General features: G+C 39.6%; 2 protein-coding genes and 2 long non-coding RNA genes across 4 annotated transcripts; 2 read left to right on the plus strand and 2 right to left on the minus strand.

Annotated features, from left to right (window-relative positions):
- Window positions 1-14,120: 14,120 nt before the first annotated feature.
- Window positions 14,121-14,742, plus strand: LOC131249038 (uncharacterized protein At5g48480-like). Its single transcript, XM_058249601.1, has one exon. The coding sequence runs from the start codon at window positions 14,154-14,156 to the stop codon at window positions 14,649-14,651; it is 498 nt and encodes a 165-aa protein (XP_058105584.1). The 5' UTR covers window positions 14,121-14,153; the 3' UTR covers window positions 14,652-14,742.
- Window positions 14,743-16,648: 1,906 nt separating this feature from the next.
- Window positions 16,649-33,159, minus strand: LOC131250123 (uncharacterized). Its single transcript, XR_009173077.1, has 3 exons — window positions 32,817-33,159; window positions 32,233-32,297; window positions 16,649-16,850 (listed from the first exon to the last, which is right to left on the minus strand). It is a non-coding gene; the product is annotated as an uncharacterized LOC131250123 (long non-coding RNA).
- Window positions 33,160-36,488: 3,329 nt separating this feature from the next.
- Window positions 36,489-46,789, minus strand: LOC131249040 (uncharacterized). Its single transcript, XR_009172655.1, has 3 exons — window positions 46,739-46,789; window positions 46,578-46,623; window positions 36,489-36,529 (listed from the first exon to the last, which is right to left on the minus strand). It is a non-coding gene; the product is annotated as an uncharacterized LOC131249040 (long non-coding RNA).
- On the plus strand, window positions 36,778-40,402 carry LOC131249039 (ras-related protein RABC1-like). The gene is made up of 4 exons (XM_058249602.1): window positions 36,778-36,888; window positions 37,420-37,541; window positions 37,738-37,866; window positions 40,238-40,402. Exons 2-4 carry the CDS (start codon window positions 37,515-37,517, stop codon window positions 40,385-40,387), a joined length of 306 nt encoding a protein of 101 aa, XP_058105585.1. The 5' UTR covers window positions 36,778-36,888; window positions 37,420-37,514; the 3' UTR covers window positions 40,388-40,402.
- Window positions 46,790-72,089: the final 25,300 nt, after the last annotated feature.

The raw sequence follows: 72,089 nt of genomic DNA on the forward strand, positions 1-72,089 counted from the left end.
GGTTTTAGGTGAACCTTGAAAAACCTATTTCATGGTGAACGCTAATATCCACTGTGTGAGGATATTAAGAGTAGAGTAGTTATGTGGCTGCTTTTCTAAACAATTGGTATACACACAAGTGAACCACTATAACTTCTGGTCTTGTGGTGATTATTTAATTATAGCATTATGTGGATGTTGTAATTTCCCTTTATGCATTTGTGGGGAATGTTGTAATTCTTTTTATGCAAGTGTGGAAATGTTGTAATAGCTTAGTTTCTTTCTTTGTTATTTTATTCTTTATTCCTCTGTATCAGTTTGAGATTTTAATACATAGATCGTTCTAGGAATCAGGTTGTCCTACCATAAGCCATTGGTTTTTGGTGTAAGGTTGTCCTTAGAACAACATCTGTATCAACCTCTCAACACTTGTACAATTGAGGTTGTTATTCATTTCTGCATTGTGGGATTGTTTAATTGCTATTTTTATTTATATTTATTTAAATTTTGCATTTAATTTTTAATTTGTCATAGTCCTATTCACCCCCCCCCCCCCCCCCCTTCTAGGACTCTTAGCTCGGCCTTTTCAAGTGGTATCAGATCTTAATATCTTGCTTTATTTTTTGGATTTATTTCCTGAACTTTTTAAGATGTCAAATTTTGATAGCTTTTCAGTCACTAGGCCTTCACCATTTGATGGCTCCAATTATGCCTATTGGAAAGCCAGAATGAGGATTTTTCTAAAATTCATGGATAAGAGTGTGTGGCAAGCCACAGTGACCAATTAGAACCCTCCTACCACTGAAGTAACTGGTACCGATGGATCTAAAACTATGAAAGTTGCACTTTATTTCTCTTGGACCACTCTTCAGAAAAGTGAGAGTAATGCCAATACAAAGGCTCTAAATGCAATCACTTGCGCACTATCACCGGATGAATTTAAAAGAATTATATCCTGTGATAATACAAAGCAAGCCTAAGATCTTTTAGAAATGACACATGAGGGAACAACAATTATTAAGAAATCTAAAATCCAAATCCTCACAATCAAATTTGAGGAAATTCCTATGGAAGAAAGTGAAACTTTCATGGACTTCTATTCAAGATTGAATGACATTGTCAACTTTATGTGGGGTCTCAGTGATAGAATCCCAGAACGTAAAGTCTGTGCAAAAATACTACTCTCACTACTTGAACGGTTCAATTCAAAGGTGACTGCGATCTAGGAATTTTCTGATACGATATGAGGGTAGAAGAATTAGTTGGCTCATTACAAACCTATGAGTTAAACTTTAAAGCTCCTAAAGGTAAATCCATTGCCCTTAAATCTCCTAAAAGTATTTCTCAAGAAAATAGTAATTCTGATTTAAAAAATTCTGAAGATGATATGGCCCTTTTAGCTAAAAAGTTTTATAAGATTTTCAAAAATAAAAAGAGAGTTGATTTGCAAAAACCTAATGAAAAGAAAAAATCTAAATCTAAAACATGTAAATCTTTAAAAGACAGTCAATGTTACAGCTTCCATGAATATGGGCATCTAGCAAACAAGTGTCCTAAAAAGGACAACCCTAAAAAGAAAGGTATGTTGGCTACTTGGGATGAATCTTCCGGCTCTTAAGCCTCTTCTGAGTCAGAAGATTCTGAAACCGAGTCGGGTAATGAATTTAAAGCCCTTATGACTCTAGTCAAATTCACTTTTTCAGATAATGATAATTCAACTAGTGAAGAAAAATCTGAATAGTGATCATAAAATTGAAGAAGATCTTCAAGATGCTTATAATGCCCTATACATGGAAAGTTGCAAAATTAATGTAAAACTAAAACTTCAAAAAGAAAAGTTTTCAAAACTTAAAGAAAAATTTGATAATCTTGTTTTAGAAAAATCTCACATTTCAGATTGTTTTGCAAAAACTAAGTGCGACTTAGATTTCAAAACCTCCCAAGTTGAAAACTTAAAATCTGAAAATGAAAAGGTAAAACTTGAAGTCTCTTCACTTTTGAGTTTAAAAGATACTTGGAGGTATGCCCAAGGTAATCCTAAGTTAGAAAAACTCTTATCTGGATCCAAAAAATGTGGCGATCAATTTGGATTAGGCTACGACAAAAGTATTCCTCCTAAACATAAGAATACTCCACCTAAATTTGTGAAAGGGGAGTCTTCAAACTCAAAAGGGAAAAGTCTGAATCAAAACTATTCTAAAAATGCTAAGGCTTTTCAAACCTTAAAACCTAAAAGCAATCATATCAACTATAAAAATCAGAATCCTAATCCTTTAGCTGAGAAAATTGTTGATTTACTTAAGAAGATGTTAAAATCTAACTTAGTGGGTCAGCCTTATAACAACTACAAACATAAGAGACCAACTATACTCCTAAACCCAAGACTGTAATGAAATGGGTCCCTAAGGTTACCTGTTTGGTTGGCCACACCGCTTTTAAAGCTTCGAGTCATTCAAAGTGGTACCTAGACAGTGGTTGTTTCAGACATAAGACAGGCGACAAGGGTCTGTTCACTAATCTTAAAGACATGACTGATGGTTTAGTCACATTCGATGATGGTAGCAACTGCAGAATTGTTGGCTAAGGTACGCTTCAACTCTTTAACCTCCATTTATTTGAGAATATTTTATATGTAGAAGGGTTAAAACACAATTTATTAAGCATCTCTCAAATGTGTGACAATAATCATAGTGTAAAATTTACTAACTAAGGTTGTGAAATCCTAAATAAAAATGGTTATGTAATATTAACTAGTCGCAGAACTTCTGAAAACTGCTACATTGTGAGTGATTCAAGCTCATCTAATCTATCGTGTTACATGATCCATACTGATGAAACTAAATTATGGCATAAATGCCTCGGACATGTACACTACCGCAACTTGTATAGATTGAGCAAAAGAGACTTGGTAAGAGGTGTACTTAAATTACAGAAAGTAAACAAAATATGTGATGAATGTCAGATTGGCAAACAAACTAAGAGTACTCAAAAAAAGGTGAACTCTAATGCCACATCTAAACCTCTCAAACTTCTCTACATGGATCTCATTAGACCAACTAGAACGGAGAGTCGAGGTGGGAAAAAGTACATTCTGGTAATCATTAATGACTTTACCAGATAAAAATGAGTAGTCTTCTTAAGGGACAAATCAGAAACTCTCGATGAAGTAAAAAGGGTACTTAAACATATCCAAACGGAAAAAGGATCTCAAGTCTGTAAGATCCGTAGTGATCATGGATCAGAATTTGAAAATGATAGTTTTGAGAAATTTTGCAGTGATCAGGGAATATTAAATAAATTCTCTGTGCCCAAAACACTACAACAAAATGGTATAGTAGAAAGAAAAAATAGAGTGCTTAAAGAAATGACAAATGTAATATTAAATAGTATGAAGCTCCCTAAAAATCTTTGGGCCGAAGCCGTAAATACTGCGTGTTATATAATTAACCGCGTTTACACTAGAAAAATAAATGGTAAAACGGCTTATGAAATGCGGTTTGTTAAGAAGCCTACTACCAAATATTTCGTATTTTTGGCAACAAGTGCTACATTTTTCGTGACCAAGAAAATCTGGATAAGTTTGACACCAAAAGTGATGAATGGATATTTTTAGGATATGCTCTGAATAGTCAAGCATATCGAGTTCTTAACAAGAGGACTGGTGTAATTCAAGAGTCCATTAATGTAGTTATTGATGATCACTTGAATACACCTGTCTCAAGTTCAGAAAATGATGAAGTTCTTCTAATTGATAAACCAGATACTTTATCAAGTCAAAATAACTTTGAATTGAGGACTGTTAAAGATCATCCAACTAATTAGATTCTTGGAAACCCTCTCACTGGTGTGCGCACTCATAAACAACTTGAAGATATGTGTAATTACGTGTGCTTTACATCTCAGATAGAACCAGTTAATGTAAAAGAAACTCTTACTGACGAAAACTAGATGTTGTGATACAAGAAGAGCTCAATCAATTTGTTAGAAATGATGTTGGGTACTTAGTTTCAAGACCGAAGGATAAACACATTATTGGAACAAAATGGATTTTCAAAAATAAGTCTGATGAACTTGGTAATATTATTAGAAATAAGGCTAGGCTGGTTGTACAAGGGTACACTCAAATTGAAGGCATCGATTATGATGAGACCTTTGCCCTAGTAGCTCATCTTAAATCAATCAGACTATTTATATCCATTACATGTTTTAGAAAGTTCAAAATATATCAAATGGATGTAAAGAGTGCATTCTTAAATGGCGATTTGCATGAAGAAGTGTATGTTGAACAACCAACGGGTTTTGAAGACCCTGAGAATGCTGACCATGTCTACCGCCTAAAAAACTCACTCTACGGTTTGAAACAAGCTCTCAGGGTATGGTATGAAAAGTTGACTAAGTTTCTACTAAGTCATAACTTTATAATGGGAAGTGTTGATAAGACATTATTTGTAAAGAAACATAATGATCACATTTTAATAGTGCAAATTTATGTTGATGATATTATCTATGGATCTACCTGTGCTAACATGACTATTGAGTTTGCAGATCTTATGAAGTCTAAGTTCGAAATGAGCATGGTTGGAGAATTGAATTATTTCCTAGGGTTGCAAGTAAAACATCTACCTAATGGTTTCTTTATCTCTCAAACTAAATATGCTCTGAACTTAGTTAAAAAGTTCAGATTTGAGAGTGAGAAAAATTTTGATACTCCTTTGAGTACTACTTTAAAACTCTCAAAGGACTCTATAGGTAAGAGTGTGAATCCTAAGCTGTATCGCAGTATGATAGAAAGTTTGCTTTATTTAACTGCGAGCCGACCTGATATTGCATTTAGCGTAGGAATTTGCGCTAGATATCAATCTGACCCTAAAGAGTCACATTTAATTGTTGTTAAGCGGATTATGCGATATGTCGCTAGTTCAGCAAATCTTGGTCTCTGGTATCCACATGATACTAGTGTGCAATTAGCTGGTTACACGGATGCTGAATGCGCTGGTAACATTGATGACCGAAAATCAACTAGTGGTGGTTGTTTCTATTTAGGGAACTGTTTAGTTTCTTAGCAAAGTAAGAAATAAAGTTTCGTATTGCTCTCAACTGCTGAGGCTGAATACATTGCAGTAGGTAATACATGTACTAAGCTTGTATGGATGAAAAGAATGCTAAGCGATTACAGAATTGCGCAAGATACTATGGTTTTATATTGTGATAATTCAAGCACAATTAATATCTCCAAAAATCCAATCCAGCATTCACGAACCAAGCATATTGACATTAGATATCACTATATTCGTGAATTAGTGGAAGACAAGACATTTTCTTTAGAATATATTCCAACCGAAACTCAACTTTCTGACATATTCATAAAATCGCTCGACAAAAGCAGGTTTGCTAAATTGAAATTTGATCTTGGTATGTGCAATATGAATTGTTAATTCATGTATTTCTGTAATGTATATATTTATTATTTTAAGTGTTTAAATTTTAAATTATGTAAAATAGAACATTTTAGGCTGTGCACGACCAATCGAGCACATACTCGACCAGTCATGGCATGACCGGTCGAGCATGTACTTGACCAACCGTGAACTACAAGTTTGGTGCTTTATTTGGGGGAAAAATCACTTTTTCCTCATTTGGGTTATCTTCTCCAACGAGCCCAACGTCGACCGGTCAAACCCATCTTCGATTTCTTTGTGGCTAGTGCATTGTTTTTTATTTTCTTGTAGATTCTAGTCCTTTGCACTTCCTTTTCATCATTTATATGATTTATTTCATGTTTTATATAGTTTTTGGAATTTTCTTCTCAAAAATCTGATCTACTAGAAACCCACTTTACCTCCTTTGCAATCTCCATTTTTCTTGATGTCTTTGTTGCAAATGGAAGATAGAACCAAAAAGAAAGGATCTCGTGGTCCCTCTACATCTCGTTCGACTTCTATCATAGTGTGCCACCTTCGGTCGTCTGAAGATGATCCCACTTATGTGCGGGATATTCGGTTGCGCAATATTATGGTAGAATGGCCCGTTAATGTTGATCATTTGGTTCCGTTTGATATCCTTCCTCTCCTTCAGTCTGTAGGATGGGATAACATACAACATTAGGGTGGGCCGGCATACCGCTTCATTGTGTAGCCTATCTATGCTTGTATTACTGATTTTTCTACTGAAAATCTTACATTTACTATTGCGACTAAAGAAGGTCCAATTGATGTGAACCATCATCTTATCTCTGGATTAATGGATTTACCTGTCAATGACGAAGGTATTCTCATTAGTTCTCTAATTGTAAAACCATCTGAAACTGAGAAGCGAATGCTCACTAGAGATTTATGCAATATAGATGCAGAATGGAATACCGCTGGAAATGTGCTTACCTCCAAGTTTTTGTTACCCAGATACAGAATCCTTCACAAGATTTTCATTTCAAATGTTTATTCTCATTCTAGTAACAAAACCGAACTTACTACGTTCATGGTTCGTATTCTTCATTCCATCATTTTTGGAACCTCTGTATGTCTTCATTCTCTAATTTGTCATTGCATCATTCAATTTCGTCTCCATCCTGGACACATTGACATTCCCTTCGCCTATCTTATGACTGTGTTGGCCACTCATAGTTAAGTGGTTATGCCTGTTAGAGAAGCTCTCATTCACCACTTACCCTTCAACAACTTAAATATTAACAAGATAAATTTGAAGTTGGCCCTAAGACAAGTTAATGTGGGTGCTGGTGGAGCTGATGCCGCAAATGAAGATGAAGGTGATTTGCCTCCAGATGACATCAATATGAATGATATTTTTAATGAAATCGAATCCGATTCAGCAAATAATCCTGAGTATCAGCCATCTAAATTTGATGCACGTTTGCACTGTATTGAGGAGAAGGTTGAAAATATGAATGTGTCCCATGACTTACAATTTAAATATATGCGCAAGTATCTGAAGCGCATTAACAAGGGACTTCATCATATTGATCCTACCATACCTTCTCCTTCATCGGGTTAAGATTAGTATTTGATTATGTGGTTTGTAATAACTTTTAAGATACTTGACTTTTTCTTATTTTATGAGCTTGGACATGCTTTTACATGCTTTCTTATGGTTTTAGTTACTTGGTAATCTTGATTTTATATGCATTTCTTTTTCATTACTCTTTTATTTACTTCCTTATTTCTCTACTTCCATTCTCATCTATTAGTTCCTTCCTTTGTCATGTTGTGACAAAAAGGGGAAGAATTTTATCATGCTTGTGAATGAAATGTGGAATTGTGGATAGGTTTTATCATGCTTGTGAATGAAATGTGGAATTGTGGATAGGTTACATTTTTTTTTGTTAAGGGGGAGTAAGTAAGGGGAAGAGTATTGATGAGTATTGATGTTGATGTGTATTGGCTTATTCTGGTTGTTGTAACTAGTGCATAATTCTTTCTTCTGCATATATGGTGCATGATTTTTTATTGTGCATGTAATGCTTATCTTATTTTAATAAAGTGTGTTTTCCCACAAATTTGACAAAGGGGGAGATTGTAAGTGATATGTTTTTTAGCTCCTATAATTGTCAAATTTTATAGTGCTAAAACCTCTTGGAATCTGTGTCGTGTAGCTCATCTACATATTCCAGAATGTGCATCTCATGTACAAGAACAAAGGTCTTTACCTCAAGAACTTCAAATGCAAAATCAAGAGATATACATGTTCAAGTACAACACCATATGATAGTTCACTCTTTCAAGCTTCAAAGTTCAAAGTTTCAAAGTTTCATCTAAGGCAAGACAATAGTCTTTACTTTGGTACTCAAAGCTCAAGGTGAAGTACAACTCAAGTACCTCAAGCTCAAGCTTCAATGTACTTCAAATTCAAGCTTCAAAAAGTCTCAAGTTCAAGCTTCATCATATGTCCAGATATCAAGCTTCGTGAACTTCAAAGAACAACTATCAATTGAAGCAGAAGAAGATTCAATATTCATATATTGTTTATAAGGTATGAATGACCTTAGATTGACCATATGATAGGTCATTTTGAATACATAATTTAATTGAGTTACTTTATAAGTGCATAGACTGTTTTTCGACTAGTCTTAGACTATGTTCGACTAGTCCTAGTACTAGCTCGACTAGTCCAAGAAATTCTCGATCAATCCTAAGTTTGTTACTAATTTTTGAGATTTTTTGTTATTGCCTCGACCAGTCCTGGAGACTACTCAACCGATCGAGTGAACAGTGCTCAACCAGTCCAGCAGGCTCAACTTAAAGTCCAACAACTAAATTAGGTCCCACATGACCAGTCGTGGACAGGACTTGACCGCTCGTGTAGGCCACTCGACCGGTCGAGCATGCCCTTCGACCAGTCGTGGAATGGCCTGATCTTATCGCGCCCAAATTTTCAAAAGCTTATTGGTCCTTTGACCAGTCGAGCTGTCCTCTGGGCCAGTCAAATGAGCAATTTCTATACTTATAAATAGAGCACGATTCTCAGAGTTTTTCATCCAATTCAAGCAAAATCAAGACACCATTCTGAGAGATAAGTTAGTGATATTCTTAAGCTATTTAGTGCTCATTTTATATTCTCTTTAATTAGCATTTTTGCATTTAATTTTGTATTCTACGTTCTAATCTTATTTAAAGAAGGGATTGAAGTTTTTCCATTTCTTGGAATCAAAATCAAATCAAGCTAGCCCAAGGTGATTTAAATCGAAAATCCATTTAGAACTTAGAACCATTTCATAAGTGAGTGTGAACATTGAACATATATGTTGAACTTCTACTCTGAATTAGTTTTACCGGGCTGCATCAAAGGAGAATATCCAGATAAGTATTTTACAGTTTTATAAATTTGTTCTTTTGGTTTCTTTGAGATTGTGCCAGAAAAATTTCTTTCTTTTGGTTTGTCTGAGGTGATCCAAAAAACTCAGAGTGTGGGGTTTTTGAATTATATAAGCCAACTTGAAAGACACAATTGTGAAGGTTTTAGGTGAACCTTGAAAAACCTATTTCATAGTGAACGCTAATATCCACTGCGTGAGGATATTAGGAGTGGAGTAGTTGTGTGGTTGTTTTTCTAAACAGTTCGTGTACACATAAGCAAACCACTATAACTTCTGGTCTTGTGGTGATTATTTAATTGTGGCATTGTGTGGATGTTGTAATTTCCCTTTATGCATTTGTGGAGAATGTTGTAATTCTTTTTATGCAAGTGTGAAAATGTTGTAATAACTTAGTTTCTTTCTTTGTTGTTTTATTCTTTATTCCTCTCTATTGGTTTGAGATTTTGATACACAAACCGTTCTAGGAATTAGGTTGTCCTACCATAAGCCATTGGTTTTTGGTGTAAGGTTGTCCTTAGAACAACATCTGTATTAACCTCTCAATACTTGTACAATCGAGGTTGTTATTCATTTCTGCATTGTGGGATTGTTTAATTGCTATTTTTATTTATATTTGTTTAAATTTCGCATTTATTTTTTAATTTGGCATAGTCCTAAGCATGAATGTTGTAAGAATATGAACGACAAGAAAGGAAAAGGAAAGGAGAAGGAAGATGAATCAGATTTCACTGTGGTTGCTTCAGATAGCGACGTTGTAGTTATTCTTTCAGCAAATCATGATGTTTGTCTCATGGCTACGAGTCAAGACACCGACTGGGTGATAGACTTGGAAGCCTTGTTTTATGCGACTCCACGCAGGGACTTCTTCGTAAGCTACAAGTCAGGTGACTATGGGACGGTGAAGATGGGAAATTCTAGCATATCGAAGATTGTAGGGGTCGGTGATATTTGTGTGAAGACTGATGTGGGCTGCACATTGGTTCTCCAGGATGTGAGGCATATCCCAGACATTCGCCTCAACTTGATGTCGACAGGAAGGTTGGATGGTGATGGTTGTGAAAGCCATTTTGCTGGTGGGCGTTGGAAGCTCATCAAGGGTTCGTTGATTGCAGCTAGAGGAAAGAAGTATTGCACCCTTTACAAGGTAAGTGTCAGTGTGTGCAATGGAGGGTTGAACACAGCAGAAGATTCAGCTATTGACATGTGGTGCAGGCGTATAGGCCACATGAGTGAAAAAGGGCTTCAGGTACTAGCGAAGAAGCGGCTCCTTCCAGACGTGACAGGTATATATCTCAAAACCTATATTAATTATTTATTAGGAAAATAACATAAAGTTTCATTTGTTAAATCTACTTCTCATGTTAATAAAGTGCATTCATTAGATTTGGTTTATTCTAATGTTTGTGGTCCTATGAGGATAAAAACCTTGGGTAGGGCACTGTATTTTGTCACTTTTATAGATGATGCATCTAGGAGGGTTTGGGTTTATGCTTTGAAATCTAAGGACGAGGTCTTTAGTGTGTTTAAATTGTTTCATACTATGATCGAGAGAGAGACAGGTAGATCATTGAAGTGCATCCGCATTGACAATGGTGGTGAATACATTGGCGACTTTTATGAATATTGTAAGTCCCAGGGTATACGGCATGAACAGCGGTTCCCAAGACCCCCCAGCATAATGGTGTGGCTGAGCGAATGAATCGGACCATTGTAGAGAGAATCAGATACATGTTATCCCATGTAAAATTGTCCAAGATGTTCTGGGGAAAAGCAATGCACACAGCAGTGTATATGATAAACAGGTCTCTATCAGCCTTGTTGAATGGAGATGTGCCTGAGAAGGTGTGGACTGGACAGGATCTATCGTACAGTCATCTCAGGGTGTTTGGATGCAGGGCATCCGTTCATGTACCAAAGGACGAGAGGTCCAAGCTTGATATGAAGATTAGGTAGTGTGTGTTCTTGGGGTACGGTGATGAAAAGTTCAGTAACAGATTATGGGACCCGACCGAGAAGAATCTCGTCAGGAGTAAAGACGTGATTTTCTTTGAAGATCAGTGTATAGAAGACATTGATAAGCCTACGAAGAACCAGCTTAGTTCAGGTGAGCTAGAAGACATGGATCCGATTATTCCTCCCGTGATGCCTAATGATGAGGGAGTACAACAAGGTGCAGAAGACGAGGGAGTTCCTACAGAAGATGGACCGGGGGAGCAGCATCCACTTGATCCGCCTGTTGAGCCACAGGTGAGGAGGTTATCTAAGGATAGACAACCCGCCTAAGAGGTACTCACCGCATGAGTACATTATGCTGATTGATGGGAGAGAGCCAGAAGATTATTATGATGCCCTAGTCGATGAGCATAAGTGGGAGTGGTTGAAAGTTATTCAAGAGGAGATGAAATCCTTACATAAGAACCACACCTATGATATGGTGAAATTTTCTAAGGGAAAGAAAGTTTTGAGCGACAAGTGGGTGTTCAGAAAGAAGGTTGAGAAGAAAAATTCACAGACGAGGTTCAAGGCTAGACTTGTGGTGAAAGGGTTTAGTCAGAGAAAAGGTACAGACTTCGAGGAGATATTCTCACCAGTGGTGAAGATGACATCCATACAAGTATTGCTTGGGTTGGCGGCTAGCATGGATTTAGAGATAGAGCAGTTAGATGTTAAAACTGTCTTTCTCCATGGTGACCTAGAAGAAAAGATCTACATGCACCAACCAGATGTGTTCGAAGTCAAGGGCAAAGAGTATATGGTATGTAGGCTGAGGAAGAACTTGTATGAGCTGAAATAATCTTCAAGGCAATCGTATAAGAAGTTCCACTCGTTTATGTTGAAGCATGGGTATGACAGAATGGAGTCAGACCACTGTGTGTTCACGCGCAAGTTCTCAGATGGTGATTTCTTAGTTTTGTTGTTATACGTTGATGACATGCTCATTATGGAAAAAGACATTAAGAAGATCGACAGGCTGAAATAGGAGTTGGGCAAGTCGTTTGCAATGAAAGACTTGGGTCCGGCTAAACAGATCCTAAAAATGGAGATAACCCATGATAGAAGCAGCAAGAAGCTTTAGCTGTCACAAGAGCGGTATATTGAGAAAGTCCTAAAGCGGTTCAATATTAATGCAGCGAAATCGATCAGTATTCCACTGGATAGTCACTTCAGATTGAGTGACAAGCAGTGTCTTAAGACGAAGGCAGAGGTAGATGAGATGTAAAAGATACCTTACGCGTCAGCAATAGGAAGTTTGATGTATGCTATGGTGTGTACGCGCCCAGACATAGCATATGCGGTTGGTGTTGTCAGCCGGTATCTTGCCAATCCTCGGAAAGATCATTGGGCAGCGGTGAAGTGAATACTGCGGTATCTAAGATGCTCATCCAGGTTGAGCCTATGCTATGGTGATAGAAAACCTGTGTTAGAGGGATACACAGATGCAGATATGACATGCGACATAGACTCCAGGAAGTCTACATCGGGGTTCATGTTCACGTTTGCAGGGGGAGCGATTTCGTGGCAGAGTAAGCTACAGAAGGTCGTAGTATTATCGACAAAAGAGGCTGAGTACATTGCAGTCATAAAGGCATGTAAAGAGATACTTTGGATAAAGAGGTTCCTACAGGAACTTAGCCTGAAGCAGGAGTAGCACGTGGTCTATTGCGATAGCCAAAGTACTATACACTTGAGCAAGAATCCAAGTCAACACTCCAAATCGAAGCACATAAAGATTCGATATAACTAGATCAAGGATACTTTAGAACAGAAGGTGTTACAGCTTGAGAAAGTCCACACGGATGATAATGGGTTAGGCATGATGACCAAGGCATTGGTCAAGGGCAAGTTTGAGGTTTGTAGAAACCTAACTAGCTTGAAGAAGGTGAATTCATCCTGAATCGAAAAGGGGAAGATTTGATGGGGATTTTCTCCTCATTACTGGGTTCGATGAAATTGAACTAGCTTCGATATCATCAAATATTTTCAGAATTTTTCACCCCTGGTCGCTGGACAGTTTTGGTCCGTTTTCAATATCATCGAAGGACCTTAGATGATATCGAAAGTTGTCATCGAAGGACCTTCGATATCATCAAAGAATTATGCAGATGCGATTGCGGAAACGCAGATTCTATGGATTTTATTTCCTATTTTGATTCTACCTCTTTCTATTCTTATATAAAGGGGTGTATGCGGGATTGGGGTGTATTCCAGGGTATTCTAAAGTTTCCTAAAGTTTTCTATGAGAGCTTAGGGCTATCAAAGGTGAGAGAGAGAGAGAGAGAAAGAGAGAGAGGAAGCTTGTGGAAGGGAGATTTTGCTCATAGAGGTGATCTACTTCGCAATTCACGTCTCAACGCTTATACGTCCTCATGATCGGTGAGATCTCTCCGTTTTTCTTTTGTTCTCTTGTTATTTATCTACTCCTACATGAGTGAAGAACGTTTGATACAAGCGGTGTGTTCTTGTGATCGGTTGTAACATTCTGCTTTATAGTGGATTGTTGATCTGGACGAGGTCCCGTGGTTTTTACCTCTTTAAGGGTTTTCCACGTAAAATTCCCTGGTGTCTTGTGGTTTATACTTTAATTTATTTCATTGCTTTATTATCTCATAATTCTGGTTTGTTTCGGGAGACTAGATCCTAAGGTTTTGTGCAAGGCTCCCAACACTAGCGGTGTGATTGGTTGCCCAAAAAGTAAGGGTAATAATTGAAAATCGTTAACCACCAGATATGAAACGTTGAAAATTAAAGAAAGGTGATGTATGCATGCTCTCTCGTTGGCCGAGACACATCCAAGGAAAAGGGAAGGGTTGGTGGCCAACAAAGCTTGGTGGCATTAAGGCAACCGTTGGAGGGGACATTATGTGTACTGTCTCGTTCCTCTAGTGGGGAATTTGCAGGGATCGAAAATCATGGTGTAACGATCTGGTCGATGCGCCATCCTTCTACAATGGAATTAATGATCTACTGTTTGTTAGTTTGACAGCCGCGCATAGATTACCGATGTTTTTCTTCCATCTGGGTGTTCCAACCATCATATGAGCCACCACAGGTTTAGGATGGCTGTCCAGTGATTATGGATTCAGATTCAGTAGCCAGTACGGACGTTACCGGTCAGTGTTGTGGGCCCCACGATACTGTATGTGTTTTACCATTGACGTCCATCTATTTTGCCAGTTTATTTTAAGGGCGTTATCCCAAAAATAAGGTAGATAAAAATCTGGGTTGGATCACACCAAGTAAACAGTGGTGATTAAATATTTCCCAACCGTCTCTCTCATCAGCTTTCTCTCTCCTATGGTTAGCGCTTCCTTTCTTCAGTCCTTTCTTTCGTTCTTTGGTGGTAGCGATGGCGCAGGAGAATGTCGATCTCCAGAACGGTGGAGCCGAGAACGGGAGCTCCAAGGCCGTGATCTTCTCCTCTCTCAAGCCCCAGCTGTGTGTCCCAGCTCCCAAGGCCGCTGAAGCCGTCCAGTTCTACAAGACGGCCTTCGGAGCTGAGGAACTTAAGCGTTCTGTCCACCCAAAGAGGAAGGCGGAACAAGAGCTCCCTCTCATCCTCAGTGCTGAACTCAAGCTCGGTCCCTACGTTTTCATTGTTTGCGACATCACCGACGAAAACTTCAGGCCAACTGACGGAACGGGCGTGGCCTTCTGCCTAGAGACTGACGACGTTGATGTCGCCGTTAAGAAGGCCGTCGGTGCTGGCGCGGAGGTCGAGGCAGAGCCTGCTGAGGACGAGGGCGCGTGCTACGGTGTGCGTGCAGGGAAGGTGAAGGACCCCTTCGGATACGTCTGGGCCATCTGCACTCCTGCGAAGAAAGACGCTGCTGACGTGGATGATTAATAGCCTTTGGATGTTGTTGCCGCTTTTTTCTATTTTGCTGCTTTTCTGAAAAAAGGACTGATAGTAACTTATTTTAGTCTATGTAGTGAAAGTTATACAGTCGCCTTATGGTGACCGGGAGCCCAGGTAATTACGGTTGTAAATTTTGAAGACTTTCATTGGCTAACCGACAGATGGCGTATGCTTTTAATCGGAAAAAAAAAAAAAAACAGTTGTGATTAAATTCGCAGCATTAAAAACTTCCTGTACCCGCAGAACTTTTGGATCAAGCGGATATTTCTATTTTCTATTCATTAGACCTACGATGTCGCTGCCATACATATACGATGGGATAATATTTGTATTTATGTTGAAAATTTTAGAAATATTATCCTCACCCCTTTGAGAACAGAGAAGTAGCCCAAGGCTTCTAAAGTAATCGATGGAGCAATCTCCAAACTAGATTTCATATAAAATTTTGAGGAGACGGTTAATTGAAAATGGATAAGAAGTAAAACCAATGAATATCCCAGAGAAGTTGCAACCAGCGTTATAGATGTTTAAGAGGATTATGCCCAATAAATTTTCCCATGAATTTCCCTCTATGTGGGATATTGCTCTTACTCAGGTGAAGCTCGCCTTCAAGAACATGACAAATTGATCTTTCAACAAGCCTCTATTCGAAATTGTGTATGGTTGTGTTTCCAAACATACACAATACCTGGTCGCTTTGCCGAAGTTACTGGTTATGAATGTTGCGGCAAAAAATATGGTAGATCGGACCGTGATAGTCCACGTCAATATTCAGAAAAAATTACAGAGGTTTAATGTTTAATGCCAAAGAAGAGACTAATAAACATCGATTCTAGAAGGTGCTTAAAGTGATAATGTACCAATTCACCTGTGTAATGAGCGGTTTCTGATTTGGACATTTAAAAAATAATAATTTAAAAAAAAAGGAAAAGGAATAAAAAAAATCAATACCTATGTTATTGATCTTGCCAAGGGCATGGAGGTTTCACAGACTTTCAGCGTGACAAACTAGTATAAGTATCATGACCGTTGAGTTTATTGGATAACTCGAGAACGAGTTCCTTTCAAGTGAAAGTACTGATGTAGGACTTGGTACCAAGATACTCCTAGCATGGTTGGACCAAAAAAAAAAAAAGGTCAAATTGAAGCAAAAGTAATCCAATACTCCTATGCAGGGCATGGCGTATTTGGGCCACAAGCGTATCTAATTCGAAGAAATTCAATCCGAATACAGAGAAATTTTCGTTTGAAGGGTGAACCATAAATTGACCAAAACTTTTGATTCAAGTATTGTTATGGGATGCATGACCTATCAATCTTTACGGTAATTGGTCGTCCATCCGTTTCATGAGAAAGCGTAAAGTTTCTGTGGCTAGTCTTGTGTCCACAGTGGAAAGTCCCTCATGGACCTGGATGGGGCCAATGGTTGTGGTTGGCAGGAGCCGTCGGCGTCTTCGACGGCTAAAATCATTAGCATTCCCGACGGCTAAGGACGACAGCCAAAACCGTCTACATCTTCGACTACGAAAGCCGTCAGTATTGTTGACGGCTATGTTTCAACAACTAGTCATCGGCAAAAAAGCATTTGGTGACGGCTAAAAGCCGTCAGTGTTTCTCATTAAATTATAAATTAAAAAAATTTGAAATTTGATTACCTAATCAATGCACACATCCAAAACTAGCGTAATACCCATTTCTCCAAAGCCCCAAACCAACCAACCTATTTGATAAGGTCAGTCTATACAAAAGAAAGGAAGAAATCAAAATCAAATCTACCATCCAAATTCCAAATATATAATTTGTATTTTCATAAAAAATAATAATAATAATAAAATTGATTGTATATATGATACCCAATCCTAGGTTCTCACTTGGCCATGGCAAATCATGACAACTACATCTAAAAGCAATCTTGAGAAGAATGTTGATACAATAATTAAATCTATGCTAACATAAAATATATATCACAATTCTCACAAATCATATGAGGTAAATCTTTCACATTATAAGCTAATGCTCAACTTCTTAGTAAAGATAATTATTACATTCAAAGTAATGTATAAACCAAAGTTTGATCAATAAATAAACTTTGGGCAGTTTGGATTAAACTACCTAAAATGATTACTGTAGTTGAATCCGAAGCTTCGAAACCAGCCAACAAACCTCTTTGAGTTCTTAATGAATTACCTGAAATAAGATATGGATTCTCTAAAAAAAATCAATGACGAGTTGAGAGGAAAGATGAAATCAAATCAATAAACTTCAAAAAAATCAAATACAACAAATAAAATGCTCATTACAAGAAATTGGCCTTTTACCGACAAACTTGTTTTCGACGAAATAAATTTCCTCAGTACACATGACTTTCCACGACGAAATCATATTTCGTCGACAAAAGATTCCCGCCACGACCAAATATGTTCCTGCCACCATTTACAATGACGGCCTGGAAACTTTTCCCGATGATATTATGTATTGTCGGTGAAAAATATTTTCCCAATGATTATTTCGTTAATAAATGTAATTTTTCCCGACGAATCAAATAGTTCGTCGACAAAATATCCCTTGGTGTCCCTTCCGATGACGGAGATGCTATTTTTACTGACGTTATAAAATATCATCGGTAAAGTAACTTTTTATCGACGAAATAGACACATTGTCAGACAAAATGAACGGTGGACATATTATTTTACTTTGTGTAGTTGATTATGGATGTTGATTTATAATTTTTGTTTTTGGTGTAGCTAATAAGTATATTTAAAAACATATGTACGGAGTGGATGGGGGTGAAAAGGCACGGGTGGGCCCAAATATTTTTGAAGCCTTTTACCGACGAATTGTGAAAAGTATTACCGACGAAAAGTTTCGTCGGTAATAATGATATGTTTTAACTCAAACTGACTCTAGTGTCCATCTCTCTCTCTCTCTCTCTCTCTCTCTCTCTCTCTCTCTCTCTCTCTCTTCTTACCATACCCCCCTCTCTCGCCCGAACGAGCGTTGCTGCTTGCCGACGCCCCTATTTCAGTCACCCTAAACCCTAACTCGCCACTGCCTGCCCGACGCCCGATTGTCTCCCTCTTCGTCTCTCTTGTCTCAAATCTCTCTTACGTTGGTCGAAAAGGTATTTTATTTCGTTCTTATGATTCTAGTCTTTTTGAAATGGGGGTAAATCAATTTTCGTTTGGATGCCCGTAAATGGTTTAGGGCTTGTTTGGATGCCTGTAAGTTGGGTTAGAAGTGACTTATAGGGAAGTCACTTGTAGGTGTTGTTTGGGGGGAAGAAATTCACCTGTAAGTCACTTACAGGCAAAACTGTCAAGAAACTTCCAGGGACTGTAGGTGAGAAGTCACTTCCCTGTAAGTGACTTACAGGCCAACAGTCTGATTTTTTAAACAAGGGGAAGAGGGGGAAAACGCACCTCCATTACCGAAAAGCTCTGGCCATTGAAGAAGCTCCACTAAGCTCTCTCTCTCTCTCTCTCTCTCTCTCTCTCTCTCTGCAATGGCGTTGTGCGCCTCCCTCTCTCCCTCTCTGCAATTAGTATTTCTATACACCCGTCTCTCTTCCCCTCTCTCGTTCTTTGCTTGCAGTTAGGATTGTCGTTTTCTTTTTCTTTTTCTTTTATTCGAATAGATGGATTCAGTTAGGCTGTGACAGTGGGGCCCTTTGTGTTTTATTTTGGTATATCTATGCCATCTATCACACCACAAGAAACGGTGGTGATTGAATGTCCACCATTAAAGCTCCCCACTGTCCGATCTATTGAGGTGGACCATTTTTATTTATTTTAAAAAAATTTATTTAATTATTTTAATGGATCCTATAAATATGGAGGTGGGCATATAAATATCACAGTGGGCCCTAGTAAGGTTTCAATGGTGGGAGTTCCAATCCCCTTTGTTTCCTGTTGTGTAGCCCACTTGAATTTTGAATGTGCTTCATTTTGGGATCACATCCTAAAAATAACTAAAAAACTAATGGATGGAGTGGATATTGTCACGTAGGTTCTGCTTCCTGTAACAGATTTTGAAGTTCTTGTGCAATATCTTTCCTTTACTGCATTTACTAATGACTACTTTCAGTTTGCACAGATTGAGTCATCGCTTATTGATCTTGACTGTTGATAAGATGAATCTCACCATAGATGGGCAATGCCTACACTCTCCTAGATGTGACGATCCTAACCCTTTCACTGGTTGCATCTGAAAACAGATGATTTGGGAAAGAAGCAGAGCAATGGTCCACATTCAACTGAAAATGGCAAAGATGTTCGAATCTGGGAGAGTTTTGGAGCATGGTCCATCAGGTTGGTTCCATCAAACCAACAGTCTGGATTGTAGAACCTACAGCCTTAAAACCAGAGGATACTTTGCATATTCCTAAGGCTGAAGATCCACTATTTTCTGAACCATGCATTCAAAGTGAAGCCTATGATTTGGACATTGTTGATTTGGTGGGGCTCAACAAGGATGGAAGATCCTAACCCCTGGCATTTACTGCATCATGTCTCTTTTTTTTGACCTTCCTGAATTCTTCTTTTAATTTTAGCATGCCCATCACCTACATGATTGAAGAGGCTATTGAATTAAACAGTCTAGTTTAAATGGATCCTTCTGTCAGGGAATTAATGTCATCCATTTGCAAGCACCCATTTTTTTTTAAATTGTGCATCAGATGTAACAATCTGTAAAATTAAAATGGGTGTATGTAGATCAATGAGAGTGTGCATAAACATCAATTCCTTAGATAGAACGATCCATCTAAACTGCATTGTTTGATTTGAACTACTTGTATGTTGCATATGCAATTTCATAGTAATTTCTCAATATTAAACACTAATTCCTAGATAGAATGATCCATCTAAACTGGACTGTTTGATTTGAACTACTTGTATGCTGTATATGCAATTTGTAAGTAATTTCTTAGTATTAAACATCAATTCCCTAGATAGAATGATCCATCTAAACTGGACTGTTTGATTTGAACTGCTTATATGTAGCCAATGCAAATTTGAAGTAATTTCTAAGTACCTGAAATGTGTGTTGGACCTACTTGAAAATCTAGACAGATAGACTATTGAAGTGTACCACTGCAACTCAGAGCACTGGAACTTATAGTGATCCAAAAGCACTGCAGCATCTCCAAATAATCTTTTTGACAAATGCTTTAGGGATAAAATTATTGTCAATGGGCCGTGTTTGAGCTCGCTAAAATCAAAATTTTGAATAGGACTGGCCCATCAGGCCCAACTCAAACAATTCAAAATCCATGAAGAAGTTAACCCCAAGCCCGTAAATTAGACATTTAAATCCCAACAATTGTATAATTAACTAATTGTATTACATTGCTTCTTCACTTTTCTCATTATTGTTTATTATTTATAGTTAGCTTAATATGTATTACATTTTTTTCTTAAATTATTAATTGTGACTTGTTAGTTTATAGTTATGACTTGTGAGGCAGTTTTTTCTTAAAAGTCTAGCAGTTTTACATCTCGGTGGGCCATAATATGCAAAGTGAACTGACAATCAAATGGATGCTTTCTATCCATCCATTTTTTCTATATGTTTTAGCCCACCTGAGTTTTGAAAGAGCATGACTCACCTGATGGAGCATACCCGGATGTGCGTTGGAGCTATCCGGATGTTGAGTGGGGGTCCCTAGAAGGTGGGAACCACTGTTATGACCATGATGAAGCTGTCTATTTCCTATGGACAAAAATATGGGTGGTCTGGCCATTTGGACAGGCCCGTGTTTATGTATTAGCTCAAAATTGATGGAGCATACCCGGATGTGCATCGGAGCTATACGGATGTTAAGCGGGGGTCCTTAGAAGGTGGAAACTACTATTATGACTATGATGAAGCTGTCCATTTCCTATAGGCAACAATATGGGTGGGCTGGCCATTTGGATAGGCCCGTGTTTATGTATTAGCTCGAAATTGATGGAGCAGACCCTAGTATAACACTAAACCTAAACCTATTCTCAAATCCCTAAACCTAAACCTACACCTAAACCTAAACTCGAAAACATTAGCCGAAACTCGATCCCGAAACCGAACCCGATTCTGAATCCCTAAACCTAAACCTATTCTCAAATTCCTAAACCTAAACCTATACCTAAACTTAAGCCTCAACTTAATTCACTTAACCTAAACCTACACCTAAACCCAAACCGATAACCCTAACCTAAACCTATATGTATTTGTGCGTGGATGAATGGCTAAAGGAAACAATTTCCTCCCTTAATTTGCCTCTCTTTCTACAATGGCCTACTAAAGTTTTAAATCAAGTTGAAAGTTGGGCCTCTCTTAGGGGTTTCATAGGTGCCACATCACATGGACCAAATTACACCTAAACCTAAACCCGATCCCTACCATGATAAAGCTGTCCATTTCCTATGGACAGCAATATGGCCTACTAAAGTTTTGAATCAAGTTGAAAGTTGGGCCTCTCTCAGGGGTTTCATGGGTGCCACATCACATGGACCAAATTACACCTAAACCTAAACCCGATCCCGACCATGATAAAGCTGTCCATTTCCTATGGACAGCAATATGGGTGGCCTGGCCATTTAGACAAGCCCGTGTTTGTGTGGAGCAGACCTGGATGTGCGTTGGATCTATCCATGAGTTGGTTAAGTCTCCAAGACCTAAACCCTAAACACTAAACCCTAATCCTAAACCCTAAACTAAAAACTAAAACTTAAAACTAAACATCATGTTGGGGACAATGCTTCCGACCAACCCACTATGATGGTTATTTGAGATCCAACCTGTTGGTAAGTTCACACACACCTAGACCGGAAGAAGGGATAACACAAATATCAGCTTGATCGAAAACTTTTGTGGCCACAATTAGTTTCGAGGTCCACTCGAGCTTTGGATTTACCTCATTCTTTAGCTCATGCCCTAAAATGATCTCTCCAATTGTAACACCCGGGTTCTCAAAACCCGAGGATAATCACTCCTCATTGAAAACCGAGTATTACGTTATAAAATGGACCATCATACATCCAATTAGTAGTAAATTTCAAACTTTATATCTAATCATTAGAAAATTTCATGACATGCAACAAGGCAACAACCATGTAAAACTAGAGATATCAGGAGTAACAAAAAGGAAGTTTAATACATATAAATGGGAACAAAATGAAATCCCACAGCAGGGGAAATATTTTATTACAATTCAAATAAAACACAAAATTTGAAATATGAAAGCAAGCAAATCCTAAATTATCAGTCGAGCTCCAACGGCTCAACTGCAACGGCGTAGAGTACTTCCTCACCAAACTTCACCTCAGTCATCCCTGGAAACCTATCATAGAAGTCTTCCCCTTTCCACATTCCTGCATCAATTTGGTGCAACCGCACAATTGGGTGAGTGAAAACTCAGTGGGAATTTTCCGTAAGGATTCATGCATATCATGTCATTCCAAAACAGTTTAAATCAACATATTCAAATTACAAGGAGACTAATCATGAAATTCCAAATGAATGTATGGGTGTATGAATGTATGTTCAAGTCACAGATCCGGGGATGCACATCCAGCTGTCAAAATAAAAGGTCACCCAAGGAGAACTAGTCACCTGGAAAAATACTCAAAGGTACGCCCAAAGAGAACTAGTCACCCGAAAAAGACCATGCAGACCACTCGCGGTAGATTATCTACCTGAAAAAAGCCAAAGCCATGTAAGTGAGTGCGCCCAAGGATATCTCCTAGAAAAATACACGGGGTACGCCCGAGGAGTGTTTAATCCCAGAAAAGCCTCATGTAAAGAAAGAGTACCCAAAGTGACACAAATGCACATGCTCTGTGAGTTTAACTGAAGTGTTGAAACTTTCAGTAAATCGAACAGTGTGGCTTACATTAAGCACTCGAAAAAGCTCATATACCATGCGTGAATGTTATGCATCATGATACTCATGGGTACTTCATAGGATTAACAAGCATGCTTTCATAAACAGGACCAAAACTCACAGTCTTTTAATTAGAATATGAATCATCCATACATGAGTTCAATAGAAATCCATTTGCTTTCTCTAGGTCTAAAGGAGGTCCACAAACATGGCATTTCAAGCATGTTAAATTCATAACAAATTTGTCCCACATTCCTCATGGAAGATAACATTCCACACATAACCTTGATTTGCAAAATAGGATAAAAGAAAATGCCATAACCCTTGTTATTACTAGTAGGACTATGTTCAAGATCTAGTCATTACTAAAACATCATAGAGCCTATAAGGCTAAATTCATAGTTATCGATTGTGGGGCTTTGATTAATGGAATTTAATGTACTAAATTATGTTCATCACATCCACATGGGAAAACTAAGAGCTAACTTACTATTGGTGTCATTCTAAAACTTCATTAAAATCAAATTGTAACGAATCTAGTCCATATAAGGAGAAATGGAGCAAGCTATTCATTGGAATGGAAACAGGAATTCTTAAATTTAATTACATCTAGCAGGAGTATACATGTCCACAAGTAATTTCAAATGTGGCATAATGAATATGCTAATATTCATATGAGATAGATTTGAGTAATACAATTTAAGACATTCCCACATGTTTATTCATATCAATTCAATATTAAAGGAACACAATTACCATTTGCACGATTGTAATGTCTTTATACAACTATATTAGAATTCAATGAAATGATGAAGCCATGTGGGATATCCCTCACCTTGAGTGAATGCTCCCCTTAATTCGAGACGTTCTTATGGGGCGAATGTATCGATCCTAAATTTCAAGTGAGTATATGATTAATCCTCTAATCTTACAATTAGTCTACTAATTAGATAAACTTTGATTTCTACTTACTTGATTGGACAAGCTAGAGACAAAAGTGCCTTATCAGGAAATCAATTGCTGGTTGCACTTGAATAATCTGTTACAAGTTGTCAGTGAGTCACAACCGGGTTAACTCAGTTGGGGTTCTCAACTAATAACTAGTGAGGTTTACTTCAAGAGTATTGTTAACAACCGAGTTAGATTAAAGATCCCTAGAGCACTAGGCTTCTCAAATCATCTACAGATAATTAGAGTCGGCTAAACTCAATCAGGAACTGACCGGATTGACCCACCACTGAGTACAGAGTCGACTCAGTTGGATATCTATTGAGTTTACTCACCCCCAAGTTGAAAGTAGAGTTAATCAAATGACTGAGTTGGATTGTTATACCTGGCAGAGACAATCTTCTATTGTTGAGAAGATTTTAGCCCGAACATGCTCTCTACAATTGCTAAATGAGTTTGTGAATCTCTTTTGTAAACAGTCACAGAGTCATCATGCTAACAGGCTGTTTGAAGTAGAGTTTGTAGGGATTGGTTCAACGTTATACCTGTTTTATGGAATGGTTCTATCTACTAGTGTGATGAGGTCAGGACGAATGATGTTGATTTCAGAAATGTGTCCAGACTCGTGAACTGGTCCAGCATCTCCGGAACTCAGCGCTGAGTTGATCGGATAGGAGCTGGTTTGGTGTGATTGCAATGGAAGTCAGCTGCTGATAGAGAACATCCTCAGGTTGGAGGAGTTCTCCCGATCAATGGCGGGTAGGCGTTGATGGAGTTGACATCACAGTTGGGCGTAAAACTATGACAGAGGTGGATTTGGGTTCAATACCTAAACCAGGGCTGAGTTGGATGAGCAGGGCCTGAGGCGAGCCCAAGGAGTTTCAGACGGTCGACTGGAAACTCGTTACAATAGCCGATCCACACTCACCTTCTCTATCCTTCTCCTTCCTTCATTCCTTATCTCCTTTCTCCCTCTCAGCTTACTTTCAGAAGCCGAATGACTCGGGCTGAGTCGAGTTGCTACCAAGCCTGCAACTCGCACCAGCAGTAGTCTATCTCTCTCTTTCTCTTAGCATTTTCTTTTCTCTTTCTTTCTTGGGATATGCCCTAACAGAACAGCTATTTGTAGCTTTTCCATTTCTAGATGGTTCTATAGCTAATCACGAAGATTAGCGTGTTGGTTAACGCAAAGCAACCGAGAATGGCTTGTCGTTCGAATCTCCCAATACATTAGATCTTATGCGTGGGCCCATACAATTTTTCCTGATGGACTTTAGATGGGGTGGGCCACACAATGAACAGTTTGGATGCGTGAAAGGCTTAAGTTCATAGGATGTGGGTCACCCGACTAGATTGGAGAAGATGACCTGCTAGCCATGGTGATTTTGCAACTAGCGATCGATCTGAGGATCGGTGACGTTTAAATGGCTTAGATTATCCTCATGAGGCTGTGGGGTCAATTATGTGGTGACCGATGGGCCGTTGATGACACATTTGTTAATACTGGGTTCGGTTCGAGACGTGGCTGTGACTCGCCAATATCTCGCTTCCTTACAAGATTTTGCTGACAGCCCTAATCTGAACGCCCTGGATTTGCTCGAGAGGAGCTTCTAAAAGCTCGGATCGGATGGGATGGGTTTTGCTAAGAACAGGATTTATTCCCTCCGCCTTTTGCGGAATAGGGTATCATTTCAGGAAACTGTAGGGGTGACGGGGCTCCTGTTGCACGCGTGGCTTCCGTCTGACGGTTCCCAACGGTTGGATTTGCCAGAGAAGCGGCGGACGTGGATATATCCTCCCCGTCAGCGTCTTCCTTGTGCGTTGCTTGATCGGTCGCTGACAGAGGTGGCACAGGTGACTTTCAATCGCAACTCTCTGCATGGTCAGGGTCAGTGGGGCCCTATCTATCAGATGGACGGTCTGGATTTGCCTTTTGTATTTGCGTCGACGAACGAACGGTCAGGTTCGAACGTGCATCGGGCGGGAGTTTCTGTTTGAAATTTTAAAGGTTTTTAGTTGTCATCAGGTCAACACTCTATTGACCCAACCATTGGTCGGATGCATTGCGGGTGCACACGAGTTGTGTGCACAAGCTATCCAAAAGTGTGGTCCACCGTTAGGTGTTGTGAAATCTACTCTGTTTACCTATCTTGGCCAGTTATTCTAGGGTCTTGGACCGAAGATGGGCTAGATTAAGAACTCAGGTGGGCCATACTTCTCATTTTTAGCGAGTCTAACCAACAATTACCAACTATTTAACGGTCAGATTCTTTCTCGATTTGGACATCAATAGTCTGGATATCCTAGACTTCATCTTAAGTGAGAAATTTAGTGGTGTATCATTAGGTTGCGAGTTCTAAGTATCGTGAATGGTGGATGTAATGATTTGGGTCCTAACTTTTAGACGTTTTAGGGGCTAGTGGTCCACTAGGGTGACAGTTTGGATCATTACAAGACGTCTATGGCTTGTTGATCTAACTTGGGGGGGTTTAGATTCGTCTCGAATATGATTTGATTGTCCACATGATTTCTTGACATATCCCACTACAAATGTAAAATGTATTAGTCAAGTTTAATGGTTGGATTGTGATTTGGCTAGGCATATGTGTGCACTACAATGTAGATATTGGATTACCGGTTTTCTTTACATTTTCTTATTTTATAAAGAGGTTTGTGAGTGGGATTCTTCTCAAGCTTCAATGGGCTCTTAGAATGACCTTTGACTTGACTTGATGAGAGTTGTGACTAATGAAATTTTCTAGAATTGTTCATGAGTTTCAAAGTTAGTCTCTTTGTGAATTAACCAATGATGATATCTATATTGTGTTCCCACATGCTTACATACTTCTCATAGTTAAATGGCAATACCCGAGTGTGCAAAAGTACGGGGTGTTACACCGAATGGATGGATGGTTGGATACAACATATACATCATGGTGGGATCTAAATCTCAGGTGGACCATAATACAATAAACAATGGTCCATCGTGATTTATGTATTTCATCCACTCCGTTCATTCATTTTAAAAGATAATTTTATGTCTTGAGATAATAAATGATATATATATATAAAAATCTTAAATGGACCACACGTACAGGAAAGAATGTGAATTGAACTTGTTCCGTTCAAAAATTTTTGGGGGGCCGCGGAAGTTTTTGATCAAGCTGATATTTATTTTTTCCCTTCATCAATGTCTGTGTGATCTTGTGAATAGGTTGGATGATAAATAAACATCACTACAGGCCCTAGAAAGGTTTCAATGATGGAAATCATTATACCCACTGTTTCTTGTAGTATGGTCCACCTAAGTTTTGGATATGATTCAATTTTGGTTTTAACCCGTTAAATGATCTGGAAAAGCAGATGGATGGTGTAGATAAACTACATATATTTACAGTGTGCCCAACTGAGCGTACTGAGTAACTTAAGATGCAATCCGATTTCAGGCATAACTAGCTTAGTGGGTTAGGCCTTGAATGTCGGACCCAACTCGATCTATGTGTTGTACATCTACATCGTCCATCTGCATTTTGCAGCAGCTCATTTTAGAGGATGTCCCAAATTGAGGCACATCCAAAGATCAAGTGTGGATCACATCACAAGAAAATAATGGTGATTGAATGCCCAGCGTTAAAAACCTCATAGGGCGCACTATAATGTTTATTTGGCATCAAACATGTTGATAAGGTCAAATAGATCCTAAAACTAAGAAGGGAAAACAAAAATATCTGATTGATCGAAAACTCTTGTGGCCCTAAGAAGTTTTTAATGGTAGGAGATCAATCCTCACTATTTTCTTTGGTGAAGTCCATTTAAGCTTTAGATCTGTCTCATTCTTTAGCTCATGCCTTAAAATGATCTCTCCAAATGGATGGATGGTGTGGATACAACACATACAACACGGGGCCCACATAAGTTGGTGACGTCACATCAATAGCCAATAGCCACTCAACTTGTTAGTAGCTAATCCGCGTCCAAATACAGCTAGTTGTGACCCTAACCTACACCTTAACCTAACCCTAAACCTAAACCATAACCTAACCCTAAACCTACACCTTAAACTAAACCTTTAACCCTATTCTCAAATCGTAAACCTAAACCTACACCTTAACCTAAACCTATAACCCTAACCTAAACCTAAACCTAAACCCGATCCCGAACCCGAATTCCTAAACCTAAACCTAAACCTAATCTCAAATCCCTAAACCTAAACCTACACCTAAATCTAAACCTAAACTTGAAAACCTAAACCTATACCCGATCCCGAATCTGAATCCCTAAACCCTAAGCCTAAACCTAAACCTAAACCTATTCTCAAATATCCCTAATAAACCTAAACCTAAACCTATAACCCTAACCTAAACCTAAACTCGAAAACATAAACCTAAACCCGATCCCGAATCCGAACCCGAATTCTTAAACCTAAACTCGAAAACCTCAACCTAAACCCGATCCCGAATTCGTAAACGCTAAGCCTAAACCTAAACCTAAACATATTCTCAAATCCTTAAACCTAAGCTTACACCTAAACTAAACATTGATGAACATGGAGAAGAAAACAAAAGATAGTTTCAAGGCTCGATTAAATGTACAAGCAATGGGTTTAAGGAAAGAATTGCACTTGCAACCATATGGAAATTCATATACTATACCAGCAGTCTACTACACATTGACAAAACTAGAGAAAAAGCGTTTATGTGGATGGTTGAGATCGGTAAAGTTTTCTGATGGGTATGCGTCAAATATATCTCGGCGCGTAAATATTACAGACTGTAAGGTAACAGGAATGAAAAGTCACTATTGTCACGTCCTTCTGCAACGTCTACTACCGGTTGCGATTCATGGATTCCTCAGCAAGGATATCAGTGCGGCGCTGATTGAATTGAGGATATTCTTTAAGGATTTGTGTTCGAAATCATTGAATGTGGAGGTTATTAAACAACCGGAGAGAGACATTGCCATAATCCTTTAAAAACTTGAAAGAATATTTTCACTTACATTTTTTAATGTCATGGCATACCTAGCGATTCACTTATCGCACGAGGCGAAGCTTACAGGCCCAGTACAATATCGTTGGATGTATCCGATCGAAAGGTGGTAGAACTTATTAAAATTTTTATTCATTCCATAAACTACATATATCCATGCTTTCATACGTATAACATAGTGGTTTTGTGTAAAGATACCTTCACACACTAAAACGATTTGTGATGAATAAGGCACATCTCGAGAGATCTATTGCTAAGGCGTATATTGATAATGAGTGTCTGACATTTTGCTCTATGTATCTTCGTGACATAGAGACTAGATTCAAACGAGAAGATCGGAATGCCGATGAAGGACAGGAGCATGAATAATGATTCATATCTATATTCGCACATAACGTCCGTCCTTTAGAATCCTTGACGTTTTAAGATATAGACCTTGAGGATCAAGCAAAGGCACGGTAGTATGTGTTGCATAATTGTGAAGAAATAGAGTGGTACTTAGAGTAAGTCTTCCCTCAATAATTGTATCTCTACATACAATGATCTTAATGTTTCTTGTTGATGACGTGCCAATTATGTACAGCGAACACATCGAGGAGATGAAGTCCCAATACCTGACAAATTATAATCAAATGCATCAGGATCAGTTTCCACAATGGTTCGTAAAATATGCAAGATTTCACCTTGTATCTCACCACACTTAGAATTTTATTGTATTGCACAATATTTAAACCAAAGAAAATTCCTAAACAATTACATTCTTTACGTGATAATAGATGAAGACGTTGCGCGCTAACAATTTTACGGATACGTCTAATGCACTCTACTCACTGGCTATAACAATGTCGAGTGCTTCATACAGCTTGACATATACTTTTGCAGCATACAATAACTTATGCAGGGAGTACTTCGGATAGTTAATCCGAAGTTGTTTCGTATTACAATGAAAAACATATATTTAATATAAAATGACAATTTATAATGGAATTTTCAAATTTTACTAAAATGTTTACGATTTTATTATATTCTGCTTGTATTATAGTGTAATGATCAAATCATATTTTAATTACCTCTCTAAGCATAAACACAAATTCATTCTACCATCAATACTACTTTTATAATGTTTTAGTATATTCTACTTGCACTGTAAAGTTTAATGTGTTTATTATATTGATGTTCATACACTTGTACTTACATTGTTTAAATTTATAAGTTCGTAGTTCGCACATATTCAGTCATGGCACTAGGTGGGAGATTAGGTCGTTCACGCACTGGATCTACCCCTTCTACCCGTGATGCGACGGAGACAGCATTGACATCACATGCTGCATTACAGGCTTCTGATCCCTCGACTACACATACACTGAGCACTGCATGTAAGTCTAAACATGTATTTAACATATATTTATTTTAATGACTTCTGTTTATGTATAGATTTATATATTTCTTTTGCGACAGCATCGTCGACCAGTTGACGAGGATGTGGACCCACGCGTGGGTTAATTTTAAAGGACTTATGCGTGAGGGTAGGATGACGGTAGAGTTCCCACAGGATTATCTTAGACCTGTTGGGGACAATGCCAGTTTGTTAACATTAGAGGTTGGTGTCCTATGCCAATCTCTGATCTCTGCCACCACCTCCCGTTGGGAAGACGTGACAAATGATGTGCGGCAGCTCATTCGTCAGCGCCTCTCGGTAAATTTTAGCAAAATAAATTTTCTTTTGTAAAAGTTCATTTACGGTTAAGTTATTTTCTTAATAAGTTTATTGCCTTAATATATTATTTACGAAACTGTATGAAAAATGTCTTAAATTTGAGTGTTTCGTACATTTCTCATGCCGTCGATGATATAGTCAGGAAGCAATTCAAAGAGTACCGCAGAGAGTTACATCAATGGTACAAGCGGTGTAAGACCCACAATGAGGCCGTACTGTCAACACCACCACACGTGACTATAGACGACTAGCGGATACTCTGCGAGAGATTTTCGTCTGAGGCTTTTAAGGTAATATTTACATATTTACGATATTTTAAGGTAACAATTAAATTCACAATTAATAACAATGTATTATGAATAATGTGTTCATAAGAGGAGCAGAATAAATTCTGCGAATAGGAAAAAGTTATAAGTGAACCACGTAGCTAGTTCAAAGTCATTTGTACAACATCGTTACGACATGGTAAGAAATTACTGGTGATTATTAAGTTGATATATTCTTTTCATGCATTTATATTAACTATATTGCCCTTTTCGATTGCGTAGTGAGATTCCGTCACTAGCTAGGAGCCTGGACCAGTAGACATCTACAGAGGGACTCACTGTCGGCAGGCAACGGGATCTTGAGTTCATCCTAGAGCGGGCGAGAATTGGGTAAAAATCCTTACATTGTAAAATTTAATTGTATTGATCTATAATAATGTCATTCATTATAAAAATTCATATATTTTCATTACAAGTGATGATGGACACCATACGCAATCAGCCCACTCCCGATGGTAGTCAGCGGAATAAGCCAGATATCTTGAGCGAGGTATTTAGCACCCGTTCTAGATATGTGTGGGCTTGGCTATGGTGCCAAGTTCATGACACTCGCTAGAGCTACCTCCATCCGATCCGTTGTTGGGGAGAGCGCCCTACGCCGAGTTGATATGGCAGAGAGAGGTTCAGCAGATACGGGTCGCCGTCGATGAAATCAAAGAGTAGCTGGAGAGGCAGAGGAAGGAGTAGAGGTGTAGGGAGGATGAGGAGAGGCGACAGGCGGATCAGGAGAAGAGGATCGAGGAGATACGGGTGGAGCATGAGCGACGAATGCAGGAGATGTTTTAGGCTCTCCCTACACGCTTTGTCACCAATGCCCCACCACCTTCGCCTTCATCTTCGTGATTTTTTTAATTTTATTTATGATTTATTTTATATACGAATGTTAAACTTATATGTATTTGTGCGTGGACGAATATTGTGGGTTATATGTGGATGTGGATAGGATTTTTTTATTTTATTTATGATTTATTTTATATACGAATGTTAAACTTATATTTATTTGTGTGTAGATGAATGTAGGTTGTATGTGGATGTGGATAGGATTGTTTGTGTATGGATGGATGTGGTTTGTGTCTGAATGGATGTAATTTGTGTTTGGATGGATGTGGATGTGAATATGATGAAAATGTATTGTAATAGGTATATTTTCAGATATATATCAGGAATTTTTTCCTGAATTTTGAAAATAAATGAAACCGAGAAGAAACAGACTATTACTAACAAAATATTTCATTGGTAATAGTAGGTCCAAAACTTATACCGACGAAATCTTTCGTACGTAAAAATTAATACAAATTTTTTTACCAATAATCTATATAAGATATAACGACAAATTATTTCGTCGGTAATAGAGGGCTTATGCCGACAAACATACTCGTCAGTATTATTGTTTTAACGACGAACATACTCGTCGGTAATGTCGTTAATACATAGTTTTACCGATGATGATATTCGTTGGTATAAGTTGTGTTTACCGATGAAATATATTATTTTTTCCTACCAAAAGTAACATGTTTTGCCAACAATTTTAGTCATCGGTATTTGTTTTATCATTGCCACGGTCTTATTGCGACGATCTTTTGATGACAGATTTCGTCAGTAATAATCATTACCAACGAAAAAGGATAAAATAACGACGAAATATATCATCGGTAAAAGAGCAATTTCATGTAGTGGCTTGATATGCATGCACACAGCTTTGGTCATATATCAAAACTATAGATCTCACCTAATAAACACGTCGAAAGTCCACATTTCTTGGCAGGTCCGTCTGTCTGCAAAGGTGCATGGGAACTAGCAAACTTCACCATTAAACGCTGATTTTTTTAAGACTGAATATTTAAAAGATGAAAATTTTGATCTACAACTACAACTCCTAGTTAGCTTCTGGGCTAAACCCAGACATAGCCTTGACTGTGCTATTTCAGATGGGCCAAGGTCCAACCACACATTTGCAACTTATGTATGACATGTTCAACATAACGAACTTTTCTATCAAGTGAGCTTCTTTTTTTTTTTTTGTTTCCAAGAGAACTCTTTTTTCCATTAATCATCTAGATGTACAGTCATTCGGGTGGGCCCAACAAAAGGAAAGGCAGCCTCACCTATCTTGTGAGCTTTGTTACATAGCCTCACAAGCATGAAGAAACCATTTGAAAGCATCGTCCAACCACAGTTATTGCGAGGAAGAGAGGAGAGTGACCAATCCATATTTTTAAACTGAGCATCCAAAGGTTGTGGGAGCATTATCATTTTAAAGATCACAATGAGATTTTGAAATCTAAAAACAATAGGGGAGATCTGGGTACTTACCTCTTCCCCTTTACCCGAAGACCAGCTCCAACCAAAAAGGCAATCCTTATTTCCTTCGTCTTGAAAACGTCCAAGTTGACTTGCAAACAAAGGTGAGGCAAAGGTCACCTAAAAAGCAACAAAAACATGAGCATATCTCTACGCACATTTAGCAAAACAATAGCTTTTTCACAAGACCTCTTGTCACAAATCACAGTAGCTTCTCTCAACAGATATCATAGCTCAAAGCAATATTGCAAGAACAACATTTTTTTCTTTTTGAAACGTAAGAACAACATACATATGGCACAATTGTTAAAAAGAAAAGAGTGAAGGGAGCAACAGACACTAAGACTAGAAAAGAAAGATCCTTTGGAGCTGAAATCCTTATGAACTCCCCGCTGGAACCAAAATGTTCTTCTAAACTGTTGCGGATCTGCAGCCAACATAAAGAAGTGAGAATCCAAACCATGATTACAAGATGAGGGGGCAGACTGGTAAAATAAGCTGGCTCAAGACCTCAAGGTCTACTTTCAGGCACCCATCTATATGCACCAAAGAGAAGCGGCACCACACAAGTTCAATGTGATGGTGTTTTCATCAGGCGGGACCATGGTGCATGTACTGTACTCACAATGGAGTGGAATCTGTCTGATGCAGCTTGGACCATGCATGTGTGCCAACTCTATACATGTGGATGACCATGGATGCAGGTCCAAGAGTAGCATTCCTTCAGATAAAGTTGTCCAACGCCCCTAGTGAAGTACTCCCAAGTACAAAACCTACTGCAAGCACATGCATACACTCATAAAGGTAAAGGATTTATAGAACTTCACCTGATCCGAGATTTGTCAAAACCCCATATAAATAAATAAATTATTGCTTTGTATCTGTTCTTTCGCTAACGCTTCTAGGTCTCTTTAAGTAGACAATGGCTAAAGGACTAGCTTGACTTAAACTTCACCGATGACTCCCTTGTTTCCTCCTGCTTCCCTGTCAGTTTCAGCCTGCATTTTCAAAACAATAGGTTTATGATGCATCTAATATCCAGGATACTTCTAACCAGTTGGGAGTATCCAGCTTTGTGTGATGCCCAAAACTAAAAAGAAATAGGAAAAAAGAGAAAAAGAAAGAAAGGAAAAGAAAAGATTCACACAACCTGCATTTATTCAATAACATGAAACCCACATAAAAAAAAAAAAACCCTAATCATCAAACACCATCTCCATTTCATGTCAAACAAACACATTAGAACTTCATACGTGGGTGGTTACACTTCTACATATGTTTGTAGGAGGCAGGGTATATAACTGAAGGTGGTGGTTGTATCACCATCTGATGTGATCCCTGAGATGTAAATACTTACATTTAATAAAAACATGTAAAGGCTCTTTTACAATTAGAAGGGGGAAAAAAAAAGACTTTGCATATAAACAAAGACAGAAATTGAAAATACAAAGCACTAAATATAGATCAATCCCGCTTGAATTGCGACTAACTTGAAGAAGTCTAAAAGACACTGCATACAAACAAATACAATTTCTATTATTATCATTTTCTTCATTGACAATCCATCATACACCCTACAATGAACAATTATAAAGGATAATGGGGTTAGAATTCTCACAATCTCTGAAGAAGAGGAAGACCTAAGAAGTTAGCTGCGATAGGCCCAGTAAGATTGTTTGATAGGTCACTGCAAATTTGCTTAGCATAATCAATTCTTTTACCACAAAAAAGTCAATAAATCAATAATATTGTAATTTAATTGATATTCCTAAAAACAATGCTTTAAGGTGTCACTGTCTTGGGAGTGAAGTGATTAAATAGAGGTTATTGATATGGAAATCTGACCTTAGTGGTAAATTTTCTTCGAAATCATCTTGGAATATTTCATTCCTATCACCACCTTTCAAGTCGAGTGAGATAGACCTGGCACCCCTAACTCTTTATATTCCACCAATTCCCAAATCTCCTTATGCAAATGGTTGAGAATTTGAAATTGAGAAATCAATTGATGTAAACTGAAAATAATGGAATTCATTTGCAGTTTGGAGGAGAAATCAGATTTTCCGAATTCCTCACATGAGGGTTTATCCATGGATTTGAAGAATTCTAGAGATTTATCTGAGAACAAAAACAAAAATGGCAAGCCTAACATTTCTATAGAGAGAGAACAAGAAGATTAAAAGTAGGAAGAAGATTGAAACTCACCTAAAAGTTCTGATCTCTCTCTCTCTCTCTCTCTCTCTCTCTCTCTCTCTCTCGCTCTCTCTCCTATTCAATTTCCTGCCATTGCTTTTCTCTGTTATAGCCTATAGGCTATTTGAGTGGAGAATAACAATTTTCTTTTACAAAAGCAGCATTTCTACAAAAATAAAAAATCTCACTGACAAAGATCAAAGCTCCTGAAATCGCAACCATCGATTCTCTTGAGATTAATAGGAAAATACCCTGGAAATCATGAGAATAGACGAAAGGAGGAGAAGAAGAAAGTCGAGAAATGCAGCAAGATGCTTACCATGGCGATCTATGGGGCGTTCTGGGATCTGTAAGAGCTGGAGTATCCACCGCCGTGCCTCTTCAAAACATCACTGGGTCAGAATTCCACCAGATAATCTAAAATCTAGAAATATCCACTCAATACCTCAAATCTGATAATAAAAATAAAATAAAAAATAAAAACCCTAAAATCCTCTTCCAACACCTCTCTAACACCACTGATTTTTCCCAAATCTGTAGTGAAGTTGCTATATCATAGTCCATTCTACAGAGAGAATCCGGCGATTTCGCAGGAAGGGGGGACGAGGGGTGAGGGACGCGGATTGGCTTTCGTAGGAAGTTCCTGCACTGGAAACATAGGTGAGGCCCACCGTGATGTTTTTAAAAAAAATCCACCCTGTTCAACCGTTTTTTTGAACTCATTTTAAGGCATGAGGACAAAAATGAACCGGATCCAAAGATTGAACGTCCACAGTTGAAATATTCGTGGTGCCACAAAAGTTTTGAATCAAGGTAATATTTTTGTTTTCAGTTCATCCCAGTAGGAATGTCGTTATGAACGGTGTGGATGGCTTGTAAGCATCACTGTCAACCCACGTAGGTTTCAACGGTAGGAATTTCCCTACCCACCTTTTCCTTTAGTGAGGCCCACTTGAGTCTTGGATTTGGCTCTGTTTTGGTCTCAAATCCTAAAATGAGCTTACAAAACCGATGAACGGGGTAGATTCCTCACAAATATCACGGTGGCTCCGCCTAAGTTTCCAGCAACGTAACTTCATGCGAGAAGCTTTGGCAGGAAATACGCGTTCTGAGTAAACTATCAGGGGCTTTAATCCACTCCGTCCATCCATTTTAAAAGATAATTTTAGGGCCTTTTACCCAAAATGAAGCATTATCCATGCCGTCCATGGCATTTCTTTGTTTTCATTTCTAGCATGCTACACTAGGTGTGGATGGACCGGAATCCTTGCATCAATTGTTGTAGGAAGAACAGACAACACTCGAACTCTGTGGGGCCATCGTGATGTTTGTGTGAAATCGAACGGTGTAGATAAAACACATACATCTGGCTGGGTCCCAGAGAGTCCGGTCACCCCGGTCACCAGGCAATCCGTGTCCGGCTTCGCCAGCCACCCTCACCAGCTGTACGCACGACGAGGACTTGACTTGCGCTAACTGAGCCGTAAGTGGGGGACGCGGATTGGCTAGTCCCCCCACCAGTAGCTCCTGGGCTGGTGCTCGTAGCTGGCGCCTTTCCATTGGTGCGTCAGAGTAGGCCCCATCACAGCTATCGAGGTAAGTGAAATGACTATTGCAAACGGCGTTAACGGCCCGTTTCACCCGAGTACCTGCTCGAGATGAGAAAGCATCCGAATTCTCTCCCGCCTCTCCCTCTTTCGAGACCAAAAAAAACCCATTTCTCTCCCGCTCTCTCTCTCTCTCTCCCTTTCTCAAATCCAACAGAAACCACCATGTCTCTGTTGCATCTCACGGCGTGCTAACCCCGACGCATGAATCGGACCTCGAATCCAAAGCCTCTCACCATAGGAGCCTTCCATTGTCCGAGAGAAACCCAAACACTCCACATCAGGTCTGTCTAACTCTCTCTGTCTCTCTCTCTCTCTCTCTCTCTCTCTCTCAATCTTATTTGCAACAGCATGGGGATTTGGAGATTTATCATTTTCGAATGTGGATTTGGTCATTTTTCAGCTTTGTATGTCGATTTTTAGGATTTGGGGATTTTTCAACTTCGGAGGTAGATTTTAGAATTTGGGGATTTTCTAACCTGAATGTGGAAATTAATTTGGGGAATTTAGCATCTTCTTTGGGATGCCTAATCTAGACTTGGTAAGGAGCAAGGAGTCTGCAAGCACTGGGGATGCATGGTTCGACTTCACATTCATATTCGACGAATAATGGAGGGCTCTGCCGAACATAGATTACAATCTGTTTAGAGTCCAAATTCGTTGTTAGACTTGAATATGTTTGAAAAGTAGCCCACCCTTTTGGTGATGAAAAGCCAACTTTTCAAAGTTTTCTTATTGGTGCAGTTACTGAGAATGTCTTGAAAGCTGAAAATCTACTCAGCCGGATAATCTTAAAGTTTTTGCAATGTTTCCAGTTTATGATGTAGCAAGACGAGACACATTTACAAATCTTGCGGATATAAGGGCTAAGGAAATCGATCTCTACTCAACTAATCAAGATTGCATCAAGATGCTTGTTGGAAACAAAGTTGATAAGGTAATTCCAACGAAGGTTTACAACAACTATATCTCCATTCTCAGAGGACTTTTCAACACAGGGTGGCCTCAGAACTTCTATGCTGTAAATGTGGTTCAAGTGCACTTCCAATCACGGCCTTATTCTTTTGAATTATATATCATAAGATTTCCACAGTTTAAATACAAGATATGCATCTTGATGTTTAATTTTGCAGGAAAGTGGAAGGGATGTCATGAAGAAAGAGGGAATTGATTTTGCTCGGGAGTATGGATGTCTTTTCCTTGAATGTAGTGCAAAAACTCGAATTAATGTACAGCAGTGTTTTGAAGAGCTTGTTTTAAAGGTGCACACTCTGTCAACATTTATTTTTATTTTATTTCAGGATGATCATGTGGACATGGAAAAAGTTGCCCTTGGCATTTGTGATGAAAGAGTGGTCTGACGGATCGATTTCTGTCAGAAAAACCACATAAAACAGATAGCCCACTTGTTTCAACTCATAGTAGAAACCGAGTAGAAATGAGTGGAGTCCGTTATTTCAGGCCATTCAGCAGGAAATAGAGAGCCTAGTACTTGGCTTGTCATTACTGCAGCATATATATTAGTTTTTATTTATTCAATCAATCAATCATGTTCTTCTTTCTTGCAGCGAATTTTGGGTTAGACTGATTTTTAAGATCCAGGTGAGAATATGGTGACACATCTAATGGATGAGTGGACTGGATGAAAATTCTCCACTATGCAGCTATATGCTTAATTATGTTTGTTAGTTCCTTACTTAAATTCTCATATGTATGTGTGGAAGCTGCTTTAGTGCTGGATTTTTTTTTTTCTTTTTTGATATACATGATGGAAATATATTGGTTGGATCATCCAATCAGTCCTACCAAAAAAAAAAAAGTGTGATTTTGCACTGTGGGAATGAAAAGTTGGTAGTCCACATCAGTTGATTGTATGTCCTGAGGTTTCTAAAAGCTAGCATGGCATAGGCAGCTTCCCTATCCCTTTTGCATAAAAGATCCATCATCATAGTATGTAGAATGTACATGCCTGCTTGCATAATGCTACCACCAGTATGATTTTCTTGAACTGTAAACTCCGGGATGCAGGAAATTGTCTACTCCAATGGGAGAATTTTCATCTTCGCTCCCTGTCCAAGGCTCCTGTTGGCAAAAAGAAATTTGATTTGTTTTGTATACTTCCTTATCCAATCATTTTCATGATGGATTTCATTTTTTAAATTCCAGCACTTTTTGGAAGTATCTTTTCATGCAGTGTGATTTTTTTTTTTTCTTCTTGTTTGATAGATGATGAAATTAGGGGTGCACATTCAATTGGTTTTTTGCAGGAGTTGTAATTAGATTCTTCTCAGCATGTTCGCGCTGCTTCCTCCTAGGCTATTCTGAATCAACCAACAATCAGAGTTGTAGCTATAATAGCTGAAGGTTGTAAAGAAGCCTCCACCTACTCTAATGGAGAACACATAATCAAAAGTGAAAAATAAGCAAGAGGAGCCCAAAGCCAGTGAGATGAAAGCGGCTGGGGTTGGACTAAAAGTTAGTTGGAAATTTGGTCAAAATGCAGTTCTATAGGCCAATCTTTCTACACGAGAGCAGTAATGGTATGGCCTTTCTGATGATTTTATAGGCTAGAACATTGGTTTGCTATGTTCCACACGTGGATGGACTCTGACATGCTCCAAAAATCTACTCAGCTGGATAATCTTAAAGTTTTTATTCAGGAGAATCTCGACCAGAAGGTTTCACATGTAAACTCCTAGAAGCCAAATCTTGTTTTTTAGTATCTAAAACTTCCCTGCCATTATTTCAAATCACAGGTGATGGACCACAATTTGTGGGCTCGATGTTTGTAATCTAGATGTAAAATACCTCTGTTATGAGTGGTCTAGATGTTGCACAAGTTGATATTGGTTTGTGTACTGCAAATTGCCTCTTTAATCTCTCCTCATGCCAGTCAACCTAGCATTTCTCATCGATATTTTCAGAAATTGACCCTTTTTTTTTTTTTTTTTTTAAAAAATACAATTTAAGGAATTGCAGTGAGTTGTGAAAAACCATGGTGGATCTGTTCTTATTTGATGCTTGTTTTGGTCTTTTGGACATGCATGTATTGAATTTTTGTAACAAAAACATGATCTTTGCACTAACAATAACATGCTTTATAACTCGGCTATGGAACAAACTTTTTGGGAACAAAATTATTGGAACTTAGTTCTATGTTTTGGGAATAATAACTATTTGGCTCAACATTATAAATCCTACTCGGCCAGAAAAATCGAAACAAGGGAGCTTTACAAATCATTTTCCACCAGAAAGATTCGAAAAGAGAATCTAACTTCAGTGGTGAGATGACATGGCAAGATTTGATTGATAGGGTCGCATGCTTATAGATACCCAACAGTGTAAGGTCCACCGATCAAATCTTTCCACATCATCTCACCACCCAATTTAGGTATTACCTCAGAAAATATCTAATCCGTGACTACATGTATGAGACCATAGATGATGAAATTAGTTGAATGCCACACAACATGGATACCATTTGATATTGAATTCGGACCGTCAATAAATTTTTCATAACTGCTCATTTATTTTGTCCTTGTGTGGCCCAACATGTCTTTTTTGAAAATTTGTTTATGGGAACGCTGTTTGGAGCATTAATTCAATTTTGAGTTTGTTGTTTATTTCATGCAGGAACCTGCATCAGAGATACAGGACAAGATTTTATTTATGATTAATAATATTTCAGCTTCAAATATGGATGTGAAAGCAAAAGAATTTACTGATGTCCTGAAAGAGCAGTACTATCCATGGTTTGCTGAGTATATGGTGATATCTTATTAATAACCTTTTAGTTTCATCAGCTGATTTTTACTTTAGTGGGACATTATATTTGACAGAGCAAGCATTGAGCCAAATTTTCATGAGTTGTACTTGAAGTTCTTGGAGAAAGTTAATTCAAGAATGCTAAATAAGGAGATTGTTAAAGCTACTTATGAGAATTGCAAGGTGCCTTAGCAAAACTTTTTTGTTACCCCTGGTTGTCATTGTCACCATACACTTTTTCCAATCTCCCATAGACATGGACGAATGAGGTCCAGCCAGAGCTTCTACAAGGGATCTTCAAGTACTTGGAATGCAGTTTTGTCATCAGGAACGTCGAACAACAATTCAAATACACTGAGCTGCTTTCGACTCCTTTAAAAAACCAACCATCCACTCTTTTTTTCAACTTCCACAAAAAGAAGTGTGGCTGTAAGCACGCCAATGACTACTAAATATTTTTGAGGAAGACAGTTGCACAATAACTGAATAAAAATTTCTGCAACCAGCCATAAGGAGGTGGTGGTAGTGGTAGTGGTAGTGGTGGTGGTGGTGGTGTTGGGCCAATTCAACCCCTTCTTCTAAAAGTTGATCATATCAGATAAATGTGACAACACATTGCTCAATGTAATATTTTGGTAACATAGCCGATCATGCTTCCGGTTGTTTCGATTCTCATGTTTAAGCAGCCGCCTTGGCTTTAGACTTCTTTCCTTTCATCTCTGGCGCTGGGCTATTCTGGAAGGGAAGGAAGGCAGTACTCATGAAGGGTTGTAAAGGTGCCGGAATCTCAATGCCATCTTCCTTTTGGTAATTTTCAAGAATACAGCAAATGGTCCTTTCTATTGCTGTGAGGGTAGAGTTCAACAAATGACTGCCTGTTTTTTCTTTCTTTTGCGGAATATTGCGGAGTCCACCTGCTTTCATGAATTACTAGGAAGCTAATTTTGTAATTGTAATTGTAATTGATTGAATGAAGGATTGGAATTGAATGAAGGATTGTAATTAAACAAAGGATTGTAATTGAATGAATGAATGATTATGCAGGTGGTAATTGAATGAATGAATGATTATAATATTTTTTTTTTAAATGGAGAAATTAGCTACGGATTAAATCCGTAGCTATAATTTTCAGACCTAGACGTACGGTCATACTACAGACTAAAACCGTAGCTATAGAGCTATAGAGCAGTTTAAAAACTCAGGATAAGGATTTTGCAATTTTAGACTTTGGTTGCTAGTCTTTTATTTCTTTCATGGAAAGGTAGATGAGCACACTAGTTGAACTTTGTTAATATGGCATAAATCTATACAAGCCAAGGATCTCAGGAATCACTTGTTTGAATATGTACATTAATAAATAGGGCCGACAAAAGATACAGACTGTCAAATATGTTAGGCCTATTGTGGTTTGCACACACACAAAAATTCTCCAGATCAATGAAAATTCCAAACATGGTCCCATAATATAAGCTTAAGGAAGAGAGTGTAGCATATCAAAGGTGTTTTATATTTTATAGTGACTATCAAGGTTGATGTAGGGCATACTTGAATAAGGAATGCATTCCAATGTTCTTGCAAATTATGGTGAGCAGTTTGGCTCCTTTTATTCGGAGAACATACCCATAGCCTACATAACAATCCTGCTTACCTTCAAATAAATATCTGGGAAACTTACATATTTCAATGCGTTCATCATATTGACAAGGCTAAAGCAACAAAAAGGACTTGATTATTTGCCAACAACGCATTTACATTCAGTTACACATGCAATCCACATTCAACCTGTTAATCATTCAATTGCATATTCAATCCACATCTAAATCACATATTCAAAATCCAAATCCTGCCCATATTGATATATACCCATTCTTTCTTCTTCTTTTTCTAAAGGTGAAGCACACCACCCAAGATTATTGAGTGGAAATGCTCTATACAACTATTCAGGCGAACGCCAACAAAAAGGGCAGCAGTCACGCCTATCATTTAGAGCACTTGTACAAAAAAAAAAAAAAAAAAAAAAAAAAAAAAAAAACAAAACAAAACAAAAAACTATACAGGGCTTAAAAAATTAAAAAATTATAACAGACCCACAGAACAAGCCACCAATCTGGCACCCCAAAACTGATCTAAATCTTCAATGACACCCACCAACTACCATCCCTATAACCAGCTGCACACCACAATAAGACCACACCAAACCCACAACAGCCCAAGACAAAACGACCAGGGTAGCTCCTATTCAAAACTTGCACAACATCAGCCGCAGGACAACTGCAGGGAGCAAAAGAAGGCCACATTGATTTGAAAAGAACATGTTGCTTCTGCTGCTACATACAGGGGCTGTTGTTGAAAACCATATCATGTCCTACATGGAGAGCCATGAGGGCTACGACTGCTTCCAGCTATGAAGCTACATGCAGCTTAAAAACCCAAAAGTGCTGAAGAGCAATGTAATCCTCTCATACACATCTTGTACCATCATTTCAGACATGTAGAATTTACCTGCAACATTATCAACAAGAAAAAATCATAAGGTAAAAAGCATTCTATGCAAATAAAGTAGAAATGCAGTTACAAATTGGCAAAGTATAATGGATGATACATAAGCAGTTAGAATTTACTAAAACATTACATACATGAATATAGGTAATTCAAACTATGATGTCTCAATTAGATATATCATGAACAAAATATTACACTTCGTTCGTTATCCATAAATAAGATTTTTGAATGATTATTGGATGGCTAAAATGGAAAATATTGGAAGGTCTTATTGAAAAACAAGCATCGGCATTTTGTAATGTACAAATTTAACTTCATATTTTTTACGAAATTTAGGAACAAATTTTGACTTTCCAATGTTGACAAATTTGACGACAAAAGTCTTATGGAAGTTTTGACCCCACATGGTTGACAACTATGACAAATTTGACAACAAAGGTCTTATTACAAGGACATATATTACTAATTTTGACAATAAATTTGACTCCAAATTTATTGACAAAATTCCGACTCAATAACTTCAAGTGGCTTTTTGCTATTAGTAAGGCTAGCATAGTAGGTGGAAAAATGGGTGCTCACTAAAATCAGCTGAAATTTTGTAACTTGACAACCTATTTATATCATAGCTCACCTTCTAAATGGAGCGCCTTGATTATTTTTTTTGCAATAGTCCACCTAATGGATGCCTTGAACATTTGAATACCATTATGGGAGTTCCCACCAAAGAAGCCAAATCAACATCTCTTTTGATTTCCCATCTCAAAATTCCACATAAGTGGAGAAAACATGCTTGTGAAAATCAGATCCTTTCCACCTCAAAAAGTCCCATGAAGGATATGGATGGCGCATTGGTCCCTTCCTACCTTAATATCGCAAACTTTTGCACACAAAACACAAAATTTCTTCTTCTTTTTCTTTTGTTCTGTAAAGAGAAAAGAAAGTAAACAGATTCCATCAATCAAGTTGCAATCTTTTGGCTTTTGTAAGAAGAGTTAGAACATACACTCACCTTTGAGGAAAGAAAATCTATTTATTCAAATGTAGGTTGTGTTCTTCACACTGTGACGGTTGACTCTTATCACATGGTGCTGATGATAACTGCATACAGGGATTTCAAATTTCAATGAATAAGACGTCTCACTGTATTGAAAATTAAAAAGTTCATTCAATACTATGAATGATAGAGATTAACAGTTTTACTTGTTGAAATGCAATACTTCCTATAGATGTATCTTCACGTAAATGTGCCAATTGCAGGTTGCTTGAGGGAATTTGCTTGTACAAGTTTGTACTTGGTTGGTAAGCAACCAAAGGACCACTAATTGATCCACTAGGGCCGATCTTAGGTATTCCAAAACGACTCAGACTGGTACCAATTGAAGTCTAGCATAGCAAAAACACAATAATGTATTTCTTCCATAACCTAAAGCCCAATTTTCTTTTTCCTTAAATAGATTTTGAAACCACTTGTTATCCATTAAATTGTACTTCAAAATCATGTTATTCCATGCAGTTAGAAACTATTCCTCATACTCCTAATCATATATGCATCTATTAAAATCATGTTCGAAACTTGTTGAACCATTAAATACATGACTAAGGTGTTTGGCAACATTCTAGTAGATATGCCAAATACATGGGCGATGATATGTTCCTGACATCACTGAGGCTATTGTATTTTCCAGTGCAACATCTTCGTCGATAAGGGTTGTCATTGGTTATTTTCCAGACATGACACTTAAAAACATTTTAAACAACCACTAAAAAGATTTAATCATTTCATCGTATAACAAAGCCCCACCAAATATTATAGCTTGCTTATGATGATTCACCCCAATAAATGGGGTAAATGGTCATCCATAACTATTTATTTTGTACGTAGTATCGAAGCAAACCACATCTGCAAAAACACAATAGTCCATTATTGACATCATATCTGCCCAAAATATATTCATGACTCGATCATCTTCATCCACTTGTATTGCATAAAAAAGGATGGATTATCCACTTACATTTTTTTAGAGTATTATAGAACAGCCCTTACATCACCCCTTTCCATCGCATTCATTTGCTTTTTCTGTAAGTAATTTTTGTAGTCAATGGTTTAAAACCCAGATTCTCTTGACCTCCATATTGTCTACTAAAATATTCTATAGCCTCCCTGAGTTTTATTCCCGAGCCATCAGCATTATCTGCTTTATCTTTTTGAGCATCGGTCATGCCTCTGTGTGACCTTAACATGTGTACCTTTGTTGGTGTGATAGCTTCATGGTTATGCTCCGTAATAAACTTAGTCACACTATATTTTCCATTCATCTAAAGCTTAATTATCATGGATGCTAGGCAATTAGTTCTTGTAATCGGACGCCTAAACTTTGGAGGGTCACCTTGTTTTTTGTCACATTTTTTACATTCTTTAAAACAACAAAATCTTTTCTTAAGTATGGTGGTATCATCATCTGCTTTCTTCACCTATCCCCATCGAGCACTGAACCCTGTATTCTTAGCATACCGATTGTAAAACTGAAATGCACTCTCGTCAGAAGAAAACTCCATACCTAGTTCTGGCTCTTCATCTAAATTCTCATCTACATTGACCAATACATGTTGACTAGCTTCTTGGACATCTATTTGTTGGATTGCTATTTGAACATATATTTCGGTGTCAAAATCTAACCTTCGACGTGGCTCATCAAATGCTTGACTCTTCAATGAATTACCATCCATTTTACCAATCAACCTTCAAAGTAAAAAAGCATTCACCAAGCTTGAATTTGTAGATCATGCCCCGATTCATGTTCTTCCTTAATCATACTCTTCACTTTCCCCTTCCTGCACATTATAGAAAAACATAATTTATATTTGATTTTAACCCAACCCTTGAAAACAATAGCTCTGTAAGTTTTTAAAGCTATAACATATCAACTTCAGATTTCGTGTCATCCCTAATCCAAAGCCCAATTGGTGTTTTCATCTTCCAACAAAAAACGTAACAACTTACCTATTTCAAAAATGTTGAGGCTCTCCTTACTGGCCCACCATATGATGATTTAGACGATTCCAAAAGCTCACCCCATACATGGACCACTTGGGAAGGAATCTCAATGACCAAAGATGCTAACCATCCAAAAGAACTGCTCATATGAAATTCTGACATTTCTAACTGACCTCTGTATTGAGTCTCATGGACTGAGATAAAAGTTTTGCCATATGACCCACATACAGTGGGGAATTCTAAATGATTGAATTGTGGTAACAGGCAAGCCTCATCATTTTTATACCTGTTCATCTATCTATAGAGGGAGAAGACGGAGGGAGGGGAGGAAAAAGAAAAAGAAAAATGCAGCCTTCTCTTTCCCACCAACATGTCACATGTTTTGAACTCCTTCTTTACTCGAATTTCATGATAACATTATGCTCTCAAGCCCCAAAATCTGGGCTACTCATCAGGTAGGTGCTACCTTTTTTTTTTTTTTTTCAGACAAACAAATACTTCATTTCATCTAGGGAAGAGCACAAGGCGGTACAAAAGAGGGTTTCAGGTAGGTGCCACTTTGAACAACCCTCCAACAATCAATTTGAAAACAAAAATGGAAAAGAAAAAGGCAAAAAAGAAAAAAGAAAAAGAAGAAGAAGAAGAAGATGTTAAATTCCCCAAATTAATTTCCACATTCAGGTTGGAAAATCCCCAAATTCTAAAATCTACCTCCGAAGTTGAAAAATCCCCAAATCCTAAAAATCGACATACAAAGCTGAAAAATGACCAAATCCACATTCGAAAATGATAAATCTCCAAATCCCCATGCTGTTGCAAATAAGATTGAGAGAGAGAGAGAGAGAGAGAGAGAGAGAGAGAGAGAGAGAGACCTGATGTGGAGTGTTTGGGTTTCTCTCGGACAATGGAGGGCTCCTATGGTGAGAGGCTTTGGATTTAAGGTCCGATTCATGCATCGGGGTTCGCACGCCGTGAGATGCAACAGAGAAATGGCAGTTTCTGTTGGATTTGAGAAAGGGAGAGAGAGAGAGAGAGCAGGAGAGATGGGTTTTTGTTGGACTTGAGAGAGGGAGAGGCGGGAGAGAATTCGGATGCTTTCTCATCTCGAGCAGGTACTCGGGTGAAATGGGCCCTAACGCCGTTTGTAATGGTCATTTCACTTACCTCGATAGCCGTGATGAGACCTACTTGACGCACCAATGGTAAGTCGCCAGCTACGAGCACCAGCCCAGGAGCTATTGGTGGGGGGACTAGCCAATCCGCGTCCCTAACTTTCAGCCCAAGTGGCAACCTGTTCCGATTGCCTACCGATGGACAAACCGGCGATCTCAGTCAACATACAGGCTGTGTTTACTCCGCCGATGTGGATGGGGAGGTTGACATCACCAAGTTTTGTGGGTCCCTCCATGCAGTATGAATTATATCCAAACCGTCCATCCACTTTGTAACCTCTTCGTAAGGCTTGACTCATAAAATAAAACAGATTAAAAAATCAAGTGTACCACATCGTAAAAAAACAAATGGGGGATTGAACGCTTATCATTGAAACCCTTTTGGAGGTTATAGAAATTTTGGGTCAATATGACATTTGTATTTTTTCTTCATCCAAGTCTTTGTGACCTTACGAACAGATTGGATGGAACGAAAACGTTACAGTGGGCCCTACGAATGTTTTAACGGTGAGAATCATTGTACCCACTATTATCTGTGGTGTGGTCCATTTAATCTTTGGATATTACTCATTTTTGGAACAAAGATCTAAAATGATCTCCCCAAATGTATCAACAGTGTAGATATGATAAATACATCATCGTGGACCATGTAACTTTGATCTCTTTGAACCGTATAACTTGAAGCCCGAGGAGCGCTGCACTCATCTTCGCACGACACGTACCCACAGCAGCTGGATTGGTGGTGTGTGGTACACGGACGCGGATTAGCTATCGACGGGTTGAGTAGCGAGACTACAGGTGACGTTACCAAGTTCTGTGGGCCCCACCCTGATGTATGTTTCGTATCCACGCCGTAGATCCACGTGGAGAGATCACTTTAGGGTAAGATCTAAAGAATGAGTCACACCCAAAGCTCTAGTGGACCCCACCACATAAAATAGTGGGGAGAGTAACGCCACCGTTAAAAACTTCTAAAGGCCACAGAAGTTTTCGGTCAAGCTAATATTTATGTTTTCCCTTATTTAATGTCTTAAGAAGGTTTCAACTGTGGGTATCAATCTTCCCTCTGTTTTCTGTGGTAGGGTCCACTAAAGCTTTGGATCTGTCTCATTCTTTGTCTCATGCCTTAGAATTATATCTCCAAATGGATGGACGTTGTGGATGCAACATATACATCATATTGGGTCCATAGAACCTTGTAACGACACTACAGTAGCCAATCTGCTACTAACCAGTCAGTATCTAATCCGCTTTGGTACACCAGCTTCCGGCTTAGCTAGCTAGTGGTCGGTGCTCCATGGGCCCCACCATAATGTATGTGTTTTATCCACGCCGTGCATCCATTTTTCAAGATCATTTTAGGGCTTAGACCCCAAAAATGAGACAGCTCTAAATCTCAGTGGCACCACATAATAGGAAAGCAGTGGTAATTGAATATCCACCGTTAACAACATCACAATTTTACTAACAGATAATTGTGATTTGCTGATGGTTTTTGGCCATCAGTATCCCCGTGGCTTTGGTCATTTTTTTGGTAGTGCTTTCTTCACTCGAATGGCTCTGATTTCGGCTTTTCTAAGTCTCTTTGTCGCTGAAGCATGGAAGAATTTTGTATTCCTATCTCCTTCATCCATTTAGGAATTTCTAGTGCTTTCAAAATATTTCCTCCATGAGTTCCATCTGGGATAGATTTTGCCTTGCGTCAAGGAGGAGATGATTCAGATCTTCCTCGGTCTAGTCTTGCATCCTCTCCTCCAGGCCAATTAGAGAGTCTTCCGCTTGCTTAACTTTTTAGAAAATATTACCAAAGATGTCCTTGTTCTAAGCTTTGAGAGCTTGTTTTACTTTTCTCAACTTAAGCTGAACATTTATCATTGGCTGGGATGCTTCATCAACATGCTAGGCCTCCTTCAACCCCCTAATTGAAGGATTCATACATCCTTTGAAATCTGAAAGGAGACATCAAAGTTGGAGAAGGAATTGGGAAAGATAACACCAATGGGGCATGATCTGAGCTAACTCTAGGCTGGATTTCCACCCAAAAAGTTGGGAAGCTGTTAATCCATTCTGTATTAATCAGCACCCTATCCAGTCTGGCCCAGCTGCAAGTGTTACCAGCGTGGTTGTTGCTACAAGTGATCTTGTTGCCTTGGAATCCTGCATCTAGCAGCCCCAACGCATTAATAGCTTCAACGAATTTAGCTAAGCTGGCCATGTCCGGTATTCTGCTCCCCCTTCTTTCAGCAGCTGAAGTGACAGCATTGAAGTTGCCTCCCACCGCCCACGGAAGAGTTGTTGATTTGGATAGACGTACTGGTGAATTCTTCCCAGAGCGATTTGCACAGAATTCTACCACATTTCGCATAGACAATGGATAGAATGATTGGGGTTGATAAAATCTGCAAGTTAATGGTAAGAGATAACATCTGGTTAGACATGGAATGAACAGAAATATTGTTTATATTTTTGTAAAATACCCAGATTTTTCCCCCCACTGCACCATTGGAGCATGATGAGTGATAGCCCAACTTAAGATCGGTTCTGAGCCTCTTTTCTTCTATCTACATTAGTTCGAGGATGGCTAGAATCCATGGATTGAAATTCCTAATAATCCTTTTGGTCGTTCTCAATGTTGGGGAATTTCCCACACCACGGGCATTCCAAATAAGGACCTTATCCATCATTTGCACAAACCTCAGTCTCAGCCCTTCTTCTCAATCTATGGAGTTTGCCGTACTAGTCCCCTCCTTCTACTGGAAAAAATTTCTTGCGGAGCATTACCTTCCTACGTGCCTTCTTTGGGATCTCTGGTTGTGTTGTTTCTGCTTCTTCATGTAGAGTAGCTGGGTCAGTTGTTGCTCCCATCTGCTGAGTCTTGTTGCTCCGAGTTGTTGGTGAGATCTGCCTTTAAACTCTCTCTTGAAGTTCATCTTCCATGCTAGTGCTAGAGTCATAATTCTTCTCCCCTTCTAAAAGAGCTCTTGGATGAATGAGGTTCTCATCTTGATTCTGCGTAGCTCTTTCATGATAGAAGAAAGGAGATAAATCGACTTTTAGATTCATCCTTCCTCCATCTTCCTTTCTCTCTAGACATTTTCTATGCCTTAGATCCAGCAAGGAAGGGACAAAGCCTTCATCAGAGCTATATGGAGAAGTACAAAAGCTTTTTTGGCAAAAATCTGGTGGTCGAAGAGGTGAGCATCCTGCCGATCTTGATTTGAATTTGTATTGACTAATCTTTGCAGCTGCTTTTGGTAGGTATATTGATGATGTTCCCGTCTTCTCTTTCCCTCCCAGAGGTATAGAACTATTGATATTTGGTTGGATTTCCTGCCTGTTAGCTGCTATTGCTTCCACAACGCCTACTAATTTGTTCGGCTCTTGTGGATAAGAAATGTCTTCTCCTGCATTTCCCCTACTCTGGTTATTAACGGGAGTAATTATCTTGTTCCTGTCCCTGGATTTTGAGCTCCTTCTTCCTGGAGTTGTGGAATGTAATCCTGTTGGGACATTTTCTCAAGAAGTTACAGTGTCTTCCCCTTCCCCCTCTTGAACCGCTCTAATCACTACCCGAGGGTTTTCTTGATGTTCCATTCTTAGCCTTCTCCTGCTTCTCACATCTTCTGAGTTTCGTCGTCCTCCTCCTCTTAGGCATTTAATCGAACATCTTGCGGGCTTTCTTGCCCTGTTCTGGATTTCTAAAAAAAACCTCTTTCTACCCATTCTTTAGTAGTCTCTGTAGTTGCTTCTGACATGCTCATATCGTTAGTAGCGAAGATGACACGGGGAGCAAATTCCTCCATTGCAGCAAAAATTGGGAATATTTCAACCATGACTTTTAGTTTTAGGACTTTTTGGAGATTAACTCCTGGATGTAGTTGAACCTTAACTCCGGCAAAGACCTGAAAAATGCCGAACCTGCTGTTTGTATCTATCGATATCACTTTCCCAAAGTAGCTGCCCAGATCTAGAATCACTGCCTCCAGCCAGCCATGTGTCGGGATCCCAAATAGCCTTAGCCATGTTCCTTTAGATCCCGTCTTCTCCGTCACAGTCCAGGGATGAACTGCCACTAGCCCCATCTGTTTATGTAAGGAAACTTCCTCTCTAAATTCTAAAAACTCAGCCTTAGTTTTTATAGTTATTAGGAAAGAGTTTGTTGATAGCCTCATTACCTCAATTACTGATGCAGAAATTTTGGATTCTCTAATTGCTTTGGTCAGTTGAAGAATGGAGATTGATCTGTTTGAACCCTACCTTCTGACCGCCTCTGCATATGAGTTAGGATGATGAGAGATAGCTGGAGTTGTCTTCAGCTGAACAATAGAAGCCGGACTCAGTTTCGCTATTGAGGTATATCTCGGTTTGGCTATTTTAATCCGAACTACTCTGCCATCTATACGGTGACCGTCGAGGGTCCCCATGGCCACCCTCCCATCATCTTCATACATAAACCAAACAAAAGTATATCCCCTTGAAGGAGTTTGAGAATCTTGGAATGTAAATGTCGAGGACTTTTCCGTATCTTTCAAAAAATAAAGTAAAATTGAAGGTCTTCCTGATCGCAATCGAAGGGAAGGCTCCCAACCAATAGGGAAAAACCGGCATTGTTGATCTGTTGCAGCTTTCCCCGATGTTCCTCTCTCCTAAATCGAGATCTGCCCCCTTTCCCTCGCTGATGTTCCTCTGGAGGGAGCCCTACCTCTCGAGGGGGTCCTTGCTCTCTGGAGGGAGCCCTATTGGTTTGGAGTTCTTGGGAACCGCTTTGCCTAATATTACTCTAACAGATCTTTGTTTTAGATCACTGACATCACAAGATCTACTGGAAATTCGATTTTATCACCTTCATCCATTGCTAGAATCCAGATTTTTCCATTGGTTCTTGCAAAAAGTTCTTAGAAACCTTTGTTGCCTACACCTTCAATCATCTTCTTCATACACCTTTCATGATGTATCTTTTGAGAAGTGTTTTTTTTTTTTTTTGTTTGTTACTACGGTCACTGTTGATATGTTAAGCAAACATCCTGGTAAAGAATGCCATCGTTAGGGTTCATGAATGGTGAAGGAGATAAAGGGTGTGAGTACAAGAAGGCAGAGAGAATGAAGTGGGTGATGTTGAAGTTGGGTTATAGCAGGGGTGCTGAAACCTGATGGTCATCCAATCTGATTCCTCATCGGATCCATCGATTCCTAAAGGGAAAGAAAAAAAAAAAAAAAAAATTCAATTTCAAATACCTACAGATGTGAAGTCATCATTCCAAAAGCTTTTTTACATCAAGAAAGGCAAAGCGCCCGAAGACGCCATCGTTGTCAAAGGCATAAGATTCAGCCGCAAGGGATGGCGATCCTCAGAAGATCTCAAGCTCAAGCTTAACCATAGATTTTCCTTTTTCATTGCCATTTCCTATTTCCTTTTTCGCTCTTTCTAGGGTTAGGTTTTCACTTTCAGCCTCTTGAATTGCTTTGCCTTTTCTCTTCCCTTCTTAAATCCTCTCCCTAACATTAGGGTTTCTTTTCCATAGTGGGAAATCACGAGAGAGAGAGAGAGAGAGAGAGAGAGAGAGAGAGAGAGAGAGAGAGAGAGAGAGAGAGAGAATGGTCGAATGAGAGGAGTTAGGTTTTTATTTTTTATTTTTGGGATCCTTTGTTGGTGCTACGGCCTAGCCGCCGGTAAAAATGCACCAGCAATAGCACATTTTCTTGTAGTGTTAAAAATAATAATAATAATAATTAATAAAATAAAAATAAAAATCCTCTCTATACCCACCTCCACCTGGAATGGATTTCCTTTGGAAGATCCAGCCACATTAAGCTTACTTATTAGCACGCACACATATGTATATATGTATGTATACATTTGAATATTACCATTAAAAAATTTTAATGCAGCAGGGCAGATTCACCTGAATAAATCAATAGTTAGGATCAAGTTTTTAGCTTGATTACTGGATTATAGGCCATTAAAACTAACATCCACAGGAACACTTCAGATTATCCAACCACATTCGCATGTGGGGGCCATGGGGCGACGAATGCCAGTGAGCCTGGGTCGACAGAGCCGCCCTGGCTCCCGTTGCTCCTCAGTCTAATTAGAAGGTTGGAACTTGGCTGGGCTGAAGTTTTGGGCCTTGTATTGCCATTTATAGACGTAAAGCCCATAATAATGGACCCGGAGAGGTTTGTTCTGACAGTATTACATAAGCAGCCGCGGGCTTCTTTGTTATGTTGGGCCTTTTATTGGAATCCAAATCCAAGGCCGGCTGAATTAGTTTTCAGGCATCAAACTTCCTGAAACTTCATGGTCGAGCCCAGACCTTGTATTGTAATAAACTGGGCCCAAACTATCAAAGCCCACTTTTATCACTGCCATGTAAGCCACTCTACTCTATTGACCAAACTGTCACACGGCCTTGATCTGTCACACACGTGCCTCAATCTCTTCTCACGTGAAAAGCATTTCCCTCACTAATGATATTGACCAAACTCCCTCCAATATTAAAACTAATCATTTAGAGTATACATTTTTATTGAATCAATCTTTACATAGATGAACTAAAAACCAAATATTCGAAAGTGTAAGCGGACATTCATGCATAGCTCTCCTAGCAGATCATGACCGTTGATCTGGGAAGGAAGCAATGACGTTCAGAGCAAATGCGGATGGAAACGGGTGATGAGTCCATGGATGCCAGGAGATCCAATGTCGACTGAAGCTTTGATAGGGCATTGTCCACCTATCTTGGTGACGTGGGTGCAATCAGAAGCTTGGGAAGTGGGAGAAGAGCCTCTCTGGAGGGACTGGAACATGAGACCATTACTCAGTGACGGCCTCAGCCTCAGTCCCTCCTAAGGTCTAGTTGCTTCAAGAGATTGAGAATTCAGTATCAAGAAGATGATAAAGAAGAAGAATACTATGGTTGTTCTTGTGAAGATGTTTCTTTTGTAAGAGCCCATATTTGAGATTGAGAAGATTAAAAAAAGGGAGATTTTGTTATGTGGGTATTCTGGAAAAGAGATGGGAAGAAAGGAGTAGGTGTTTTAATGTAGGGTTTTGAGGTTTTTGGAGGGAAGGAGGTGGTGGTTTTTCTTGTTGTTGTTGAAGGTGATGAGAATGAGAAGTGGTGTTATATATAGAGGTGGAAAAGGTCCTGATCATCGAAACGCCACTAGTGTCCTGATGTATGAGTTTGTACGTGTAGGGTCCATGCATGAGTTTGTACGTGTAGGGTCCATGCTTCCAAGGTAAAGACCGTTTCGGACGCGGTTTGGCTTGTGACGTTGCCACTAGCCACCGAGGTAAAGACCGTTTCGGACGCGGTTTGGTTTGTGACGCTGCCACTAGCCAGGTGGCTAGTGGTCAGTGCTCAGTAGACCCCACCATGATGAATGTGTTTTATCCACGCCGTCCATCCACTTTTCCATATCATTTCAGAGCTTTATGCCAAAAATGAGGGACCACAGTGCAGGATAAGAGTAGTGATTGAATGTCCACCATTTAAAATTTCTTAAGAACCACTGTAATTTTTAGTTGACATTTAACCTGTGGAATAGGTCATACAGACCAGGATGAATGGAAAAACAAAATATCAGCTTGATCGAAAACTTTTGTGGCCCCAAAAAGCTTTTAATGATAGGCATTCAATCCACAATATTTCTTATATGTGGTGCACTTGGGATTTGAATTTAACTTATTTTTAGGTTCATACCATGAAATGATCTGAAAAAATGGATGGACAGCATGGATGAAACATATACATCATGGTGGGGCTCACAGAGCACAAACCACAGGATCACTGGCCAATCGCGTCCGTATCGAAGAAATAAAGCACATTGGATGTGGGGACATGCCTTGAAAAAATTCCAGACCAAAGAATGGTAAAAATAAAAAATAAAAGCGTTTCAGGAAAAAAAAAATGGAGACCTCATGCATCTGTAGTGGGGCCATAATACCAATGGTGTAGATCATAGAAACCTTGTTTCAATAATAGCTGCTCCGGATGATTCATGATGAACGAGGACCTTAAGAATTCCTCCACGCCGTCTATGTATCGTGCTTTTATTTTTTTGGTCTGAAAGGGACCGATGATCGTTGACTGGAAACGGAGAATGTCACTGAGGGAAACGCGGGATAAGAAGTGTTATAAAGTCCGGGCGCGTCAGAACATTAAGAGTGCCCTGATGCGAGAGTTTGGAAGGATAAAGCTATGGTTCAGCTATCACAACCGTTGATTTGATGGAAATAACAGTCGATGTAAGACTAGAAAATTTTTATCATGATTATGAAAATATTATCTTCGATCTTATGTCTAAAATTAAACGGGTAGAAGTAAGAGATAGAAGTGGTTTGGAATTACCGTCGCTGATCGCGAATATAGAATCAATCAGTCAGTAAATTTTCAAGGAATTCTCAATTCCCACAGGTGGAACCACTTATTTACAGTCTGGATCTCCCTACTGTGTGCCCACCTCGTACATAATGGAAGCTTCACGATACATAGCAACGTTGGTGCATCAGGATATCACCGTCCATCGCGTTGTAAACATCTGACAACGGAGGCGCTCACACGACGTGTAGAGCAAAGGCCCGACCGTCGCTGTCTCTGACGTGCATCTCACCAACCGACCGTGGAAAGACGACCACTGATGTAGGGCGGGAAGAACCGGAATATCGTGGAGCCGTTTCTTTGTTACACGTGGAAGGTTGATTTAAAGCTTGTACCGTCCATCTAGTTAACTCTACTTTGGATGGCAAACGGCATAAATAAACACGCATGGATCAGATGTTCCTAGCCATCTGATTGGTGGCCCAAAAAAGTAACGGTCATGGATAAAAATTGTTGAATGCCAAAGGTAGGAGGGTGAAAATTGGAAAAAAGAAAAGAAAGAGATCGGTGTGTTCTCTCTCGAAATGGAAAAAGCGCAACGGTGGTGGCCCACAGAGTTTGTTAGACTTGAGGTTACAGTTTGTGGCAACCCGTCCCGATGAAAAGACATGAGTCGCATGACATATTGCCGTTACTATCATTTTTCTCAGGACGTACTGTTGTTACTGTCACTTTTGTTTTCTTTTTTTTTTTTTCCTCCTTATGCAAAGCTGATTGCTTTTGGTGTGCCACGCACAACCGACCTTCGTCACAAAGTTCTGTGAGTCTAACATGATCTTTAGATTATATACGCACCCTGTCCGCTAGGGAGGTGGTTTTAGGGTTCGAGCTCAAAAACGAAACAGATTGGAAGTTCACGTGGAGCATACCATGAAAAGCGGTGGGGACTAGACGTCTACTGGGGAAACGGATTGGCTACTCCCCCACCAGCCTTGTGGCTGGTGGTCATTGCTTTGTGGGCCCCACCATGATGTATGTGTTTCATTCATTCTGTTCATCCATTTTTATTGATCATTTTAGGGCTTGATACCAAGAACGAGAGGTATAAAAATCTCAGGTGGATCACACCAAAGGAAAACAATAGTGATTGGATATCCACCATTAAAATCTTTCTAAGGCTGACTGTACTGTTTATTTGACATCCAATCTATTGATTAGGTCATACAAACCCAGATATAAGGAAAAAACAAAGATTAGCTTGATCCAAAACTTTTATGCCCCCAAAAAGTTTTTAATAGTCGATGATCATTCAACATTGTTTCCTGTAATGTGGTCCACTTGAGATTGAGATATATCTCATATTTGGTCTCATGCCATAAAATGATCTAGAAAAATAGATGGACTGCATGGATAAAACGCATACATCATGGTGGGGCCCACAGAGCACCGACCACCAGCCATTAGTTGGCGGTCAGAGAGTAGCCCATCCGTTTCAGTCTATTGGTGAAACTTTCTGGTCCCAAAAGTTTTGGATGAATTTTGATATTTTTTCCTTTATCCAAGCATGCAAGACCTTGAATTGGTTTGATGGCAAATAAACATCATGTGAACCATAGCTGCATTATGAGGTGTGATCTAACCTATCTCGTTTTGGGTTTATGCCATAAAATTATTTTAAAAAATGGATGGATGGTATGGGATATAACACATATATTATGATAGGCTCACAACTTTTTGACGTCAACATACCATGAGAGGTTTCCCATCGTTATGTATTTATTATATTCACTGTATATGCATTTGGTGGCATCCCAAGGAACAAAGCTAAAAATAAGTCCCAAATCTCTAATAGGCTACATCACAAAAGGCAGTGGAAACATTGATTTCTACTGTTGAAGGCTTCCTAGGGCCCACCATAAAGTTTATTACTGATGTAGAGCGGGTCGCGGACAATTACATGGCCAAGATGGATCAGAAAAGGCCCGGTCGATGACAAAAGTGATCAAGACAATCGAACCTTAAATCGGGCATATCTTTCAATCCAGAATGAGTTATCTGACGTAAAATATATGATTTTGCAGTAGAACGAGCTACTGAAGCCAACCAACCCCTCTACGTCGGGTTGCGCAGCCCAGAATTGCGAAAAACCCCTGGATCAACGGTCGTTTCCCTATTTTAATTTCGTTTTTACTATAACTAGTAAGTTTTAGTTTGATTATAACTCTTCATCCGTCGGGCTTTAGGAGTTGCGCCTAACGTGAAAAGAGCTTAAAATAATTAGGAGAACGGTTTGGTGAAGCCAAATAGGACACTATTTTTGGCCGAAAACCTTGCGCACTAGTAGACATCACGACCGTCTATAAATAGTAAGTTTACTATTTATAGTAAGTCGAGGATTCTAGGAGTTTAAGTTGTAGTTTGATTCTAATTTCTTTCCCATTGCTTGGTACCCCTATTTAAAGGGTTGTGAACTCGTTTTTATGGAGGAATTAATCAATTTCGAATTTCTTAGAATTTATTTCTATTTTTTGCTTTCTTTCTTTATGGATTCGAGAAGTCTCTGTGAGGAGTCCAGAGAAGCTCCGTGGATTCGGAGTAGTTATCCTTATCACGTTCATCCCTGCGTCAATTTCCCACCCAACCTGCTCGTAAGGTTTCACGGACCTAGATGAACAAAAAAAAAAAACAAATATCAGATTGATCCAAAACATCTACCATCCTTGAGAAAATTTCAATGGTAGACGTTCAATCTCCATTGCTTTCTGCAGTGTGGCCCGCTTGAGCTTTGGATCTGTTTCATTATTGGGCTGAAATCTTAAAATGATGTCGCCAAATAAATGGTCAGTTCAGATATAATACATGCATCAAGGTAGGGCCCATATAACTTGGTGAGTTCAACACACCACCCAATCCACTTCCGATTCCTCATGGCCTACCAGTCAGAAATTCATGGTTTAACTATCTATGTACCATCAAATTGTTCCACCATCATGTGACCCACCGTAGGTTTTTAGTTTTCTTCGGTTGGTGTGACCTATCACGTTTTCTTTTATGCTATCAAGCCTACGCCATAGGTGGTTTTCCATTTTCTTCGGTTGGCGTGACCTATCACGTTTTCTTTTATGTTACCAAGCCTACGCCATGAGGGAGCGAATCCATCCATTCACGGCATATATGTACATGAAATCCATACTATATATACAAATAGTAGTCCCTATTGCTTAAAGAGGACCGACCAAAAATTAGAATAATATAATAACACTGGCTAGACGATCCTAAAGTATCCATCTAGTCATACGCAGATATCCCACAAACTAGCCACGTCAGCACATGTGCTTGAATGCAAACGTTCGAGCGTTGAGATGGACCGTGTGGAGCTAGCAAACCTCTAGTTGTGTGTCACACTTCCAAATATACCAGCCCAAGAATACAAGCTTTACTCGGTCTGGTCGGCAGTCAAAACTATCGACGTGACTCGACTCCACTCGACTCGGTTCCCATTATAACCATACCGAGTTACCAAGCGGACCAAGCCCAACAACACGCACCTGCGCAGGAGAAAATAGCTCAAGACAAAAGCTCTCTCCATGTCTATAAATAAATCTCCTGTCTCTCTTCGTCCCCTCTTCACTAATTCTTCCGTACAAAAACCTGAGACATATAAAAAAAAATAAAAATCCTCCACGGGATTAGGTGGGATGGGATCACGCGATCCCACCCCCTAACCCACGCGCGTGTTTGGACCGTCAATTTGCAACGAACTACCATAACCCATGGTTATAATGCGGTATTCAGCAAAACACCAGGGAAACAGCGATGTCCCATTCCGTCTTCCTCAGGCCTATCGGTTGTTAAGACGAGGGATTTCCATTTGCATTTTCGTCGTCCTGCTCATCCAAAGTAGATGATACAACTTTGCATTCACAGATGCACCTATATGACCTCTTCCCAAATGATAATCATCCCAGATAGAAATAAGATCATCAGGCGAGCAGGGATGGACGGTCTTGATCCTGTTTCGGGAGCGGAATTGTCCCCACCGTTCGGTGGTTGTTTGAGGAAGATGGTTTCTATTCTAATGGTGGATCTGTCCCGACCCGTCCTTTCTTCATTCTGTCATCCCTAGACGATCTGGATCTTCTTTCTGACACTCCCCATGGCCCACCGAAATTGGTAGTCTGATCACAAACATTCGAAGTGCATGGAATGTAAGTTCTATGAAAGTGCATCTTGGGTGAAAACAGTGAATGTAGCTCTTTCTATTTTATTTCTTTCTTCGTTCTACCAGCTTGGGAGGGGTTAGTTTCCATGCTTTAGAAGAATGGACGGCTTGGATCAAGGATACGATCCCTATCTTAATCGCACAGCGAGCCGAACTTTCCAGGTTGCGTCTGATTTTTCAGCCGATCGCATCTGTTGCGATTCTGCCTGATATACGCTGTTGCAGCATGATCTTGAGCCACCTGTGGAAAAAATGATTGATGTATTTGCTTAATCCCATGCGTTCCCAAGAACTCCCTGTGTTAGAGCGGCAGGATAATCCGATCCATCCAAACAGGTTCCGATCATCATCCCGGGATTTAGCAAACCGGTGGAACTCACGGACAACCACTGACAACTGGCATCATAACCTTAAATCCAATTCCACCCCTCTTAATCCCGTCCAATTCGGACGGCCAAACAGGCCCTTAGGAAGAAATCGGATCAATAGGCTCTTATCGTACGGAGTAAACTTAGTTGGGCCCACCTTAAATGTATGTGGTCTATCCATGCCGTCCATCCATTTTTTCATCTAATTTAAGGGGTTGAGCCCAAAATTGAAGCATATCCAAAGATCAAGTGGATCATACCACATGAAACAATGGGGATAATTATTTCCACGATTGAAACCTTTATAGGCCCTGCAGTGATGTTTATTTTCCATCCAACCTGTTCATAAGATCATACATATATGGATGAAGGGAAATCACAAATATAAGCTTAATCCAAAACTACCGTGGCCCCTAAGAAATTTTCAACCATAGGCATTTAATTCAATTGTTTCCTGTGGTGTGGTCCATTTGCACTTTGTGTATGGTTCATTTTTGGGCTTAAGCCCTAAAATTATCTGATAAAATGGATGGATGGAGAGGATAAAATACATAAATCATGATGGACCTCACAGAGTTTACTCTGTACGCTAAGCGTAGTGAGTTGCTCACTACGCAATCCACTTCCATTAGGAAGGTGCTCCCTAGCCAGCAATATCCTTCGATGTTTTTTACGACGACTCTATGATTTAGAGCTTGGTTACGGATGGACGGGGATTACGTCCAAGCAGTTCTGTGGGTGGGCCCACCGTGATGTATCTGTTTATCCATGCCGTCCATTACTGTTCTGAGATCATTTTAAGGCATGAAAATAAAAATGAGGCAGATCCAACGCTCAAATGGACCACACCACATATGACTCTTGCATTTAATGCAACTCACACTTAATGCTTTATGTATTTAATGCAACTAAGCTTATTATTTGGTGTGGTCTACTTGAGTGTTGGATATATTTCATTTTTGTGTTAATGTGTTAAAATAATATGAAAAAAGGGGTGGACGGCTTGGATAAACGGATACATCATGGTGGGTGGGCTCACAAAACTAACTGTTCGGGTTTAGAGATGGGCAGGGGTAGGACGCAATCCACGCCTGTTACAAATGCTTTCATCGCAAAGATAAACTAGAGAAGACCCAATTGGAGACAAAAACAATCCGGAACATTAGAACCTTAAATAAGTCTTATCTTACAAATCAAGATAAGTTTTCCAACATATTCTATATGATTTTGGATAGGAGAACCTATTTAAGCGAACCAACCCAACTATGCGAGGTTGCCCATGCTAGATTTGTGAGATTATCTGATCGACGGTCAAAATTTTCATTTATTTTCATTTTTACTATAAATAATAAGTTTTAGTTAGAGTATAACTTTTGATCCTTTTGAATTGTAGAAGTCGTGCCCAACATGAAAAGGGTTTAGAAAAATTAGGAGAATAACATGGTTAGGCCAAATCGAACACTTATTATTTTTGGCCAAAAACCATAAGGTTTAGTAGGAATAGAGGTCATCTGTAAATAGTAAGTCATGCTTTTAGTGTGTTTAAGTTGGAGTCTAAGTCTAAATATCCGTCCTAGGTTCAATATCCTTATTTAAAGAGTTGTAATTTCTTTATATATATATATATATATATATATATATATATATATATATATATATATATATATATATATATATATATATATATATATATATATTATTATTATTATCATCAATCAAATTATTTTAAATTTATTATGAATTTTCCTACTTTTATCCTTTGTGGATTCAAGGAAACTTTATGAGGAGTCTAAAGAGCTCTGTGAATTCAGAGTAGTTATTCCCTGAGAAAAGATGGTGGTTGACCTCATCATGTCCCTCTTTGTGCCAAGTACTAATGTAGAGCGGGTGCGGACACTTTTATGGAAAAGATGGGATAGAGAAGGCCTGATCAGAGGCCGAAATGATCCAGACCATTAGAACCTTAAATCAGTCGTATCTCGCGAATCAGGATGAGTTTTTCAACATATTATATATGATTTTGGGGTCGGACAATCTACTCAAGCGAACCAACCCCTCTACGCCAGGTTCCCCATGTCGAATTCGTGAGATTCCATCATATTGACGATCAAAAGTCTCATTTAATTTCATTTTTACTATAAATAGTAAGTTTTAGTTAGAGTATAACTTTTGATCATTTGAGTAGTAGAAGTCATGCCCAACATGAAAGGGGCTTAGAAAAACTGGGAGAATAACATGGTTTGGCTAAATTAGACACTATTTTTTGTCGAAAACCATGCAGTCTAGTAGGAATAGAGGTAGTCTATAAATAGTAAGTCATATTTTTAGGGTGTTTGTGTTGGAGTCTATGTCTAAATTTTCGTCCTAGGTTTGAGATCCTTATTTAAAGATTTATAATTTCATTTATTTTTTTATTATCAATCAAATTATTTCAAATTTATTAGGAATTATTCCTCCTTTTATCTCTCATGGATTCGAGGAAGCTGAAGAGTCCAAAGAGCTCCGTAGATTTGTAGTTATTTCTTGAGGAAGATGGTGATTGACCTCATCATGTCCTTACCTATGCTAAGTAAGAATCCCTCCCTATGCCACTTTCCAACCTCTCGCAGCTTGAAGGCCTTTAGATGGAGAATGGGGATCAAAGAACGGAATCATCGTGTTATAGTCCCTCTAGCAAGGCCCCGTAGCACCTTCTGGACATTCAGGGTGTACAAATGGATTAAGAAATAGTGCTAGCTACCCACTCATGGAAAAGAACATTGTGGGCTATGTCCATTAGACATCACATGGCCCACATTCGACCGTTGTCCGGTTTGGCACTGATGTCATTGATAATGACACTCATAGCAATGATCAAGTTTCTTAATTTTCTTTGTTGGTTGAGCTTGGTGTAAGTATTCAAGATCAACAACATTTGGAAGAAAGCGTGTGTCCTTTTTTGTCATTTTGGATATATTTTGTGAATGGGAACAACCCTTCTTAAGGTAGATGTGATTTTTATGATAATTCATTTATTGTAATTGTGTAATTTAACATTATAATTTATCCAGCATTCAAGTTCTTAGCATTTTTGTTTGTCTTCTTCTTCTTCCTCTCTCTCTCTCTCTCTATCTATCTATTTTTTATTTTTTTAAAGTGGTGGTAACTCATCTTCTATTGATGAATAAAGTTACAGGTGGCGTGGTCCCACCTTTCTGAAAAAAAAAAATAATCTTGTTGTACCTTATTTTTTTACCATTCCTAGAAGAGCCAATTAGAGAAGGACATGTGTTATGGCACGAAAAATATAAAGCACGTCTAAGATCTTTAAGGATATTTTAAGTGCAGGTTACAAAATTAATTACAACTGGCACTGATATGGGTGTTACACGTATCTATAGACAAAGCATGGTCGAGAAACCCGAAAGCAGCATGTGGTCGAGGGAAAAGAGGTATTAAAGTGGTTACCAAGACAGATGTCAAGAAGAATCCAAAAGATAAAGTGGTGTTGAAGTGGTTGCTATAACCATTGGATGTGGGAAACACCATCTAGATTACTATCTTAAGAAGATCTATAAATAACTAAGGAGTTCAACGATGCAAAATGTGTCATACCAACCCAATCAAACAAATCAAATCTATCTTTCAATTATCCTTTATGTTCATTAGCATAATCTATCCTTTATGTTCTTTAGTGTAACCAGTAGCCTAATCTTAGATTAGGAGTAGCTGTAATCTAAGTCTATGCTCATACACTAGACGATTTTCATTGAAACATGGAGTTTTTCTTTCGAATAGGTGCTTTGCGGTTACGCCCTACAGTTGACTGTAAGTATTTCTTTTTTGTTGTTTAACTTTTATATCTAAAAGTCCTTTCATACAAAAGACAAGGTGTAACCCATTCTCAAAGGATGAACCCTACCCTACAATAATCATTTGATTATCTTAAACAACATCTTGTAAGTGGCTAAATAGGTGATTGGTCTTCTTAGATCTCAGTCAGTTCGATTGGGGTTAAAGTTGTTTGGTTGGAATCGAGGCACGCAGTTGATTCTAGCACACATGCATATACCATATGTGACCGAATTTAAAATCGAGAGGCAACAATTTTAGGCACGCTTGGTGGGACACCTGATTTCATAAACATATTAGTGTGACATAAATGTGGTTAAATAATTCAATTTCAAAAACATGATTCGAAGAGTTACTCGAAGCTCCTCCATATCTAATGATCCTATAACATCTTCTGCACTACCTCCACTTGGGGAAATGCAAGTGCAACCTATACTAGAATTCCAGTGGTTGACATTAAACCCAATGCATAACCCTCAAATTTAGGATGGGACATCGATGTCTCGAAGCGACCCTCTTGAGACAATATTGGTTGGGTTAGGAGATATGCAGTTGGAAATCTAGCATATTGTGGAGCAAGGGAGTGCTCGAGCTAAGCAAGCACGAGCTTAGACAGAATAATTAAGAATTTAGGCAGAAACCTTCAACAGGTGTCTGGCTAGCCAGACTGATAACTTAAACCAAATGGTGGCTATCCTTGATAAAAGGGTGCCTAGTGCACCTCAGCCGAATGTTAAGGGTAGTTATGTTAGAAACTTAATGTCAATACCACTGGTACCTCCCCCACCATGGAACATGCATCCTACTCTAACACATGGTATATGGAATATGCCTTTACCCACTAAATTCAGGTGACTTAAGTAAGAGGCCAGGAACTTCATTCTTGAAGTAAAAATAAAATTGAAAAAAAAAATCAATGAATGCTTAGGGGCACCCTTTCCTTAGGAATCTACCTTACTAAAAGGGATAATACCCGGTAGGTCCAGATCTGTCACCAGTGGTTAGACTTCAACACATGAATCGTGATTAGGTTATGCAACTACTATAAGAAGTGGCAGGCCAAGTTCTCGACTGCACTACTACCCTAGTATACCACAAACCATATCTTGATATATAGCCAGGGTGAGACAAAGCACATGGAACATCTTAGGAAGATGTTATAGATTCTGTTGGTTAACAAGTTATACCTTAACTTGACAAAGTGTAATTTTTTAACTGACAATTTGTTGTTCTTAGGATTTGTTATGACCTCCACGGGCATTCGTGTGGATGATGAAAATGTGTGAGCCATCAGGGAATGGTCGATTCTGACAAACATTGATGAAGTGAGGAGTTTCCATTGGTTGGTGACATTTTATCATCAATTTGTGTAGAATTTCAGCACTATATAGTCGCACCCGTTAGAGATTGCATGAAAAGAGGACCATTTCAGTGGATCAATGAGTCTGACAAGAGCTTTGCTGAAATCAAGGATTGATTGTCCATAACACCGATCTTACTTCTTCTTAATTTTGACAAGTTATTTAAGGTTAAGTGTGGTGCCTCATATGTTATAATTGAAGGAGTCTTATCACAGGAAGGCAGGCCGGTAGCCTTCTACGACAAGAAGCTTAACAAAGTCCAAAACAAATGGTCGACATATGAGCTTGAGTTGCACACGATAGTTCAAGTGTTTTGACATTATCGACATTATCTGATTCAGAGAGAGTTTATTCTTTACACTACCCATCAAGCCCTAAAGTTTATTAATACTTAAGCTAACGTGAACCGTGTGCATGATAGATAGGTCATATTTTTGTAAGAATTCACGTTCGTTCTAAAGCATAAATCAAGGTAATAGAACAAGGTGGCTAATGCACATACTTGTCGTGCATCACTAATGGTTACAATGAGCAATGAGGTGGTTGGCTTCGATTATCTCAAGGAGTTATATGCTGAGGATGAAGACTTCAACGATGCATGGCTAAGGTGCCAAAAGGGTCATTTCAATGACTTACATATAAAAGACGGTTTCTTCTTTAAAAGAAATAAATTATGCATCCCCCAAAGTTCTCTAAGGGAGCAGATTATCTATGAGCTACATGGAGGTGGCCTTGGTGGACACCTTGGGTGAGACAAGATGGAGGATCTTATTGATGAATGATATTACTGTGCACAATTGGTATGTGATGTATAGAGTGGTGCAACACTGTCATGTTTGTTAGACCTCCAATGGGCACCCTCAGAATACGGGCCTTTATACCTCGTTACTTGTGTCTGACGGCCACTGGGAGGACTTATCTATGGACTTTATGATTGGTCTCACACAAACATAATGCAACATAGATTCAGTGTTTGTGGTGGTAGATTGTTTCTCAAAGATGGTGCACTTTATCGTATGTAAGAAGGCCTTCGATACAACACGTGGTAAATCTATTCTTTAGAGAAGTCATGCGGCTACACAGGGTTCCCAAGACCATTACTTCTGACTGCAATACGAAGTTCATTAGCTACTTTTGACGGACTTTGTGGAATTGATTTAGTACATAACTTCAGTTCAGTAGTACCTACCACCTGCAAACCGATGGGTAGACTGAAGTTGTGAATCACACGTTGGGAAACCTCATCTGGTATATTTCAGGTTCGAAGCCGAAGTAGTAGGATTTGACCTTATCTCAAGCGAAGATTACATTTATGTATGCGGATATGATGGATAGGGAATCGAGGTGGACGGAGGTCCGCCGTAGGAAACCCCCTTTCACCCATTTCTCTCTGTTCGTAGCTAATATCTCATCCAGAACAACCATCCCAGATTTACAGAGAATCCTCGGTAAGTTTGGGAGGATCATTGACATCTACCAGCCATAGGATCACATTCTCTATAGACCAAGGGAATTTGCATTCATCTGGTTTGCCAATGAGAAGGAGGCGTCGGATGCGATGGTGGGTTTGAATGGAAAAATGGTGGATGTGAAAACATTGGCAGTGGAACGGGCCAGGGAGTGGCCACAGGATTCTGCTAGAGCATGCCCGGGCTCGTACACCTCTCCCAGAGACGAATCAGGGCTAGGTGTAGCCCATACCAACATTGCATCTTCTCCCCCAGCGGACCTACCTCATCAGGCTATTCCTCCAGAATGCCACGCAGAGGAAATCATTCCCTCATTCGCTGATGTTGTTACGGGAGGGGAACAGAATCGCCCGCCATATGTTCGACAAAATTTCACTATACAGAATAGGGATATTCTCAACAGCTCTAGCACCACACATGTTCGTCAAAATGCTACCAACAAATTTCGCATCAAGGCCGACTCGAGACGTGTTGCTAAACAGGTCAAATGGCTTCATCTGGCCCTTGCGGGGTAGGAAAATGATACAGGCATCTCCATAATTCATTTAATCTAAACCATGGCTAGATCCAGGTATTCCTCCTCAGACATAGACATTTCCTGTTTGAATCATGACCATTTCCTTATTGTATTTAGGACAAGGGTGGAAATGGTTTCGTTTTTCATTGATGAACCGTTGTAGAGGGACATGAGCCTTTTTGTTGTTAAGGCCTAGTCAAAGGCTCTGGGCGCTCTTAGGTAAGGCGTATGGTTTCATCTTTATGGCATCCCGGCCTATATATGCTTGGTTTGAATTGGTGTTTCATGCGTTGGGCAACTCAATCGGCAAAGTGATTGAGGTTGACAAGTGCTCCTTACTAAGGCTCAATCAAGAATACGCTAGACTGAAAATCTCTCCCTTCAACAAGATTTAGATATTCACAATTGCAGGATTTTGGAAGTTGCAGGTAATGATTTTGTGGTCAGACCACTGCTGGAGCTCCACGGGAATGAAGTGCTCCTAACCCATGCTGGTAATTCTGAACTGGGGTCAGTCTCCCAGCCCTTGATAGGGGTTACTACTTGTCAATGGGTGGAGCAAGCGTTTCATCCTCCAATCCCGCACAGTGTAATCCAGCCACCTACTCTTCCCACCATAGTTGCACCCAACCTAATCCAGGCCTCAATCCAGCCTTCTCCTAGGCCTACCCTATTGCTTATCCAACCCTACCGTGCCCCATCAGATCCCCTACCTGCTCACCAACCTAACCCTATCCACATTTCGACCTCTAGCCATCCTTCTGCAGGGTGCATAGGTCCCAACTTCCCTAAGCCAGTTTCGCTTTCCCTTTCAACCTCGCTGATGGACCCTACCCTTAGTAGCCTCCTTCCTCCACCCCAAAAATCCCTTTCAGAAGGCCACTCTCCCCTAAGACTTGATTCCATCTCAGTCCAGGGCTCGGACGTTTCCCTAGATGAATGTTGGGACGTTCACTTGCAGCCCAGTTACAGTAGAAGGCAATCCTTAGTGGGGGTGGCATCAAGGTAGACCTATCTCCCTATTTCAATCTAGCCTTTGCCTCGCCTCCCCCACTCGGGTCCTTGACGAGATGCATTGCCCCCAACCTAATCCAAATTTCACCAACCTTCTTGAGGCTGCCAATCCAATCCCCTCCTCAAGGTGTCCCCTGTCTGTCCCTAAACCCTTAGCATGGCAGACCTGCAAGTGCGCATGACCACACAGTGGGCATCATGACATATTCAGCTGAAATGATAGGGCAACTGGAAGCAACGATCAACGACCCCTGGAGAAGGTTCATATCTCGGTTCAGCAGGTGCTTTCAAGGAAAACAATTTTCAACCGAGCGCCTAAGTGAGGTAAAGGAATGACAGTGAGTAGAAGGCCAGCTACATCTAAAGCCAGACGGAGCAAGAAGAGCCAGGAACTTCTGTCTAAGGTCAATTGGTTGAGGAGACATAGGAAACTAGAACGACGTGGTGAGATTCCAGCTACAAAATCCCATGGATAACATTCTCATTTGGAATGCGCGCAAGGTGGGAAACGCTCCCATGATTCGTACACTTAAGAGTATGGTAAGACAGTTTAATCCAGCCATGGTTACCATCTTAGAACCGATGCTGAGGGAAGAAAGAAGGATCCGAATTGGCTTGAAATTGGGCTTTCACTCCTCTTTCTCGAATGCGGATCAAGGAGGTAAGGTTTGGGTGTTTACTTCGTTGTTCCTATCCATTGATGTGGTGGGGGCTTTAGACCAAATGCTGTCCATGGCTGTGGGTATTTGAGGAAACAATTTAAAGGTGCAGCTCTCTTTCGTTTACACTAATGTTCGAGATTGTTGAGAAGAAACCTGTGGGCAGACCTGGCCACTCTCGGGGATCAGACTGCTGCCCCTTGGGCTATGTGAGGGGACTTCAACGCCCTCCTATTCCCATCAGAAAGGCATGGATCTGCCCATTTTGACACCCATAGTGCTGATGACTTCGCCGAGGCTTTAAATAGGGCAGGCCTTCAAGACGCGGTCTTCATAGGGAATATATTTACATGGGTGAACAACCAAGTAGGATAGCCCCATAGGTGGGTTAGATTGGGCAGAGCCTGCTGCAGTTCTCTGTGGTTTCAGCATTTCCAGGATTACCACGTCAAGCACCTTCCCACGCACAATTTAGGCCATGCTCCCCTCCTCGTGTTTCCCCAGCCGAGGCCTTCCTCTCCAAAAGCCTTCCACTTCCAACTCATGTGGACTAAAGACGATAGCTTCAGAGGCCTAATCAGTAAGTCGTGGGCCTCTAATGATGAGGGAGATCTGCTCCATACTCTTATCAGTAAGCTGAGAAACGTCAAGAGGGCCCTGAAATTTTGGAATGCAAATGTGTTTGGCAATATGTTCAAGAACCTTCAATCAATGGCAGAGGATTTAAGCAAAGTGGAATTGGAAGTTCAGGACACGGATGATCCTTCCCGGTTGACAGCCTTTCGTGCAGTGTCTAACAGGATGACACAGCTGGAATTATGTGAGGAGATTTTCTGGAAATAGAAATCCTGGGCACACTGGTTACAAGAAGGAGACCGCAATACCAAGTTCTTTCATACATCGGCCATAGGTCGAGCTACAAGAGCCTCTATCCTGGAAATCAAGAGAGATGATGGGGTTCAGGTTTCGAAGATCAATGAGTTCAAGTTGGAGGCTGTCAAGTTCTTCCACAAGCTTATGCAAGACAATGGTGACGTTCAAGGGGGTGATCTTACTACCGCTATCCCTTGGTTTCTGAAGAGGACAACATGTCCTTGATGATGGAGTCATCTTGGGAGGAAGTTAGAGAGGCGGTCCGTTCGATTCCCCCTGATGGTGCTCCGGGTCCAGATGGTTTCTCGGGGGCTTTCTTCCAAGATTGTTGGGACACGGTGGGCGAAGACATTGTTTCGGCGACTCGTTTCTTCTTCCAAGGGGGGAACCTTCTTGGAGTTATAACTTCTTCCCTCATTTGCCTCATCCCCAAGATAAGTTCCCCCTCTAAATTTTCTGATTTCAGGCCGATCAGTCTATGTAACTGTATAAAAATAGGATAAGAGCGGAGCGCTTGTTCAGGAAATCTTTTGGGACATCAACAAAGCATCGTGAGGTGGCAACATCTTATTGAAGTTGGATACAGGGAAAGCCTATGATAGGATTAACTGGAATTTCTTGAAGAAAGTCCTATCCAGGTTTGGGTTCTCTCCAGGTTGGATTGGCTTAGTGGAAAGATGTTAGGCCAATTGTTGGTTCTCTATCCTAATCAATGGAGAAGCAGTTGGCTTCTTCAAATCAGCTCGTGGTCTTTTTCAGGGTGACCCGCTCTCCCCAGGCCTATTCATCATAGCGGCGAAAGTTCTAAGCAGGGGTGTCAATGGGCTGATGGTTGGAGGAACGTGCTTGCCGTTCAAGACCCGCAGAGATTGTCCTCCTATCCCTCACCTCCTGTTTACAAATGATACTATCCTCTTTGTTAATGCTAGTAGGTCCTCTTTGAAGGCGATGATGCGCTTCCTCAGGGACTATGAGAGAGAATTAGGCTAGAAAATCAACCAAGCCAAGAGCTTCTTCATTCCATCTTCGTCGATGTCTGAGGCACGCATCAGATCGTCTAGCAGTATCCTTGGCTTTCGCAAGGCTACGGCCCCCTTCACATATCTTGGCATCCCGATTTTCTAACAAAGAGAGAAGAAAGTGTTTTTCCAAAGCTTGGTAGAAAAAATTCAGTGTAAGATCGCAGGTTGGAAGAGCAGAATTATTTCTCAGGCTAGGAGGCTGACTTTAATCAATCACGTCCTCTCCAGTGTGCCAGTTCACACCGTAGCTACGATGAACGTTCCGGCTAGCACTCTCGGCGACCTGGAGAAGGAGTTTTCAGACCTCTTCTAGGGATGGGAAGGCAACATAAAGAAATGCCACTGCGTTAGCTAGAAAAATCTTGTCCTACCCAAATCGGAAGGGGGGCTAGGTATTCGTAGTCTAAAATCAATTATGCAGGCCTTCCGCATGAAGTTTGGTTGGATGGTGAGCTTCCCCGCCCCCCCAAAGCTACTGGTGTCGCTTTGTGAGAGCCAAGTATCAGGTGGATAACAACTTTTCCTCTGTTTTGCCCAGCTCGTTAGCCTATGCGTCCCCTTTCTGGAAGAAAGTGGTCAGGTTTTTTCCTGCGGTGGAGGAGCGTACGGGGTAGTTGATTGGTAGAGGTAACATCAGGTTCTTAGCTGATGATTGGTCAGGGCTGTGCCCTCTTATAGTGCTCAGCCTTCATCCTGTAGCCCTTGATAAGGTAATAGTGCCAGTCAGCGATTTCATTGAGCCAAGAGGCTGGAAATCCCATGTTTCTACCTCCTCTTTTCTGTCGTAGTAGGTGGTGGAACTCGTCAGCAAGGGAGGCTTCTGCACCTCTTCGGTAGAAGACAGGTGTGTCTGAGTTGATTCAGTCGATGGGGAGCTAGCTGTGGGTAAGGCTTGGCAATCTATCAGCCCCATTGCTAAGAGGAGCTGGGCCAACTGGGTTTGGCATGCCAAACTTCCGCCCAAGGTATTGCTGCTGGCCTGGAGGATTCTCCATGGGGTTGTGCCAGTTGAAGTGGCTGTTCAGAGGAAAGGGGTCAGTTAGGTGTCTAGGTGTGTTTGCTACCCTCTTTTGCCACAACGAGAGACGGTGGATCACCTTTTTATGATTAGCCAGGTACCGATCCAAGTTTGGGGAGTCTTCTCGAGGACTTTCAATGTCACAACATCCGGTGCGTCCGCTGCCACCTCCATTGCCGCCAGATGGTGGGCGTCCTCGCTGAGATCTCGGTCTCTTCCCCTACTTAAAGGCCTCATCCCTCCCCTCATTTTTGGGAGCTGTGGACAGCAAGGAACAAAGCGCTTTATGACAACTAAACAATCACTGGCCAAAATTGTGAAATTGTGACGTATTTTTCTCTTGGTTTAACGATGGATTTAATCCATCGCTAAC

Source organism: Magnolia sinica, chromosome 6, assembly GCF_029962835.1.
Source record: "Magnolia sinica isolate HGM2019 chromosome 6, MsV1, whole genome shotgun sequence".
NCBI lineage: Eukaryota > Viridiplantae > Streptophyta > Magnoliopsida > Magnoliales > Magnoliaceae > Magnolia > Magnolia sinica.

Excerpts from the sequence above, each read along its gene's own strand:
- LOC131249038 (XM_058249601.1), top strand. The coding sequence starts at position 14,154 with ATGGCGCAGGAGAATGTCGATCTCCAGAACGGTGGAGCCGAGAACGGG.
- LOC131249039 (XM_058249602.1), top strand. The coding sequence starts at position 37,515 with ATGCTTGTTGGAAACAAAGTTGATAAG. Across the intron at positions 37,542-37,737 it reads TTGGAAACAAAGTTGATAAG|GAAAGTGGAAGGGATGTCAT; the intron begins GTAATTCCAACG and ends TTAATTTTGCAG. Across the intron at positions 37,867-40,237 it reads TTGAAGAGCTTGTTTTAAAG|GAACCTGCATCAGAGATACA; the intron begins GTGCACACTCTG and ends TATTTCATGCAG.